This window comes from Zeugodacus cucurbitae, chromosome 2, assembly GCF_028554725.1.
Source record: "Zeugodacus cucurbitae isolate PBARC_wt_2022May chromosome 2, idZeuCucr1.2, whole genome shotgun sequence".
Taxonomy (NCBI): domain Eukaryota; kingdom Metazoa; phylum Arthropoda; class Insecta; order Diptera; family Tephritidae; genus Zeugodacus; species Zeugodacus cucurbitae.
In genome coordinates, this window is record NC_071667.1 from 82,942,576 (window position 1) to 83,007,499 (window position 64,924).

Sequence of the window (64,924 nt, forward strand, 5' to 3'; positions counted from 1 at the left end):
ATACATTTCGCAAAAGTATACACCTTTATGTATGTATGTATGTTTGAGCGTTTGTTTTCATACATACATGCATACATACAGATATATGTATGTTTATACTTAGCAGCGAATGCTAAACTTAACACTTGACTTTGTAGGACTCTGTGGTAGGGAAGCCCCCCAATAACTCCACTCAAGGTAATACATAGACAAACAGACAAACATATGATACATACATACATACATACATTTGATACATACACACATTCATTTGATACATATGTACCTATGACAGTATAATCAAACGTCAATCAGCAAAAAAAAAAAAAACAATGCGACGGAAACTTCGCAGATCCGTCAACTGTCATTTAAGCAACATAAAAGGATACTTTTTTACACAATAAATAGAAGTGTTGTTGTTGTGCATATGTTTTATGCGATTTTTTGTTGTTGTTGCAAATATACACAATCATACACACATGTATAATTCTGTGCTTTACAAAGTTACAGTTCGTTTTTAACATACATATATATATATGTATAATACAAACACACGTACGTATACATATGTACATATGTGTATTACATAGCATATAATTATGATAGATACTAAAATTTTCACTTCACACAACAACTAACAGCAACAACAATAGAGCATTTTTCCACATCAACGACAACGACTTTAAGCAGCAGCAGCAGAATTTTTTCACTTTTCACTTAAACGCAGCAACGGTACTTGAAGGTGGAACGGCACTTGATTTCTTAATTTCTTGATTTCTTAATGAAAATTTCTAACTTTTTCCCCCCCTTTTCACTGTATAATAAATGATGCTTGAGTTGCGCTGAACCGAAGAAATACACGAATTTGTGCTTATTTTTATGAATGCTTGCATTTTTTTTCGATTTTTTCGTTATTTTTCCGTGATATTATTATATATTTTCACATTTCTTCAAATTCATTTTTCATTTTCATTTATTATTATACATATATATTTTTATTAATAAATCTTTGCTTTTCTGCAGCTGTAGCGCTAAATAATCTCATTTGCGTCGGTTTCGATAAAATACAATTTTCAGCACACTGCGACCGATACAAATTTCGTCGCGTTATGCCGTTGTCCGTTTGTCCGTTGTTGTGCTTTAATTTGTGGTTAGTATTATTTTCTTTTAATTTAGCGCTTTAAACATTTAAACCGTCACTTTGCATATACATTAATTTTGTGTAATATTTTCTTTACATTTTTTTCTTTTTATAGGTATCCTTTTCCTTTTACTTTTCTAGAATGTTGTGTAGAAAAAAAGTAAAATAAAAAATAAACGCGTTGTGCGAAAATTCCGTTGGTATTTTGCCGTTTTTTGCATGCGAACCAACTATTTTACGGAGCACTACTATTTTGGCCAAGACGAACATCAAAGACGAGCGACAGCCAAAATCAAAATCTCGCTAACAGCATCCATGCCACCTTTCGCGCCGCCCGCCCCCCGAATAACACAACGCTCACGCTCTTTGCGCTAGCTGTATGCGCTCTAATCTCACGAGAGCTCGTTTTTGTGCACTCTCAGTATCCAAAACCACCCGATGATGACGTTTTGCCTTCGTTTGTTGTTGTTGCCTGCGTTGAGATGCTGCTGCTCCAATGTTGAGCGCTTAGTTTTCCCAACTCTCTGCTCGCGCATTTTCACTATTGCTACACCTGCTGCCTGCTTTGAATAGTATGAGAGAGAGCCAGTGGGCCTTTTGGTGGTACACGTTTGGTGGACATACTCATTGTATATATGTAAATATTATATATCAATGTGTGTGTATGTTGTATTCTCGAGTAAGCATTGGTAACTTTCACGTTGGACATACGAATGTTTACCACTTTCTCGCTGTCGAACATTTTGGGGTGAATGAAGGTGAGCGGTATAGCGGGCGACCGGTAGGGCAAGGGAGCTCATGTGTACTCAAATGGTAGAAATATATTTATGTAGGTTTATTGTGAGAGTTCTATTACATAAATGCTTGTCTGTATGTCTATACTCTATTTATTGTTTTTGGCGCGTTTTACTCAAATCTTTAGTGCCAAAGCATAGCGGAAAGGAAAGCGTGCTCGTAAAAGTTTTGAAAAATAAGAAATGTGCAAATAAGATATTTTAAAATAGAATACGAGAAAGTAGAGAACTTGACGACCACTGTGTGATGAAAATTGACATTTAAAAAGTTGCCAGGTAAAATAAAAATTAAAAATGTGGAATGTTTTTTTCTACAATTTCAAAAGTACTCTCTCTGAACGTTAATGAGGGTACGAAAAAATAAAGATATCGTGGTATTAACATAGAGAACGTGATTTCGCTGGTTTCCTTGTGTTATCCGTAAAGGTGATCGCATTCTTATGTAAGTGAATAAAGCAACACCGATATCAATCTAATGTTGAATGGACGGACTAGTTAATCCTATAGCCATACGCAACATTAGTTTTCTACAAAAACTTATATTTAAAAAAATTTACCGAAAATAGGAGCTATTCAAGTTAGAGATCGTAAAGTATATGTAGATAACGTAAACATTCAATCCCGCAATGATAAAAGCCTGAACGTAACAACAGCTATTCACCTTACGTAACAAAATTTTGTAATTGAGTTTGTACTTAATATTTCTCAACCAGAGAATGCTTATGAGTAAAGTACTATGTAGATATGTGATAACAATATTTATAAAACTTCATATTTTTATTCCTTAGTTGAGTATTATCGTACGTTCCTTAACTTTTGAGACCGTATATAAATAACGTATGTAAATTCGCCGCAAATTTTTTCTGGTATAAGATTCGCCTTGACAAATAATTCAAATTGTTTCCAACTGCATTCAAATCTAATAGCAGTTACGAAACATTATATGCTGTAAATTATGGTATCGCCACTTTTATATGTATCTCTGTTATATTTAATTACATAAATAAGTAATAATATCATATATTTTTGAAGCACTGTATAACAAGATCGGTAATTAACTGTTTTGCAATTATTTACGTATTTTTTAAGTTCTCATATACATAACAATAAATATTTTAAAAACATATAAAATTTTAATAATTTTGTTCAAAGCTTATTTAAATTATAAAAAAATTTAACACACTCATAATGTACATTAAACACAGCTTCTACTTTTTAATGTCATTTTCAACTGCATTTTTCTCACACTGCTACACTCAATTGGCTTTATTACTGTTAGCTTGTTGTCAACTTTGACTTAAATTTAAACGCACTTTAATATATTTGTTTAATTACAACAAACAATTGGAAATATATTTGTAATAAAATATCGAAACTGATCTGTGAAGAACTATTAAAAATATAACCATCAAATTGTAACTGCAGCTGAGTATGCAGGGTGACACCGATTAATAATTTTAAAACAACAACTTTCAATGGAAACTAATAAATAAAGCTACTAAACAGTTAACAAATTTTAATATTTATAAATTAAAATTTAAAAAAATTATATATTTTCTTACTGTTCAAACTGCTGTACAGAACATTTTCACTAATATATTTTCCATTCACACATGCTACATTTAACAATTTGACACATAAGTTTTCTAACACTGCAACCCTATATCAAAATTGACGTGTGTTTTAGAAAATCGTGTTATCTCGGTCTTCCGCACGATTTGTACGTAAGCATGCAACAAAAACAATAAAATTTTGTTGGAAAAGAGTGTCAATATCCAACAAATAGATTCAATTTGCCGTCATTTGAAGAAAATCAAAAAGTTTTGCGAGCAAATCCGTAAATTAATAAGGAGAATAAATTTTGCAAGCAAATTGAAGTGCAAATTATTGGAGTGCGTAAATCAGACAACGTCGCAATACCTATATGTAAGTGCAAACATGTATATCAAAAAGAAAGAAGTAACAACCCACATAAATATGTATAAGTTTTCGTGGTCAAGTGAATATTAAGTGTACCTATCCAGGAACCTACTTCAAAATATTACCTAGGATCTTTATTGAGTGGATAGTAATTATATGTGATTTTGCATTTATCTAACAAATACCGATTAATGATTAAACATGAACAAGGATAAAGTAGGACGAACAGCAAGCAGAGGCCAAAAAAGATAACAAAACAAAAAAAAATAGAAATTGAGATGCTGCAACTTCCATAATTATAGCATTCATTCTTAGCATGTGAATTATTTAGGCAGGGGAGGTCATGTGTTGAAAGGAGTGAGTTGATTACCTTCAAAGGGGTCGAGTATATTCTGCTTGAATATCAAAATTTCGATACATATAAGTATGTGAATATTGAGGCAGGTTTTTAACTGTTGATCTATTTCCTAATTAAGATGGTGTATTACATTTACCTTATTTATAAAGTAGACTAAACTATTTTGCAAGCATGCTGCAGAAGTATTTTTATCAGAAATTAAACTGTTTTAACATTTACTGATAAGAGTACCATGCTGGTAAAATGTTTTTTTTTTTGTTCTGTGTTTTGTGTTTTATATTTAAATTGACGTGTCACTTGAGCGCAAAGTGACCATCAAAGAGATGTTTAAACATTTTAAATTTTTATTTTGAAAACCCGCACTTTATTATGGAAACTGGTTTTGGGTGAACAAAGTCATTTGAAGTCGTATTATATACAGTGTAAATTGATAACAATATTAACTATAAAGATGCAGTTAACAGTATAATATTGAGACTACTTAGCAACTAGCTTATCGATAACTTAATATGTGCATATGCAATATTATTTATAACTTTAGTAGATTATATTTGTATACAATTTGTAAGTGTAAAAGTCTCACTGTACAAGCAAATTGTTAGATATGGTTTGTTACCTTGTTGTAAAAAAGATTGATCCAAATAGTGAATTCACAACTCAATTAGAAAGAGTGAATAATGTGCGAGCCACTCTTATTTTCTATTATTATTATGTGTATGATTTTTACTTTTTTGACTACCAAACGCATACATACAAATGCATCATTTTTTAATATATTATATACAATCTCATTATAATTGTTAATCAACTTTCTAGTGCCAAAAATATTCTTTCGATCGGTGCTTATCTAAAATGTTTGTATGTCTCATTGCATATACACAATATATATACAATTAAAATTTGCAAATTTAACCATTGCGGATACGTAATTGACGAATAACCTTTGCACCTGTTCACCGAAAGTATAAGACCCGATAGAACGATTTTATCTGCTGATTATGGCATCGGGGTAAAAATGTGTAGCTATGTGTGCATTTCGTTTGCTGCCAATCATACACAACGCTCAGACAATGTTTTCTCTCTCGCTGAGCATTTTTAAATTTTCAATAAAAATTTATGATATAGTATACGTAAAAAGATTGCGTATGAATATACGCAAATATTTCCTTCCTGCTAGCTATGGTCCACCTTATTATGCCGGTCACTTGGCAGTCCATTGGCGATCGTCGCTTCATTTAAAACGACCATCAGTTCAATTAGTGAACGATGTGAAATAAAAATAAAAGTGCTGAGTTGTTTATTCTAAAGTGAATTGTGTTTAATGCTTTTAAATTTCGCACGGTGAGCTAATACATCGCTGGCATTTGTATTCACAAATTCGTATTTTAAATGCTGCGTGTATATGAGCCAGTCGTTTATAATTATATATTCGCTAATAACACACACTTTCACATATTGTATCATAAATTTGCAGTTAAATACGCATACATTTAAGTAAATGTTTTGAGTTGATCGCTTGAATTTTATTTATATGACTATTTCATGTTTGATTGATACTTCTTCATTTATATGCGTTTCATATGAAAATAATAATAAGTGTTATGGTGAAAAAGTGCATAATTTTAAAAATATAATATTTAATGAAAAAAAGTTCATGTGCTGTATATTGCTAAGAAAAAGAATGCAAAGTACCTTTATATTGTGTGTAATGTGATAATATAATTCAGAAAAATTTGTGTTGTGCCAATACCGTGTATGTTTTGTTTATGCAACTGTAAATATTTTGATTTTCGCTCTATGAATGTAATATGATCTGTTTATTTTTCAAAATCTGCCTAGAAAACTATAAATTTTGTAAACGCTTCTTTTCCAAAATGCAATTATGAATATAATGAGATAATAACAAAATTTAATTCATACTTCAAAAAATTTTTAATATGCAATTACGTAAGTTTATTGTATAATTTATAATGCAGCGGTATGTTGCACAGCCTTTACAATAAACAATGGTAATATTCATGTATGTACAACAAAATTATTTCTAAATTTAGTTTGCATTTTGCAGAAGAACTGCAATGTACGTGTGTTTACAAGCCTTTGGTGTTTCAATTTTCAATATTCTATGAATGTTTACTGAAATTTACATATTTATCTATGAATGTGCATAAACACGTATGTGCAAATATGCATGTGGAAATGTTTTGAAAAAATTACAAAGTTTAATTAAATTTAGAAATAACACATGCCACTTTATTGATTTGGAAATCTATTTATTCAACCTATAATTTAATTAATTTTTTTGAAAGCCGCCGCTTTGTGGTGGTATTCATTTTAATAAAATATTTTGAAAGAAATTTCTCAAGCCACCACCACTAAAGTTTATTGTAGCTGTGTGCTTGCATATCTGACCAACTGATAAAACAATATTTTTGTCTAGTATCTTCAAGAAAGTATATTTTGTTAAACACATTTTGTACAAATATTGTTGCTACATTTCAAAAATATATATTTGGGTATTTTTTTAGTGATAATCAAAGCTTTTCCTTGTCTGCAGGGATATTTGGCTTTAAACTAAAATAAATAGCTACAAATGGTAAAACTTGCTTACTGTAAACAGTTGTAGGTGCATTTTAATTTTAATGGGCTAAAAATATTAAAATCAATCAATAATACTACAAAATAAACATAAACATACATACATACATACATATGTAAATTAAAATTATTATTTTTTAATTACACAGAACTAGGATTTGAGATTTTAATTTTTGTTGTCAACAAAACTGTCACAGCCAAAAGTGGCGGTTGGATATGTCAAAACATGTTGAACTAAATAAACAGTTTTAATCATTAAATTTGCTTTTCTCAACAACCACATTTGACTGGCTACTTTTTACTCCTCCATAAGCACTTGCAGGAATCACATGTTGCTAGTTCAGCATTTCCAGCATTGGCATGTAGTATGGCAGCGTGTCGAGCACATTATTGCCGGGCAGCTCCGGCACCCGATCGAAGCATAACGCGTGTCGCGGCGACGTCATCAGCTGACGCACATTATAGGCGATCTCATCGAAATCGATACGTTCACTTGGCTCTAGCTGCCAGCAGTTGAGCAACAGTTGATAAAAGTCCTGAAAAACGAATGACGGTTGTGCAGGTCGCGAACCGCTCTTGATGGCGTCAAGCAGTTGTTGTGTGTTGGTGATATTGGCATATAATGTGCCGCCCAGCGTACAGCACTCCCAAGCGACGCAAGCAAACGACCACACGTCCGATTTGACGGAGTAGTGTTGATAGCGTAGCGCTTCCGGTGCCAACCAGCGCGTTATGTCGATTTTTTTCTCGTTTTGCACGTAAGGTATTGGACCGAATACCGATACCTTCAATTTGGCATCCGCCGTTACGAAAATATTATGTGAACACAGCTGTTTGTGCACCACTTTGCAGCTGCTAAGGTACTCGAGCGCGCTGGCTATCTCGTAGATCCATTGTAGCACCAACTCCTCGGAGAGTGCGGTAATCCGTTGCATGGGCGCCGTATTAGGCACGCGTCTACTCTCAATGAGGCGCCGTTTCAAACTCACCGTTTGATGCTCGAACACCAAGTAAAACCAATCGGTGCTGGACGAAATGCCATAGAAGTCGAGCAAATGCTCGTGGCGCTGCAGCTTCGACAGATTGCGGAAATCGCGCAGCAAATGTGCCTGCTCTTTGCCCTGCAGATCGTCCAAAGCAAGCACATGCAACTGACAGTCGGCGCTCGCTTCCGGCAATGCGGCGGAGATGAATTTACCAGTGATTACCTCACCATAACGTCCATCAGCAAAGATGTCGTTGACGTTCATTCGCAGCGCATTGCGGGGCAAACGCTTGCTGGGTTCTAAGGCCGAGATGAGCACATCAAGCTGCTGGCGGAAATTCTCAGCGGGCAGCAACTCATCCTCCACAACGAACCCATTGTTCTCGCGCTCAATAATTGGCTGTTGCATGGTCATCTCATGCGCATTGCGATTGAGACCACCGCGCGCCTGGCAGGTCTTGTAGCGCAGATAGAAATACGTGAACACGCTGAGCACCAAACAGATTGCAAAAACAATGCAAGTCACGGTCAAAGCAATAATGGAAGCGCGGCCCGTATCGAAGGTGGCGTATTGAAAATTATCCAATGTAAGCGAGTGTTGATCGTGTGAACCACGGGTATACAGGGTCTTTGTTACACCATTGAATGTGCTAATCTAATGAATTTGAGAATAAATTTTAATATTAATGCGACACTTTCGTGAGTAAACCAAGCTTCAACTTACCACACCCAGACTGATGTGTATATCGGCACCGCTCGTATTTAATGGCACATTCATATAAGGTCCATAACGCCTGCCATCGCCCACGATAAATTGTCGCGTTCTATTATCATCCGGTCCGTTATAATCCAGCTGTGCAGTTATGTAATACGGCAGTCCATCTTCCTGCGCCTTTTGCCAACTACCCAGCAGTTCAGTGTCGAAAGGTTGACTCAGCGCGGCATCCATGCGTTCCACAATAACCAACACTTTGGACAGCGGTCCATTATCATTGTGCAACGGCGGGATTTCTATGGTTATGGCGGTATCTGTAGTGCGGATCACACGTGGCTGCGGCGGCGCGGGACCCGGTACACCCACTTCTGTGATGGCAAGTAACGAATCGTTGCCACATACCAACTGTGCGCACAATGCCTCAACGGTGATGTTGTACTCGGTGGCCGGATGTAGGTCAGTAATTTCGAAGCTTGTCTCAATGCCCTGCACGATGAATTCCGGTTGCGGAAAGAAGGGCAGTGTTGAGTACGTGCGCAGTACATGTGTACGTATGCGGAAATTCGTAATATCTTGCACGGGCTTAATTGTGGCCGCCTCATCGCCAGCCACGAACACTTTGCTAGGGGACAAGTGCGAGTCCCAAACTATTGTTATGGTGTACTCCGTTACGTTGTCCACACGTAAATTGCGCGGCGCCGTTTTTGTGGCCCATTTTGTTGAATAATAACTGTGCACCCCGACGCCACCACAATACTGTGATTTGTCAGCTAAGCAGCGTGTGTTGCACAGCTTGTCATCCTGGCGATCCTTCGCGATGACATTGTTTATGCAGAAACAACGCTCCGCCGATAAAATAGCATAACTGTAGCTCTGATGCTCGCATATTTCGACACATGTCTGCGGCGTCTTCGAGTAAATGGACTCCTTGAGAAGATCAGTGCGCGCCGTGTAACAACCGACGTAGAAAAATGTTGACTCACCTGCGATGGGCACGATCTGCAGCTCGGTGTGTTCGGTGTTTTGTGCGTTAGCCAATATTAGGAGTGTAGCGAAATACAACAAAAGCGTTTGCAACAAGCCACGGCCAGAACGTCGCGTAAACAAGTGTGTTGAACTGTTGGTATTAGTGCTGCTGTCGCTGCTGCTACTACCGCCGCCGCTGTCATAGCGACTTCGCCAGGTGTGACTCCACGCTTTACCTGGGCGGTGGCCGTTATTGTAGGTATTCTTTCGCCGTTGCGTGTGCACCGTTCGTTCAAGTGTTTGAAAAGTCTTTGCTGCCATTCTGAATGCTGCTGCTGTAGCCACTGTTGCTGGAATCCGACTAATTAAATGCTCCGTCCGCGCTTGGCGTTCAGGGTGCCACCCTCATTCAATGCGACCTTTATTTACTCTTATCAAATTCGATTATCTGCATCTGCTTTGTTGGCGCACTAATTAATGCTCGTTTCTTTTACTACTTTTATTAGACTTCTGAATTATGTTTTGAATTTTCACCAACGTCAGTTTCCTCTTTTATATTTTACTATTGAAAATCGCATACGGTAGAATTGACGTGCATTCTGCGACCAGCGTTCTGCTTCATTGTCCAGCGATTATGCGATCCAACCAGCGCCAGCAACCAGTAGCGTTCCATTTAAGCACACGGCCAGTAAACGAATTGACTAAGCGGCGCTCACTTGTTTACTCACTTATTTCGTCCCACAAACGAACGTACGACGTCACACGCAGCGACAAAGGCGAATTGAAAAGCAAAAACTGCGCTTAACTCACTGCTTTGTGATCGAACGTTGTCTGACGGTGACTATGACTGGTGGCAGCTATCGTTGTTACCTTCATATACGCTGTTCATGCATCCGCGCCAGACACTAACGCACATGTACGGAAAAGAGATCGATGTTGAGCACAACACCACCACCTAGCGATCGGGGTTAACATGTTTTCTTCGCTTCTTTTGTTTTCTCCCATTCATTTGTACATTCCACCATTCGTTGCTGTATTGGAAACTGTTTTGTGTGTTACCTGTTTTTACTTTAGCCCGGCTTAAAGGCATTCGGGCCATTGATGACTAATGCTGCAACCTCACTGCACGGTTCACAGCTGAGAGCGGAGAGAAATATGAGTATGGAAAATTTTCGCTGAGAACAGTTGTTTTGAATACAAAACAAAACTTGTAAGAAAATACACAAAACTCGATTTTGAATGTCGAAGCATTTTGGAACCTTCTTCCAATATACCACACTTCAACTAACATGTTTTGAAAACAAAACTTGCTGCTCATAGCCGAGTCACTGAGCTCGCTTAATAGATTCTTATACGCCTTACTAATAATGAAGACCTTTTCTAAAAATTAACGTTTCTGAATTGGTCATCATAAATTATTATGGAAATAATTTAATTGAAGACAATCACCATATGTCGGTGGCAGTTTAAGGTTAAGACCTCAGGCAATATTGAAGGAATTGGTTGTCCATCTCTGCCAAATATATAAATATGTAGCAAGAAGGTAGAGAGTTAGACAAAGCTTGACTTAATTTTAATTGAAGAGAATCAGCTCAACAAGAAAGTGACTTGACTCGCGTTTAAAGATACAAATAGAAAAAAGGGTATACTCAGATTTGTGTCAAATATGGACTAGAAAATAGCAGTACTCTTTACTTTTGGCCTTTTTCTTTGCGTGTTGAAGCTTCAGCTTAGACTATCTCTCTCTAAAATACAGATTTCAGTTCTGAACATTAAACTTTTCGGACTAAAATCTAAAGACCTCAAAAAACTTATTCATCTACCGTTAGATACATTTATGAAGTTTATATTACATTTAACTGATTAAGTTACCCCAAAATTATGTTTCCAGTCTCAGTCCAAGTTGTTGTCATCACTTGTTAATGAAACATCCAACCTTCAGGTGGGACCATAACTCATTCAAGACACACATATAAACAAAACGAAGATTCCCCAGCCGAACAGTAACAATAATTATTCCAATCGAACAAAGCACCGATGTAAACGTGCTATAGACAGATATATAGCACATATGTACGTAGATATGTATTTACATATGTGCATCAGCGCTGCGAGCAGGTTCTGGTTGATATATTCATTCTTGCTCATATTTCCCAATCTCAGCGCTGACATTGTGTGAGATCACTAGAAAGTGGCGAGTGCGCAAGTTTTTCTGCTTTTGAATACGATGAATAACGCTCACAACGAGCACAGCGCAGCGCCGGAGAAGCCACAACATGCTCACCGTACACATCATTTGATTGTCGCGAGTGGCACCGAATCTCGCCGCGATGTCAAATGAACTACACTAATCTGAGTTGTCTGAGTTGAGGCGCATAGAGCAGTGTCCATGCTGTTGAGTAGCGTTTTGACTGCGTGCGGTGACGGTTAATTAATTCAATTAAATTGTCGTTTTGTCCAAAAAACCAACAAAAAAAAACAGCTGGTAAATACTTATTAGTGATAACTAGAACGCCACGAGTAAATAATTCTCCATAAACTTACTGAAAAACAACAACAACAACATTGTTGTTTGTCGTAGTTGTTGTGTGACAAATGTGGACTGCTTACTACACAGTTTACAAATATTGTTGACGTAGTTAATTTTTGTTGTTGTTGTTATTATTATTATTGCTATAGTGTATGATTTTGTTGTTGTTGCCTGTGTGTTGGCAGATTTTAGTTTCGATAATTTCCAATTATCTATGCATTTACATAGTGTCTATCTGTATCTAGCGGCTAGAAAGTTTTGGAATCTGCTTTGTGTACCGTTATTTCTTATAAAACGTGCGCTGCTGGTGAGCTGCTGATATCGCTTCGAATTTCCAATAACAAGCGCGATTTTTTGTATTATTTTTCGCATTGCTTATGACATTGAAAAAGTGTGCACTCGTGAAGTTCAAAGTTTTGAAGTCCAAGTAAGGTGACTTCATGGTGATGAAAATACGTGAATGCAAGCAATAATATAAAAAAGAAAATAAATAAAATCGTAATGACCAGTTTTGAATAACAGTTTGATTATAATATTTGTAGCGCAAATGTAAATAAACAATGAAATATAATAAATAATAATTTTTATTTTAACTTTCTTATTTTTCATATTTTTTTTTCTTTGTGATGTGTTTATTCAGCACTAATTACTGTATTTATATTAAAAAGAGTAATTTTTGAAAAAAAAAATTATTATTATTTTTTTTAATTTGAATACGGTAATTAGAGCTGAATAAAATAATCGGAAAGATATTAAATTAAAAGAAAACATTTTTTTTATTTTATTCAAAACAATGTATCAAATGCGCAGCAATATTGAATGTTTTTTATGTACATTTTTCATGTACATATGTACATTGAATGCCAATATCTGATTTGATTGTCTCATTTCAAGTGTTCGCTTAATACATTTTCTCCCAATATATTATAGATACATGTATTTCTGTCCGCTTCACTATTCCCAGTGTAGACGTCATCAGTTAAGGTGATTTTTATTAAAATATATTGTGTTTCGAAAGCACAGAGAGCGCGACTTGTTGCTCAATTAATTGATGTCGAATGCCAAAGGTCTGATCACCATTTACAGGCAAAACTGTTCCCAATCAAATTGTATAAATATTGTTGTCTTAACAGTGCCTTCTGTAGACAACAACAATTTGTGAGTTTTTATTTGATCAATTTTTGTTTTTTTTTTTAATATTTTTGTTGATTTTTTTATTTTTATTATGTTATTATGTGATTTCTTATTGCTTTGGTTTGGCACGAAATGAGTACTTAAATCATCTCATTATAAAAGTTGTTGTATTGTGTGCGATGATTAATCTTGAGAAGTATGCCGCAAGCATTAACCCGTTGAGCTCAATTGCCACATACATATCTACTTGTAACTAGAAGACTGTAAAAGTGCATATCACATTTGTATGCATGTCTGTCTGTCTATCTACGGCGAGACCTGAACAGGTGCATGACTGCTTACAGATTAGGCATAGTTGCATGTATCAATACCTGTATACTCAGACACACACACACACACACATAAGCGTTTACCTGTCAATGACTTGTACTTTAAATAAACCTTTAACTTTTGAGAGTATTTCTAGTGAAAATTCCAATTTGAGTTGCTGTGCTTTTGCCCAGCTAGTCGCTGACCGCGTATGCCCGCATAGCAAGCACGCTCATGACAGCAGCGGTCTTTGTCGACAGCAGCAACGACTACGACAACGGCCGCCGCCGATGACGAATGCAGGCTACCTAAAAATTTATTTTCGGATTCTAATAATTTGCGAAAAAAATGAAAAATGTACACTATTCCTTCCGAGCTAGCTAGTCCTCTACATTGCGTTGAAATTATGCTTTCATTTCAACTCAATTTGTATTTTGTTGTTGGCTTTCTTATTCATTATTTTCGTTTTTTTTGGCACCTTCACATGGTTTTTTGGCTTTTTTCGGCGATTTTGTTGGCATGTACATAATGCTTGCCAAGAATTCGTCGTCTCTGTTGAGATTTTGCTTGGCAGCTGCCATTATATTTACATACATACCTACTATATTGCAGCAATATTAATCTTCATGTTTTTATTTGCTCAAAATTCTTTTCGAAAAAAAATTACTAAAATTCCATTTTAATCCTGCTTTGCGCTGCTTCCGATTTCGAAAGTCCCTTTATTAGTTATTAAATAAAGGTATTAATGTGCTCATACGGTTTTCGCGAGCTTTAATTTGTAGTTCTGTAGCTTCGTAAGGAAGCTTAGACCCAAAAAAGTCAACTGTGAAGGAAAAGTGACATCACTCTCTTTCGAGGCAAATAGAAACGATTTCGGACGCGTCTGACTTCCGACAAGCACTGAATGTCATTACCAGAAAATGAGTTTTAACATTCTTTCACCATCACCACCTTACTTAACTTCCTCCCGGTGAATGGCGGACTTGGAAGTCAAATCACCACCGAGCTCGAGTTGTCAGAGTGACCCTCGCCCAGCTTTGTTTTAGATATTGTATTGATAATGTGTAGATTAAACTCCTACTTATCCTCCCCCAGGGAACCCCCAACTTACCCTGCATATGTCTTGCTTGCAAAGAGTCCCCGCATGACATTAACCACCTCTTTACATGCCCAATTAAGCTAAACCATCTAACTTTTTCCATTGATCCGACCCTGTCGAAACACCTCGTTTCTTGGACGATCCGTTAGATGACTACGATGACAATAGATGTATGCTTGTCGGTTTAGGCAGTTTCAGATAACTATTATAACAACAAGTAGTCGGAAAATATTAATAAAGTTATAAGAAAATATAAGAAACTTCTTCCTTCAATGATCCTTTCATCAATTTGACTCAGAGTACTAAACTCTCTCACTGTCTTTCGTTTCAGCGTAATCCAAGGTGAAATAATTGCAGAAACGAGGCACACAACCAAATTTGTGGAGCTGTCACTGTAGTCCGTATAGCAGGTGCACCACATACAGCCGTTAGCATGCCTGGAACGGCAATCCAGATAATAAACACATCGGAGGAGCACACTTTTGTGCTAAACGAAGATGCTTTGAGCGAAGTGTTGATGCGCGATGAGGTGAAAGATCGTTTCGTCTGCGTCGTGTCGGTGGCTGGGGCGTTTCGCAAAGGCAAAAGTTTTCTGCTTGACTTTTTCCTGCGCTATCTATACTCCAAGGTAAGGCCAAGACCACTCTTTTGTATTTAAAATATTAACTTCGACTCTCGCCTTTCTCTCTGTAGTATGTGCGCCATGATGTGGTAACCGATTGGATTGGTGATGAGAACGAACCGCTGACAGGTTTTTCGTGGCGCGGCGGTTCCGAACGTGATACCACCGGCATACTAATGTGGTCCGAGATATTCCTGCACGATTACCCGAACGGCGACAAGGTGGCCATCATTCTACTCGACACACAGGGTGCATTCGACAGTCAGAGCACGGTGCGCGATTGTGCAACCGTTTTTGCGCTCAGCACAATGCTCTCGTCCGTGCAGATATATAATTTGTCACAAAACATACAGGAGGACGATCTGCAGCATTTGCAATTGTTCACAGAATACGGTCGCTTAGCATTGGCCGATACAGGCAAGAAGCCGTTTCAACGCTTACAGTTTCTGGTGCGCGATTGGAGTTTTCCATACGAAGCTGAGTATGGCGCTCTAGGTGGCGACAGAATACTCAAGCGCCGCCTAGAAGTGTCAGACAAACAGCACCCGGAACTGCAGTCGTTGCGACGACACATTGCATCCTGTTTCATGGAGGTGGCATGTTTCTTGATGCCACATCCCGGCCTAAGTGTGGCGACCAATCCCAAATTCGACGGCCGTCTCAAGGATATAACACCCGAATTCAAACAGAGTCTACGCACATTTGTACCGATGCTGCTGTCGCCGGACAATTTGGTATATAAGGAGATCAGTGGCCAACGGGTGCGTGCACGTGACCTCATACAGTACTTCCAGTCATACATGAGCATCTACAAGGGCAATGAGTTGCCCGAGCCGAAGAGTATGCTTGTCGTAAGTAGCCGACGCTTTTTGTATAAGCATAAGCATTGTTGAAATATGATGAAATTACTTTGCAGGCCACCGCCGAAGCTAATCATTTGACAGCCGTTGCCGCAGCGAAGGAGCTTTACAATCAGCAAATGGAGGAGGTATGTGGCGGTACTAAACCGTACTTAAGCACGGCACATTTGGAAGCCGAACACTTCCGCATCAAAGATCAGGCGTTATTCCAAGTAAGCAGAAAAGCCACGAACGCTTCTAGTGTTCCCACTAATTTCTTGCTTCATTTTTGCAGTTCGCATCGAAACGAAAAATGGGCGGCGAGGAGTTCTCCGAGAAATTCCGACAGCAATTGGATGTGGATCTGGAAGACTCCTATGTCAACTACAAAGCGCACAATGAGAGTAAAAATATTTTCAAGGCTGCACGTACGCCGGCCGTATACTTTGCCTGTGCAGTTATTTGTTACGTACTAAGCGGAATATTCGGCCTGGTCGGTCTCTACACATTTGCCAACTTCTGTAATCTAGTAATGGGTATTGCCCTGTTGACATTGGCGCTGTGGGCGTATATTAGGTGAGCGAACGCCATTACTTGTCTAAAGCGCGCAGTCGTAATGATTTCGAAATTGCAATTTTCCGCTTACAGGTACAGCGGTGAGATGGGTGACTTCGGTGTGAAATTGGATGAGTTTGCGACGTTTATGTGGGAAAACGTAAGTACACACACCTACTGCTACGCTGCACTGAAATGATTTTAATGTTTATTTTCACAATTTACTTTGTTGCAGTTTATGAAACCCATTTACCAGGGTTGCATGGAGAAGGGCATACAACATGTGGCCACGCATGCGGCCGAAGCGGCGGTCGGTGGTGGACGCACAGCAACGTCGGCAATGAACGGCAAAGTGAAGAAGTCATGAGAATACGCCCAACGACCACTTCAGCAACAGCAACAACAGCAACAGCTACAACAAAATAAACAACCAAATTCTAAAGGGAAAACAGCAGCAACGAAAACCAACAACAATAACAATGTGGCTCAACAGAAAGTTACAACAAGAGCGTCCATATACAGTGGTGGCGACATGGCCGGCAAAACTATGCTCATGCAAATATGGTCCCGCATAATGGGTGCGACAACGAGTGCGCAAATGAATTTTGCTCAAACCGCCAATGCAGCAGCAGCAGAACGCCAATACGCCAACGGCGCCACAACCCCAAATGGTGATGCCAATAGCAGCAGCAGCAGCAGTACGGCCAATATAAGTAATGCGGCTAGCAATCGTAAAAAGCGAAGAGCCAAAAAGTGAACGTAATGTATAGAAACAAAAAAAAAATGAAAAACAAAAACAACAAAAGAACTCGCCCAACACCCGTAAAAACTATTGTTTAGCTAAAAAGAAAATGCGTATTTTGGCGCATTCGTTAATAAATATTATATACTTGCGTATAGTCTTGTTGTGCAACTCCACGTATGGAAAACATTATTAAAATTACTTTAATACATATTGCATAGTCTACTTTACGGCGCGCGTAGCAGTTTGATTTCATTACGGAGTTCCACGATTAGACCACATACCACATACTTGTCCAGCATTTACCACTACTCGCTAACCACTAAACTAACTAACTAATATTGTCCATTAGCAACACTGCTAAGCGAAACATTGGCCCCACTGGGCCATTGTTGTTATTGTACGCGTACATACAAGTTTTGTTTTCTTTCTTTTTTGTTATAATTACTCCGTTGATTGTACTGTTTTCAATGCTGCCTTGCAAAGCAAAATGAATAAAACTTGATAATTTGCCAAAAAAAAAATAATAAAAAAATCATGACAAAGCTCTGTACCATTGTAATAAATTGTAAGCTTTAGCATGAGTTTGGTTAACAAGAAAACAACAAACACTACAAGTAGTTATAAACAAATTCTGTCTGAATATCGTTTCTACTCAACTGTCCAAAAGAAAATGCGGTGTGTTTTATGCATGTAATTGAAGCAATGTTGCGGCTGTTGATGAAAGTCAGCCTTACCTTTATTCCCGTTACAACAAAAACAAAAAAAAAAACAAAAACAAGTCGTAAATAAAATATAATTATCTTAGTAGAAATATAAAATACGAAAAGTGATGTGTCATTTGTGCATGAAAAGAATTTATAGAAGTTTCGCACCGATTTTATTGTAATTTTTTTCGTTTATCCACCTATCTGCATATTTATGTAAAATTAATAATATTAATTATAATAATTAATCTGTTAATAACTAAAAATACTATTAATTTTACGTATACGCACCGTTTCTTTTATACGATTTTTGTCTTCTATAACTCTCTAAGAATTACTTGGTTAAGGTATTGAATGCAATGAATATACTATATACGAAATACAAAATACAACAATTGGAATTTTTAATTTTTGAAATTAAAAAAAAATGAAAAATAAAGTGAATAAAACGTTGAAGAAGACATGACTTTTCATATATGTACTCTCAATATCGTAAGGGCACTGTCGAGAGCGGTTTCGTTGGTGTGTGGGCACAATATGAGATGGCAACTGTTGTACAATATATTGAAGCTGGGAGAATTTTCCACAAATCTCTCTGACTTCTATATCATAGCTTCTAGTGGAGAACATTTCAGAAGAGCCATATTTGTAGATTGACTAATCGACAATAACAATAAATTATTCGTACCGATTAATAGTAGTGAGGATTTGCTTGTTCTCATTTCAGAAAAAAAAGGTTTGCCTTCTCCAATTTTCATGTGACTTCATGACAAGTGCCTCCCCCTTTCAAAAACCAAGTTACATACAACTAATATACGAAAACAAGCAACTTTCAAAAACACAGTTTTAAGTATTTATTGGCATGTTCAAATACAGTTTCGAAATTAATTTTCTAATTCCCACACTTCTTTTCACCGCCGCCTCCACTGCAGCAGGATTTTGGTGGTGCTCCTTCAGTCTTTCCAGCGTTACCGGCATGGCAATTGCACTTGTTATCCTTAGAGCATTTGCATTGTTCATCACATTTCTCTGGTGTGCACTTGCATTCTGAAAATCATAAGAAGTTGTCAGCTTAAAATATGTGTGGCTGAAGAATTCCTCCTAATTACCTTTTTCACATCCTTTGCACGGCATCTTGGTTTTGGTACTGAATAGTTTTGCTCGTAGCCGCCTTGTTTGTCTTTTACTGTTATTTACTGCGCATGTCGATATTTTAGTTTTGAACGACTAATTTCGACTGTATTGAAGGTAATCGATTGCTGGAAACGCACATCATTGTGTGCTCTGATTTCAAAACTCGAAACGGTCTCCTACAATTTGCTAAGTTGTTTACTTATGCCGACTAAATGTCGGGTTTGCCTTTTTCTAGGGTTGTAACTTAGAATAGTTTTTTTTTTATGAAGACTGCAGAGTAGATAATTTGTTTATAAGTCAGTTCCAAAACTAATTGCGATTTTAGAACTCTGTCGCAGAAATGGGGCTTTCTCGAAAACCCCAACTTATTAATCTTATATTATTCTACTGACAATAAAAAATGTTTTATGACAACTTAAATGTTCTTCGTGATTAGCTTTATAGTTACCAAAAGTCTACGCGCGTTTCTTTTTTCCCCAAATTAGCACCGATTCGAAACACCAACCTGTGAAGACATTTGACATTTTCCGAAAATTGGCGAATAGGTTAGGTTGAAAGGTGGATCCTTCTGTTTAGGGCGCAGCGGATCCCACTTGGGGATAGAATTGGTGGTCCTTTGTGATACCAACAAAAAACACTCCTAACTATAGATCAAAGGCGATCCTTACCTATTGACAAATCGCTTTGAAACTTTTACAATTTCTTGAGATACTCTATCAATACCAGCCAGTTCGCTGGATTCGCCGAAAGTATGCCTACCGAGATGCCTTAGACTGGCAAAGCTGGACATTGTAGGAGAAAACGCGTATATGAGTCCACCTCACCTTCCTTTGACAATTTGCACTTGACAAAATCCTTGCAGAGGCAAAGCAATTCAAAGAACCTCTTGCACTCTAACCCGGCCAGAAGGATATTGCGACCGTACAGGTGCTGGTTAATGTTCAGCGTTTATCGAGCGCCTGCGAGATTTGGATGTCCAACGCTCGTACGCATGTGGACCACGGACTACCCATTTGATTCCAGACCGATGAGAATGTGGCTAGGACACCCTCTCTTGTGACTTTGTAGTTTCCGGCAATCCCGCCATGACCAAGAACCCAATTGAATCGACTATCGAAGTAGCTTGAATCGAGTACTAAATAAGTCAAACACTCCTTTACTAGCTTTGAACGGCATCGAACTTGAAGTCAGTATTGCCGCTCTGTTGTTGGAGAGAAGGCACACCTCTTTGAAGGAGGGACTAATTCCAGTTTTCTGTTCTTTATACGTTTTCAATTACCGTTAATTCGTGTGTAATTAAAAATGCGCACCGTTAACTTTTTTTTTGTCTCATATTACTTTAATAATCATTATAATTATAAGTTTATGTGAATAAACTTATGTACATGTATGCATGTATGTATGTATTTATGTATTGTATACAATATTATGTAATTATGTATTAAGTGTGTGATTTTTTTTTGTTTTTTAGTTCAATTATTACTGTGCCATTGAATTCATACAATTTGATTATTGATCCACTTTCATTATTCGTTTCATTAATTACATGTATGTATGTATGTACTTGTGTTTCATTGAGTTGACGAATTTGCTGCTAAATTATACAAATCTTCGTGTAGTTATCAAATACTATGAAACGGTACTCATCGATTTGTTGTAATTTGTTATATAATTCGTTATTACAATTAATTAAGTTAGCCTATACTAGTACGACAACAGCCGAGGGGGGACACACGCAACTCATCAATTCGTGCACACGCCGCGACGCAACTACATATGAAAAACTGCACACAAACTAAATATTTTTAGTAAATCCGATTTGCTACTTCACTTCACTTTACTTTTTTACTACACCTTCAACTCATCGAACGCATTGCTTACCATACATCTATATATGTATGTTTGTAGGTATGTATGTATTGTTTGTACATACAGTTGTGTATATTTGCATGTATAATTGTTAATTCCTTCTCTCTATTTAATATAACATCAAGTGTTTTTTTATGTCCGTTAGATTTTCAACTCTCGAATTCAAAGCATAATTTTTGCACACTTTGTGTTTTTAAAAAAAGTTTGCAATAATTGATTATATATGCTATATAGAAAGTTCAAAAAACTTTTTATAAAATTAAAAAAAAAATAAAACAATAAAAAAAATATATATATTTAATAAAATAAAAAAATTTAATAAGATTAAAAAAAAAATATTTAATAAGAATAAAAAAAAAAATATTTAATAAAATAAAAAAAAATATTAATAAAATTCAATTTAAAATAAATAAATAAAATTAAAAAATAAATAAAATGAATACAATAAATTAATTTTTTTAATAAATTAAAAGAAAAATTTAAATAAAAAAACTTAAAAAAATACACACATAATTAATGAAAAAAAATTTAATAAAATTAAAAAAATATTTATTAAAAGAAAAAAAAAATTAAAAAAAAAAACAATATTTAATAAAATAAAAAAATTTAATAGAAAATTATTTATTAAAATAAAAAAAACAAAAATTAAGAAGATTCAAATAAAAAAAATAATAAAATTAAAAAAAAATTAAACAAAAAAAAATATTTAATAAAAAAAATATTAAAAAATTAAATAAAATTAATACAATAAAAAAATAATTTTAATACATTAAAAAAATTAAAAATACACACATAATTAATTACGTATATATTTATTGTGCCAAAAACAAAAAACATTAACGCTTCATCTCAACTATGTTAATTGGGAACTGACACTTTTTTGTTGTTGTTTTAATTTGTGAAAAATTTTTTTTAAATTAAAAATATGATTCCTTAGAAAAAGCATGCTTAAACAGAACTCTTATGCGCTCATCTTCAAATCATTTGGCTGTCTTCAAAATCGCCGGTAAAAATGTTCAGTGGTACTCTTACTCCACTTTCACGCACATATACTTCAATTCATATAATATAGTTAATTTAGAGGCAGAATATATGTCACATTAACAAAACTTTACATTTACATTAAAAATATTTAATAAAGCCAACATATCAAAAACAGTTTGTATTTATGAGTAAACCGATTATAGACATTTTCTCCAATATATATAATAGAGAGAGAAAAAAAGAGTATGCATAAAGAAAGTAAAATTATTTGAGCAGACATTCATTCACAAAAACTTCATATTACCGTTATAGCGCACGGTTTAAAAAGTATGACAATATTTGAAGTGTCTTCTCAAATCAATTGATCAACAAACTCAAAATTTCATTAAACTCTAAACAATTTTCTTAAACTGTTGCAATTATTATTTAAAAACTGCTTAACAATATCTCATGCGCTTCTGTCTGAAAACACTATACACCTATGCATGTGTGTGTTAATGCCTGTAGGCATTTATTTTACATTATATATTATATATAAAATAACCAAATATATATTCAATATAGGTGCAGCCGTGTTTTTTACTCGCCTTTTGCGTTTATATGCGTATTTTCTTCAGTTGTTGTTGCTTCTAATCAAATATGCAATATATAATTTTTGGAATAAATTTTGTTTTTGTTATATTTATTTTGCTTTCTCTTAAGTATGCTTTGCTGTTGCTGCTTTGTAGACGCAGCTTAACTAATTAACTTAAAATATACAATTTCATATTCATTCAGTTTTAATTTTTCTTTATTTTGCTTTTAATTAATTTAATTTATTTATTTATTAATTTTTTTTTGTCGCTGTTCGGTCTATTCGATAATTATATTTACAAACTCTCCAGTTTGAGACCAGTGTGTGTGGTAAAGAAGTTTAGGGGGAAAAAAATAAAAAAAAAAATCATTAAAATACACTCGTATATTACATAATTGATCATAATTGATAGGCGCGCAATCGGTTTGAATTCATGATAGGCTTAAATAGAAAATAGGAACTTTGCTTATGACACCTAAATTTTGAATGGGCGTGTATATATATATGTAGATATACATTATATATACGTATATATGTATGTATAAATTTTGATTTGAAATTGCAAGCATTGGAGAAATAAATGTCTCTCTTCAGCTGATCTCAAACTGAAAATTATGCAGTAAATAGCAATTTACGTGTTGCCTAATTAAAAATTCAGTTTACTTTTATTTTTATTAATATTATTTTTTGTTTCTTTGTTTTTTTTTTTTGTTGTCCTCACACAGCCAACCTTAGGTTAGCAATTTTTTTCGTTTTTGTTTTCGTTTCTACTCTTCTCACACATGTATTATATGTATGAACGTATTTTTGACCTTGGGCCAGAAATTCTAATAGCATCATATATTCTTTATTAGGATTAATATTTTTATATATATATGTTTATGTATGTTATACATGTAATACGTTGTTAAATCGTGTTACACAAAAACAAAAGAAACAAATGAAGCGTTCAAGTCAATGCATTGCACTGCACTTGGACAGCTAACTAAATAACATTCACTAAGCAGGTGTGGGTTGGGTGTGTGTGTGTTTGGATAAGAACAAGCACACAAGTGGGAAAAAATTCAAATTTCATTATTATTATAGTACATATATAGTAAAGTTCTACCTAGCTTAAGCAAAAGGTACTTCAGCACGTTGTAGGGCGATAAATCAAAATAACGGTTGAATGAACTTTCAAAAATATCTAATGGGCTAATGAACTTTGCTTTAAGTGTGTGTGTAAAGTACATAATTTTTACTGGCATATAACAATAATTACTTGTGTAAGAGTTAACAAAAATGTTATCGCCTTTGCAACTAAAACGCGCTTGCGCATGCGCCCTACACTATGCACTCGCACTCAACTTTCAACTTAGTGGCGGCACTATTCCAGCAGTTTACCGAAAAACAAAATATTCAGCAAATCATTGAATGATAACTAAATCTGTTGAGAATGTAATGCGGCTGCGCTGGCCGCCGATATCGTGGGCGTTGGTGTCATCGTTGTTGTGGGATTTGTATTTGTATTTGCATTTGCTGTTATTAAGTCATTCTCTCCCTTATCCGTTGCTTTGTTAGCGTGCAACTTAGTTGGCGAGTTGTGGCTGTCGCTTGAGTCTCCCGCCTTTGCATCGCTTTGCTCCTTGCACTGTAATGTTGTCTGCTCCTCGCACTTTTCGGGTGTCGAATCGGTACGGTTGCCAGCCGAGCCTGAAGAGGGTGATGGCGTTGTGGGCGCCACTGCAACACTCGCTCCTCTTTTACTGACCACCTCCGATATGTCTGCTGCCGCTTCACTCTCATCTCCGCCGCCGTGTGCAGCCGGTGTTGGCGAAGTGCTGCACTCGTCGCGTTGCATCAGCACGAGTATGCTCTTGATGTATGTTTCCATGGTGAGCAAAAGTTTGATGCGCTTTTCATGCTCCTCGTACAGACGCACCTCCGTGGGTTTCTTTTGCTCGGCTCTCTTGCTCTGCTCTATAGCTTTGGGGCTCGTGGTAGCACCACCTTGACTACTACTGGCCGCGTTTTCCTCAGCATCCGGTTTGGACATTTTCGTTGGTGTCGATTTCTTCGTTTCTTCGTCATTTTTCTTTTCTTTCTCTTCAATTTCGTCTTTGTCGGGTTTTTCTGGGCTTATTTTGGCAGTATGTTCCGCATCATTTTCGTTCTTTTCAGTCATGGAATCATCGCTTTTATGTTCATTGTCACCACTGGCATCCTTCTTGTCGCCAAGCGGAGATTTATCAGTTTCCATAGCCTCTACTCCGTTCTTGACTTCGTTACCACTCTTATTGGTCTCAACTTCGCTATCTACCTCCATTGCCACGTCGCCAGCAGCTTCCTTCGTGTCGCCGCCCAACTTCGGTGTCGGTGTGCTGTTTTTCGGGTTGGTGCTCACAGGCGGACTTTTTGCACGCGCTTCTTCTTCATGTAATTTCGTCGGTGATTTTTCAGCTATTTTCGGCTTCTTGTTTTGTGTTATCTCCAATTCGGCTACTTCCTGATAGCGCGAACTCTTGTACAGCAGTGCTTTCAGTGAGCCTCTCAACTGTTTGCGGACGGAAGTCGGTATACCTGTACATTGAGCTATCACACGGATGGCAAACAAATCGCCACAGAGATCATCGAGATCCTCCTTTGAGTGCATCGAATAGCTGATCGTGTAAAGCAGACGGGCTATGGGCAGCTGGGCGGATATCTAGGTAAGGGAAGAAATTTGAAAATAAATGAAAAATGCTTACAAGGTAGTAGTGTAATCTGTAGTGGGCGAGGCAATGAATCAATCACTAATTTTCAATAAAAAAACAAGGAAACGAACACTTGGACCTCCCCCTTTCATCACACCGTAACTTTTATGTATAAACCCAACCTTATTTTGAGTACTCAAGATGTTACAAACAACCGTTACATTGGTACTTACCTTCGGATAATAGATTTCTAAGAAGTTTCTTATGTAATGATCACTGAGCGAGACACGCTCATCGCGCAAGATTATGTGTATATATTCCACCAGGTATTGATTGTTGATAAGCAACTCGGAGTATCTGTAAAAAAGTAAAGCAACATAGAGAGGTTTTCAGAGGAGGAAATTTCACATTCCAAACAACACTTACTTGTTTGTGGTTTTGTTGTTGTAGATGCCCACCCAAAATTTGGGAAACAAATTGAAGTGCAAAGGTGCCGCTTCTATCGCCACCAAACAACTCAGTTTCACCAGTGTCTCATTCAGTTGATTTGTGTTCACCGCCATGCGCATCATCACGTCCAGAAAATCATGATACGGACGATAGAATGCCTCCACTTGTGCGTCGTATTCGATATCAACACCTTTCTGTAGTATCTCGCCATGAGGAATGCTCATCTGCACCATGGGGCGTGGTGGGCGTGGCGTATTCTTCGACATAGTTGGCCAGGGCGCTTTGTTGCCGCGTCGTGGAAAATACGGACCCAACGGTCCGATATTACTCGGCGCATTTGCCACGGAGAGATGGCAGTTGATGAGTATGGGTGCCAGTATACTGGTCACATCTAAGCTGGGATTGCGCACCAACTCTTTGAGTACTTCGAGCGATAAGCGGCAGATTTCCGGTGGATTGAATGTATTGAGAAAGGTGGCCAATCGTTTGACGGCGTCGGGCAAACGCTGTTGTTGCTGTTGCTGCTGTAGCTGCTTTTTGTTGGCGTTAGCTGCTGCCGACGGCGCATCCAGACGTGTGCTCATGCGCAGCGTAGTCAGCAGTAATACCAATTCGCTGAGCAGTTCCTGTAGATCGCCGGACACGTGGCAAGCGGTTGCTTCGTGATGCATGGAATGTAGCGTATGCAGCGCCTCAAAACACATCTCAATGCCACCATTGTAGATGACGAGCAGTCGGTCTTCGTCGTTGTCCACTGCCGATTTGCGGTTTAAAAAATAGATTATTTAAATTAAATTAAAAAATATGTATATTTAAATTGATAAAAAATAATTTAAAAAAAAATAAAAATTAATCAAAAAAAAATTAATTAAAAAAAATAAAATTAATTTAAAAATATAAAAAGTAATTTAAAAAATATAAAAAGTAATTAAAAATAAAAATCAAGTAAAAAATAAATACATTTAATTAATTAAAAATAAAAATAAATTAAATTAAAAAAATAAAAATTAATAAAAATAATAATAAAAATTAAAAAAAAAAATAATTTAAAACGAATAATGATTATATAAAACGAATATGCTCTTACCCAAAATGCGCAGTGCATTTATAAGCGTGCCCCAGGAGACGCGCGCATCCAATCCAGTCAAGTACGCCGAAAGTGTTGTGCGACGGAATGTAGACACCTCATGCTGCTCCTGTTCGCTGGCATCCGGATGGCGCGCCGCAAACAATGCCATCAGCTTAAAGAGCTCATCGACCGCGGCCGCGTACTGCGTCGGATGTGGCGTTATGTTCTTGAAAGCCCACTGCAAGTTCTGATGTGCGGCCAGTTGGCGTGTGAGTGCACGACTTTGTTCGCAACATAAACGCAAGAGTCCATAATATGCCGGCAGCATTGCGCGATTGTAGGCCACGATCTCGGAGTCGTCATGGTCCGCGCTGTTTATAGTTGAAAATCAAACAATTTAGTTGGAAGTTAGTAACTTGAGAGGGCCAATTACTTACAGTATATAATTAAATGCAATATTTCGTGTTATTTCGTGACAATTGGCGACAATGAGCGCATTCTCCGGACAATCGACAATCGAGTGATGCCAAAATGCCAGTAGCGCATGCTTGTTGTGATGTGCTGGCACGCTGGGCTCCGACAAGCGCGGATGAAATAGATCCCAAAGCGAACGCATATAGGGCCCGATCTGCAATTCGGTGTATTCGGTATTTAATTAATAATAATTAATAACTGTATTGTTCTGTATAGCTTACCATTAGTTTTTCAGTCTTTGAAACCATACAATAACTAAGTAGGCTAAAGTAAGTTGTGAGCTTGGTTGTGCCATGCACACCGATGTCTGCATAAGCGCGCGTCGCTGGACGCAGCAGGCGCAGTAGCAGATTGATGATGTTGTGCAAAATAATTTGAGCGTCGCTATTCAAATCGCTGCAACAAAGGGAAATTATAATATTAAAATTATATAATTTAAAAAAAATTAAATAATTAAAAACAAATGAAATAATTTAAAAATTTAAATAATTCAAAAAATAAATAAAAAGTAAAAAAAAAAATTATATAAATAAACTCACCGATAGACATGTGCTGATAATTTATGCAGCGAGTGTGTGCGGAAGTTCGCTCTGAACGGTTGCGATGGCACCAACGACACTAGCAAATACGCAGCCGCTGTGAAATGCATAAATAAAAAATAAAAATTATTTTATATGCACTAAATAACGGACGACGACCAAGCAACATACCGTTGCGCACGCGCGAATTATTATGCGCCAACAAATACTGCTCCACCCAGTTATCGGCCGATTGCAGTATCCAAGCATGTGCGATTTTATTTTTTGGCGCTTGGAAAGCAAGCCAATCGAGTGCCGACTGGGGGCAGTACTCCGCGGCGTCCCAAACACGCTGCAGCACCAGTTGAGAGAAACAAGGCAAACCAGAGGGACCGCCTTGAGTTTCGGTAAGTAAGGTCAGGAGCTTGAAAAATGGACCGCAGAGTTCCGTGTGCTTGGTTACAGACGAGAAGAGCATGGTGATTATTTGATTCGCCAAACGATCATCCCAACGGCAAAGTGCATGTATAAGGTGCTTGGTTTGATGAGGATTAATGTTATCCTTGATTTGTTGGTACAAGAAAGGAAAACCCTGTTGGAAATGAAAAAATATATTATTTTGAAAATAATCTTTCAATACATTTGAAAAAAGCTATCAACATAGGTTGGTTATGCTGCTTACCTTTCCTCCGGCTATCGCATTGTAATCTTTAGTTGAGAGACGCAATCGGAAATCTTGTCCACGCGAACGTTCCACTAAATTCGCCACCAACGCAATCATTTTGTCCAGCGATGCCGGACGTGTTTTGTCCACAGACAAAGCCTCATCGGACGAATTATCATCGTTATCGGAGCCAACATCGATCTGCAAATACATAATTTACATATTACGTGAATAAGTTCCACATTCCACAATAACAAGATACAATTCACAAATATTGCATGCATACAGTACTTACACAATCCTGTGTCTTATTGCCTAAGTAAAAATCGGCCACGCTCTTTATCACATTGATGCGCAGCAAAAACACCGTCTCCTCATCGCCCATGCGCGAAAACTCAAAGAGCAGACCGAAGAATTCGGACAAATGTCGCAAATGCGCTTTAGCACCGTGTTCCATCAGCAATATCAACGAGCTTATGAAACGTGTTACGCATGAGGCATTGCCCATCACCTCTTTGCCATCATCATCGGTATCAGTTTTCAAATACAAATGCGCATGCGAAGATCTGCAAAATGTTATATGATATTATATAGCATAGCTTCGAAAAATAAATATAACGTTTGTCCATACCTTAGCCTTTGTACGACATGTATAACGAGCCTCTGGAACATTTGGCGCACCATTTGATTGGGACATTGTATAAGCACTTGTACGGGCCACCACGGTTCGATGGACATATGCGTGAGGAACCATTCGCACGCCTCTTGGCTGGCGTTGAATTGCTTCGTTAACAACTCAATCCACGGCACCATTGTGGGCTAGAGACGAAAATGAGACAATTAAATATTACATAAAAACAAAAACAAACAGCACAAGCTACCTTCTCCTTGGCGTGTATGAAGGTTTCTATGAAGAATGAAACTGACAACTTGGCTGCCATGCAAGTGACGTCGGTTTGCGCCAGCAGTGTTTGTGGAATGTGTCCACATATTTGCCACATAAAGCTGAAAAAATATTAAATTTTTACATATTTTTACAACAAAAAAAATTTAAATAATCTTTACTTGAAATATGTGTGCTCGAAGATGTTGCGATCCTGCAAGAATTGCCGATTATCCTGCCATATCCAGTCCTCCAGTTCTTTATTCAAAATTGGTATGTGCATGCGTGCGCTTTTAGCGCCAGCCTCCGTTGTCAACTTTGTGCTTGAAGCCGTTGCAGCTGCTGCAGCAGAAGTGGATGCCTGCGGCTCATTACTTGCCGTATCAGCACCGCTAGTCTCCGGCTTTTCGCTGTGCGCGTTATTCACCTCAATGTTTGTCATTTCAGTATCGCTCTTTTCATTTTCAACTGCTTCGATGGTTTCGGTTTTGTCCGCCGCTGACTTAACGGCTAATTCTTCATCATCTTTGTGTGCACTCGCTTTTTCAGTGGCCTCTGTTGTGCGCGAACTCGCTGTGGGCGATGCTAAGAGCTCGGTGTGTCGTTGTTTTAGGTGCTCTGGCAGACGCCTTTCGTAAAATAACATGTAGGCCGAGTTGGTCTTCTCAAAACTGAAGTCCATATACTTCTCCGTCACAGAGTCGTAAGTCTTGCTCTGCAAAAGTACGAAATTTAATCGATGTTACAAATAAAACTTTTATTTTAGAAGCTCTCCTGCTACTTACTGTCATTTCGCCACCAAAGCATTCGGCCGCTATTTGAGAGGGATCGAACGGTTTCACCTCAGCATCGTTGAATAGAAACCAGCGATCGTGTTGCAGTGCCGACTTGTTACGTTCCTTAATGAAACTGTAGTAATGACCGCCATCTGCTGTGCCCGTGTGTACAGTTACACCAACTAGCTCATATCTATCGGAATATAATAGTTGATTTATCCGCATTTGGTTTGCTTTATGCACTGGTTACTTACTCTAGACATTCCTCAATGTCGTCATCCATGGCTTTGTTGGCATCTTCAGCGCCAGTTTTCTTCTTTTCCAGCTCTTGTTGGCGTTTCTCACGCTCCTCTGTGCGCCAACGGTCAAATTACAGAAAATTAGAATCCACTGATGGCAGAGAGATACGGAACTTACCCTTATATTGGTGCGGCATCAGCGTCTTCTCTACATAGTCTGTCATATTTAAGAGCATGGGGAAGGAGAAGTGCGTGTTCACTTTCTCCTTAAGCATTGTTACCATATTGAAGGTGTAACGCATCGTATTGAAGCACAAAATTTGTGGTAGTTTCTTGAAGCAGGCGCGTTTCTCAGCACGCACCTTCTTGCCGCACTGTGAACACGTGTACATATTGTCACCCTCAAGAGTGTCCTTAACGGTGACCTCGTCCAGGGATTCCTGTAGATTGCGCATGTCGGCAACCTGACAACGGACAGTGTAGAATTCCTCAGCTGTGCGTGAGACGTGACCACAATCTAACGAGACCACATTATTACTGAGGGTTCCGCAAAATAGACGCTTTACAAGATCTTTCAACTCCGGCGTCATCTCCTCCAACTTCGAGACAAGGTCTATGAAAAATTCCGCCATATCTTTTTGCTCGCCCGTATTCAACGGCTGATGGTCCATCTGATAGACACGACAGAAGGACCGTGGATTGTATGCTTTACGTTCTGACTCGAGTAAATAAGCGAACATGCGTTGTAACTCCAAAAGAGTTGGTCCATGCTTTTGTGAGCCGGTCGGTGGTACATTCAGTATAGCCGCTCGTGCCTGTGGCATCATATACAGGTGTTGTATGCAAGAGGCCATATAACAAGTGGCACCTAAATTCGTTAAACCCACATAGCCGCACTCGGAGCGGCCTTCGTCGCGTGGCCAATAATCCCACGGATATGGCGCCTTAACGCCGGGTGTATGCTGTGCCAGAAGCTTCGTGTGCAAGAACACATAGTTCTTGGGACAATTTTTACACAACTCTACCAACAAGTCGTAAGCGGCAGCGCGCGATGTAGCCGATTTGCATTTCGGCTTGTGTCGGTTCAACGGTGATGGCATGTCAAAGAGAAACTCAAATATTTTGTCGATGAATTGTAAAGCCGAACCGCTGAACTTGAAGGTTGGATCGTACTTGACGAAATTCGACATTAAATTGATGAGTCCGACGAGACCATCGTCCTGTAGAAAAAAAACAAAAACGAAATATAGTCTCGTTAAAAACATTTCTATAACCAAAACTCCAATGACAAATAGTGAACTTAAGCTCTTCAAATAATGTAGTCATCTCAATTAATTATATTTAATCAAATCCTACCTGATAGCCATGCCGGGTCTCAAAGAAATCGCGTGTCAGTATGCTTTGTGAAACAGACTGGCACAAGCGTTCAATATCAATAGCCTCTCCTTCGCTTTCACCATCCAGTGAGCACTTCACCATGTCCGGTGTCATGGTGTCCACAAGTCGCGCAAGCAGCCAAAAGTAATCGCGGCACGCAGGTCCATAGGGCTCCTTGCCCTCATCTGACAACAAATACTGCGTGTGCTGCACATAAGACGTCATCTTCTCGGCCAGCGGCAAGAACGAGATAAGCTTACGCAGCAATGGCGCTAAGAGCACTTGATAGCTTTGCGCATTGCCCAAGCAAATGCGATAGAGTCCAGCACATATTTCACGCCTTACCGCCGGCTCGGGATCCTCCAGTATGAATTTTTGTACCCAACTACAATAATCCGCCTGGGTCCATAGAAGGCGACGTGCTTCCGCGGATGCGTGAACAAAGCTCACCATTATATTCATAGTGAATTGTACGACTTGCGCGCGACCCCAGAAGCCAGTGCGCAAATGATGGTATTGGTATGGGTACTGGTATTGATACTGTGTGGTCGGTATCAGCGAGGCATAGTTCTGATAGGCCTCGTCGTTAAGTATGGATGCCAATCGGCGCAGACATGGGTCGACATTCATGAGTTCAAGCATAAAAGCATGTGGCCGAGAAACTACGACATGCATATCCTCGGCCTGTACCTCTTCAAAACCCAAGAGCCAGAGCACACGCAAAAGGCTAGCTAAACAATCGTGGCGCCACTCGTTGAGCATTTCGCACGGATGGGCACTTTGCTGCAGCTGTCCGGAAATGAAAATCTCATAAAGCAAACGCAAACCGCCGCAGCGTACGAAAACCTCACTCCATTTGAGATCGTGTGCAGAACGTGCATTGCCAGCTGTGGTTGCGCATACTCCTCCGCTTGTACCGCCGCTAACGGCAGCGCCACTACCTGTATCCACAGCGCTGATCACAAGTCGACTCTCTTTATCATCATTCAAGTTGGCATTGCTGTCGCTACGTTTCAGCCGCTTATGTGGTCGTCCCGCTGATGGTTGATTATTTTCTTTGTCATGATTCGGCATATCCTCACTGGCCACTTCATCGCTGGCACTACCGGCGGCCTCCTTTTGTACCGTGCTATCGAAGTTGTCCTTGCGCGACAGAGATTCCAATGCGGTGCCAGCACTACTGCCACTGCCACTACCACTACCGCTGCCACTACCACTGCAACTGCTGCTACCGCCGCTGCTGTTGCCACAGTTGCGCTTACTCTCTTCTTTTGCATTACAGTTTTCGTTGCTATTCCGACGGCGGCTCGAACTACGCTTCGACGAGCCGCTACCACTCTTACTGCTACGCACATATTGATCCATGGGTATAACATTGCCATTAACACCACCGCCTCCAAAGCCACAACACGTTGTATTGTTGCCACCTGAGCCTTTCTGTTGCAGCACACTATTCACCGTTAGACTCTCCACAATGTGCAATGAGTACATGAATTTCTGTAGATTATTGGCATCGAGCAATTCATTCAACTTCTGCTTGATCTCCTTGCGTTTATTGGCCTGCTCCTCTTCGCTGGTGAGCCGCTCGAACGCGTTCAAATCATTACTGAGTCCTTTAAATGCATCCAGTATCAGTGGATTGGTTGGTAGTATGGCCAGTATGTCCCACACGCGCCGTGACAGCAATTGAGCTTTGGTGTGCATTTGTAAATTGCTATTTTGCGGCTTCATATCGCCCAGCGTCTGCATCAAACAGAAGAGCTTCTCAAAGTAGCGCGGCTGCAGCAATAATACTGTGGGTAAACACTCTTTCGGCGGCGGTGGCTGCATGGATGGGTGATCGAGATTTGTCTCTTTGCGTCGTGCACCGCGGCCACCCAACGACACATAAACGATCTAAAAACAAAAACGAGAAAATTATGGAGTAAACGAGAATGAAATTTAAAGCGAGTGTATTTTGAGCTAACCTGGTTGTCCTTGAAACCTGCATCACCCAAACTGCGCTCATCATAGTCAGATGTCAGCTCCTGGCCTTGCGTTATAATACGTAACGGTCCGTCGCTGAGTAACAGACCTAAAACTGGTGCCGATACACCACTGCTGCTAGTGGTTACTTGTAGATTCTCCCACCTTGACAAAAAATTAAAAAAACAAATTTTGTTTTTTAAATTAAAAAAAAATTAAATTAAATTAAATTAATAAAAAAAATTAAAATACAAAAATTTCAAAAAATGTATAAAAATATAAAAAGATACAAATTGGTACATAATTAAATATTGTGATAAACCCACCACTTCGATATTTCAGCCTTCAATTCAGCAATCAAATCGCACGCATGCATGTGCAGGACGGATTTTTCGGAGAGCCCAGCCGGTTGCAAGACGATACGTATGGCCGGGCCAGCGGCTTCATTCTTCAGATTGCTATGCGAACAGACTCCTTTGCCCTCAATGGCCCAGCGACGCAAGTGGAATGCATAGCGCCGACGGAATGTCTCCAGATGTGTATTGAGTAGCATCAAGCCACGCTGCACACACATCAATGCGTTCTCATCCTCGTTGCTGCAAATGAAATCACTTTAATATTTATTACACGAATCAAATTTGAGGTTATACTGACTTTTCCAAAGTATTGGTTGCTTGCACCAAATTATCCATGCACTGTGACACAAACTCCTTCTCCAAGCGCAGCTGTTGCCCCATATAGTACATATTGATGTATTGTATAGCGGCCAGCGACACTTCGGTGTTGTGTGCACGCAACGCGATCTTCCACAGATGATACATGCCGACAATGTTGGAGGATGTCGATGATATTGAGTCGGTTTGCTTCTCATAGTGTGCAATAGCCATGCGCGCCAAACTGCACAGCTGTTGGAAGAGGCCGAGTGCCACCATGGAGAATTCTTCCGGACGCAGTTCGGGTAACTTCTTTAAATACAAATGTTGTAGTGCATCAATACCCAAAGCATGCTGGTCGCCACCCTTAGCCTGACTCTGCAACCAAGAGAAGTAACAGTCGGCGCATTCGCTATCGTGCGCCAGCCACTCCCACAAGGCATCTACTTGTTCCAAAGTTAACCTATAAATTATATGTTTAACCATAAATGTCAAAAGATAAAATGTTTATGTTTAAGCAGTAGAGTTGACACAAACTACCATTATGTACTTTTTTAACCTCAAATATATAAATAAAATATTGAACAATTTGAATATTCTTGCACTCACCGAAAGGTTTTTGGCGAGCCTAACGTTGAAAATATGGAAGACAAGAAATGCAGCCGCACCGACACTTGTGTCTTATGTGAGTACATGATCGCTTCAGGTGGGGTTTCACCACCACCACCACCACCACCACCGGCGCCGGCCTTGCTTTGCAGTTCTGCGTGACGTTTAGCATAAAATTTTATGTTATTGAAGAAATGATACATCATGCGATGCTGCCTCTCGGCCCACATAGTCACATGATGTGTGTCGGCGGGACGAAAATGCTGAAACGATGCGAAGAGCTTAGGCAGCAGGCGCAGACTCACCACAACGCTGCGATTGCTGGCCAAGTTTTGCAGACAACCTTCAATGAATTTCGTGCGCAACTGTCGGTCCATGCTGAAGCATAGCAAAGTGGCTAGTGCCTTCTCAGCCTCAAGTGCTAGCGTTTCGCCTAACTGAAACTGAAAAAAAAATTTAATTTAATAAAAAAAAATTCAAACAATAAGTAAAAAAATAAAGACAAAATCAATTAATTTTCTTACAATTAGCTACTTACGATTTTGTCATCTTGCAGCAAGTCCCAAAGCAAAGTATTACCCGGCTGACAGACATCGTTGATTTTGAAAGAAGGCTGTTGGGCTTGCGGTGGTGTCTGTTGTGGTGACAGCGGTATTGCTTGGGACCCACCTGGTTGTGCACCGCTCTGCAACACACGTCCGGCAAACTGAGCTTGTGGCGATATAGCCTTACCGCTATTGCCCAACATGTCCACATCGCCGGCATCTCCAGTGCGCCGCACCATTACTGCTGCCAACGCAGCGGCAATAGCAGCCGCATTGACATTCGCAACTTGTTGCTGTAAATCAGTATCCACTCGCGCCACGGCGGCGTCATTAACGCCCGCGCCAACATCCGCAGCGTCGGCATCCACGGATTTTTGTTGTTGTAATTGTTGATGTTGTTGTTGTTGTATGCTCGAATGTGCCGCAGCCATAGCAGCAGCGGCAAATGCAGGCGGTACGCAATTGTGCGAAACACGCAATGCATGCAGTTGGCTCAATTCCTCCTCACACGGCGACACATCTTCGTCATCAAAGTCGGCCATATTCTTTTCGGATTTATTACTCATAGGCGATGAATAGCCATCGATTTCGGCACCATTTAGCAGTTCACTAATATGAGTCTCATCGATGGCGCGTATGTAGGGACCCTCGCCGCGCAGATGTTTCAATACGGCGCTGGGCACAACTTGGCCGCCGGTGTCACTGCAGTCGTCGCTGTCATTTAAAACTTCGCCGTCAGCTTCGTCGGCATCGTCAGCATCATCGCTGCTGGCATCCTCATCCTCGCCACCATCCCAAATAGCTTCGACAATTTCGTGTGGCAAACGGGTTAGCGGCAAATTGTTTTTTCGACGCTTTCGTGACTTTTTACGATGCAATTGCACGTCCAGTGCGGCTTGTTGCATGTCTTCCTCACTACTTGAATTGTCAATAATGTTCACAATGCGATGATTTTGCATTCTGCATTTTTTAAATAAAAATAAGAATATAATGAAATTTAAGACCGTTATCTTCCGAATTTTTGTACTCACTTAATATCGATCTTTTTATTAATCAAGTCCTCAACATTTGAGCGTCCTCCTTTGTCTGTTGTTTATATAAAAATAATAAATAATAAAAACATAAAATAACATTATCGGTATTCTACAATAACTCACCTTCCGGGCTGGCCTCGCAGACATGTCGCCTATGACGAGCCTGCTTACAGGGAGGCGGTGCGCCAGTGTCCGAACCCACATTTTCTATGTCTATCGGGCTTTTGCGCGTACCACTAGCTAAACTACTATCATCACCATTGCCGGGATCATCGTCCGAATTACTGCCGTCCATGCTGCCGCTGTCCGAACTGGAAGCAGTGACATGTGCGGCCAACAGATGGTCTTGCATCATGCTCATCTGTGCGCGCGAATTATCGCGTGACCAAATGAGTTTCGTAAGTGCCGATGCAATATAAATGCTTTGTTCGGTGTGCTCCTTAGGATCCATGCGACACAGTAGTGAATACAAATGCATGGCTGGACGTGGTGCCAGATTCTTCACCAGTGCCGGCAAAATATCAAAAATGGTCTTGGAACAATGTTTAAGCTGTGTGGCTTGCCATATTAGTTTGATATGCTCTTCGGTAATTTGATTTTCCACTGCAAGAAAATTCAGAACGACGTGCGCTTGTTTGATTACTTCGACATGTAGATTTGGTCCGAAGAGATGTTGTATAATCTGATTTTCGGTAAGCCAGTTGGCGATTTTCTGTCCCACAATCTCAACCTCACCAACAGTTTCAGTAGTGCAGATTTCGTTGAATAGATTTATATGTGCATTTATCTGTGCCATACCTGCGAAGAAATTCGAAATAATGTGTAATTTCCCGAAACTGTTATATACTATAAACGAAATGTCTCACCTGCCAATCGCATTGTTAGCGTAGTTGATGTGAAGTACTTGAATGCCAGAGCTAGACCTTCCACATCGAAAGTGACCGACGCATCTAGCGGATCACGCACAGCAGACCATACAAAGTCGGCCATGGCTCGTGTTGCTGCTGAGCGTAAATTTTGATCCGACAACTTGCACATGTACTGCAATACGCGACTACGCAACGGTACAAACAACTGTACAATGCAGCCGTAATTTAACCAGAGTTTTATATTTGAAACCGTGGCAGTAATAGCCTGGGCAGTAGTGACTGGCAGATCAGGCTGCTCAAAGCACAACATCATTGCGGCGAAACCTCCCGAATTACAAAACAACGTTATATTACGGAGCAAGTAAACGGGTATCTCATTGTCATGTAAATCACAAAAGATTGCCAAATGCTGCGCCTCCTCAGCAGAAATGTCATCCAGACGCGCATGCGTACCATGCTTGTAAGCAATGTACAATGGGAAATTCAACAGAAACACTTTCGACACTAAAATGAAGAGTTTCTCTACTTCTGGTAATATCCATGGTTCTTCAGTTATTTGCGATAGCGAAGTTGATGGGGATGATCCACTGTTTAAATTAGATTTATAAGAATTCGATTCAGCATTTTGTCCTGCGCCTGCTAATGATATATTTGTATTCGATTGCGGTAGGTGCATTGATGGTGCGGGGGGTGGCGGTGATGTTGGAACTATTGGAGAATTGGTGTTGCGTGATGAAGGCGATACACAAGGTGGAGATGAACTAGCATCTCTTTTAGGTTTCTTACGCTCACTTTGTTCTTCAACATTGTCGTCTTCATCGTCCACATTACCTTTCGGAACTTGTTCTACCGAGTCTATTGAATCTTTATCCGTGTTATTATTTGTTGTTAGAGTTGTGCCTTTGTCTGAGGTGCCAGCACCTGCACTTTGCGCATTGTTCTGTGCCTGAGCTGCAGCACTTGTTGTCTGACCTAAACTACAAGCTGTCAGTCGCTTGTAGTCATCTATTAAACGTTCAATATGCTTTAAATGATGTACTGCTAAGCATATCATAGATTGGACGACAAGATTGAAACGTTCAAAATTTTTCGGATCGCGATATAGACACATACACTGGCGTTGCGGCCATGCTTGTATATAACCGAAAGCGGTTTCAATTTCACTCTTTAAAAGAATCGAATGTTTTGCATCGTTGCTGGTTATACGAACTTCATCTAAAAATCAAAACAATGTAAAAAACAAAGTTAAGTTAAAACATTTTCATTTCGCAATTGCTTATTTGCATAGTTCGTGTATGTACCCCGCCCTCGCCCTGTGACCTATTACTGTGTAAGTATAAACCAAAAAACCCGTTGTCATTCACAACTTACCGGCGAAATTGTTAAAATTTCAAGTTTTTCAATGTTATTCAATACTTACACGACTCCAGCAAATGCAGAAAATCTGAGCAAACGTCACACATTGTTCCACTTTATAATTATTGTTACACGCTCAGATCTCCGCCACCCTCTTATGCAGCCGTAGTTGCACTTTGCAATTACACTTGTTTGCTGTCGATGGCGGTGGAGCTACCGCTACCGTTGGCTCGTCTTTTATTCAGCCACAACGGCCGCTCCGACGTTGTCTTTTTCTGTGCTGTTGTGGTCGTTGCTGCTGCCGTTGTCTCTGCTTTTTTATTTGCTGGTATTGGTCCGAGTCTACAATTACTACCTTAGCCGAGTTTCTTTGCTTGCTACACTGCCTCGTCGGGATTTTCACTACTGCGACTCCCATTTACTCAAAAAGATATCGGTGAATACAACTCCTTGCATTTCAGCGTTCGTCAATGCAATAATCTTTTATTTCAATTGATGATTTTTTTCGAAATAACAATTTTTCACACAAGAATTTTTCCTTTCCTTTCTTCTCGCGCAGAATTCCTCACTTTTCACTTTTTGACGCTTTTCGTGTCTTTTTTCTTATCGTTACATTTTCTGCTTTCGAGAAATGAGAAGTGGAGGAAGTCGATGTACGTTATTTCTTAGCAGGTTGCCAGACGTCCTTTTCCCAAACACCACCCACTATTCATTGCCGGCTGGAATATCTTTCGAACACAACTATTCTATCACTTCAATAAAACTGTTTCTTTAAATTAATATTTTACATAATATCTTAACAATATCTGCTGTAATTATAACATCATCTTATATATGATATGCCGTTTTTGTTTAGACTACTTCTTAAGCAGTTATATCCATTATGAAGGTACAAGTTCATAGGTACGTGACGGCAGTAATGTCATTCCTTACTACCTGAGCATTTAGCCTCTTTATAAATTGAGCAATAGCAGATAGCGCATCAGAAAGGCTTTGTTATTGTAGCGGCAAAAACACGCTGTCGAGTTGACAGACATTATATTTTCCTTTTCTTACTTGATTTTAAAAGCAATTAAAGTCTTAACATTTAACTAATAATCTGCATCACTGTTAGTAGTTTACATATTTTAAATTTTTATTCTATGTTTTTTTAATTCGAATGTATATTTAGACAATTTTGTATTAACTGGCAATGTTATCATGCTATCAAAGAGTTATTTGCATTTCTGGCAGCTCTATACTTGATGCATATTTGTCGAATTGCATTTGGATGACATTCGCAAAATGTCAAAGTAATTGAATATTTGCATTTATATGATTACTTCAATATTTTGTGCAGCGTAGAGTTGCAAAAAATATGCACATTTGTTTTGCACGCATTTATATAAAAAGATGTCGCGATTATAATCCTTTCTAAAATAATTTTGTCACTAAATCTGTTGTTATTTAAATAATTAACGTATTTGGCTTTATACTGTATAGTTTTAAAGATTTAGTTCAAATAATATTTGATACTTTTTGGACAGAGTTGCAGTTGTCGTTTTCAAAGTGTACTGTTTTATATTTTCCCAAATCAACCGCGAAATGGAATAAGGAGAATGAAAGACTTTTGTAGATGCTCCAAAATAACAAAATGCAAAAATTTAACCGATTGAAAAATTAGCAAATTTGCAGAATTACAACGTGTGAGTGTTAAATAATTTGCACTTTATTGAAAATAAACAGACTTGTGATTGAATAAAGTTGGTGAACAAAGTGCTCAGTGAGTTAAAAAGTGTGTGAAATTTTAGTCACGTCGTCGGCCTGGAACTGCATGCAGCAGATATGTAAAAAGTATTCGCGGCAGCAGAAGCTTAAGCAGCGCCTGAAGCAGCAGCACAATTTAGTGTGTTGTGTGTGATTTGTGGAATAGTGTTTATAGAAGCAAGGGAATAAATAGAGGAGAGAAGGTGGTTCGTGTGCGTGAGTGCGTTTACTCTTGCAATCAAAGCAGTGTTAAAGCAAATAAAAGACAATTGCGCCAATGGCAAAAAGCAAAAGAAAATAATTGCATTAAAAGAATAGAAAACATAATTATTGAACACATTCAACAAAAAAACATTCATTTCATAAAGTGTAATTAATTTGGTTTAACTCATTAATTAATATTAAATATATTTGGTGAATCGGTGAAGTAATAGAATTTTTACATTTTTCGTATACACAGGCAAGAATAGTCACGTTGCTGGCTTTATTAATGTTGCTCACAAAACTTGGGAAATTTTATAACTTTACAAGTCTCAGTTGAAATAAAATAATAATTTCGTAGAAATGTCCGAAATGAAACGAGTTTCATTTACAACTTTAAGTAGTACAACAACTGTAACCAATTTCGGTGCTCGTGGTAATGCCGCTACCGGTGATTTAGGAGCCACCAGCAGTGCTACATTAGCCACGACTGCTTCACGTTTCGGTGTTGATTTCCTCGCTGGTCAACCAAATCCAGATGGGATAAGCGCTGCAGATGCAAACTCTGAACGCAAAAATAATAAATCAATGCGGCTTACAATAGAATTGTTTCCGACAGATTCTTGCAAGTACCCTGAATTCAATTACTCCAGACTATTGCATTTAGAAAAGGTAAATTTAATTTTTAACCCTAAACATGAGAAAATAAACTATGTGTATGTATATTTAATTATCTAACGTAGAAAAAGCAGAAAAAATTAAAACAAAAAACAAATGGTTTCACTGATCCATTCAACGACAATGACGATGATGTAGCGAGAATTGCGCGGGAACTAGAAAAAAAATATGGTACTGCGTACAGTAGCGGCCGCGGTCGTAGCAAAAAAGATGATCTCTGCGATATTGGGTTGGGATACGACGAATCTGATTCGTTTATAGATAACACAGAAGCAGTAAGTATTGCATTGCGTCGTCAACCAATTATGTTTGTATTAATTGTGTTAAATGCTTTTGGCAGTACGATGAAATTATACCAGAAGAAATGGAAACAATCGAAGGTGGTTTCTATATCAATTGTGGTCCTTTGGAATTCCAAAAACTTCACACTGAATCGACAACCACGAAAACAGATGAAATTATTAAAATGCCTAATCGACCGAGAAAACGCGTAATATCCTCATCTTCCTCTGACAGTTCATCCAGCAGCGACGAAGATGCTGAAGAAGATGTTGATTCAGATGGTGAAGTGTCGAGTGCTGATACAGTAAAGGGCAGCAAAAATTGTAGTGCCATATCACAAACTGAGGAAAAACGTCCCCGCTCCAATTCAACTGCTAATCCGACAAAAAAACCAAAGACCAACCAGGAGAGTAACACTAAGAAGGGAAAAGTTGTTAAAAATCCCGGAATCGGTAGTTCGTCTACGTCGAACTCTCCCAAACCATCGTCGGTAGGTTCAGATTCGGAGAAAGAGCGAGGACGACAAAAAGTGGTGAAAACAACAACCATCAAGGATATGCTCAAAGCAAAACGTGACAATTTCCTTAAAATGCAAGAAGGTGGAAATTGTAGTCGGCAAAGCGGAAGTTCCGAAGGCAAAGCAATTAATGGTGAATTAAAAGGAACCGCAAGTAAGTCATCCGATGAAGACGATTCTTCAACTAGTGGCGAATCGGATGAATCCAGCGATGACAGTGACTCCAACGATGGTGAACCCCAGGAGAAGATAGCTAAAAATAATATTGGAGAAAGCACCGAAAGTATGTTTGGAATTAATTACCATATTGATTGATCTTTGAAATAAAAATGATTTGTAATTTAGAATTGCGCACCAGCGACACTAAGCTCCCAGATATCGAAGATGAGATTATAGCGGATGTACAGCAATTCAAGGACATTGTAAAAATGAAGAATATGACGGGTAAACGTTTCCAGTTTGACGACTCGCTAGTCGAAGTCTTTTTAAAGTAAGTACAACAGCATAAATGTATATTCAAGTGTAAAGGGTTTTATGTATGTTTGTATTTAGAATCGATGAGGCGTTATTATGCATCGAGAAGAATCAGAGAAATATGGTATTTGCACACTTGGAATATCATCTCATACTGCCTAAATATTTCTTCTTGCGCAAAGCGAAACAGTTGCGAATTAAGGAGGAGAAAATGAAAAGCAAAAGAGCCCTCTGTAAGTTACGAAAGGCCATTATTGAAGCAATGCCAGGTGTTATTGCGAATTTCGAAGCAGAAATACGCAAACAAGCCGAAATGTAAGACACAACAATAACAAATTCAATCTAGGTATATGTTATATAATAATTCAAACATATTTCAGTGCCATTAATACGAATGCTGAGCATCCCCCAAAAATGCCAAAAAAGAAATTCCCATGGAATAACAACTTACGGTAAGCATAACAATTTCTAACAAAAATTAATTTTTTTTTTAAATGAGTACTAAATTAATACTGCGTTATTACAGAAACTTACTCTACGACGTTTATCAAGTTCGTTGGACTTCATATCCAGTGCTGGGCACACGAAAGGAGACTCTTGAGGATTTCATCAATGTATTTTTGCGAGAAAAAGTTGTGGAGCTTTGGCCAAAAGATTGGATGCGTCTCGAAGAACTGCAACGTGAGATTGAAAAACGCAAGGCTGCAGCAAAGAAAGCAAAAGAGAAGAAGAAAGAAAAAGACAACGGGAGCAACTCCAATTCGGGGAGCTCCACAGCAACAAATCTTGCTGGTGGTTCGGGTACTTCCGGCACGAGTACACAAAACGCACCAACCAATAACGCTTATATGAAGCAGTTTGAGGAATTCGCAACAGGCAGCCGTAGCTCATACGCGAATTCCGACACTGAATCCGTGGCAAGTAGCAGCGCCTCGAACAGCCTAAAACGCAAAAGTGGCAAAGGTGCTTCTAAGGCCGTAAAATCCCAAGCACCAAGTAATATAACCAGTACCTACGATAACAGCAAAAAACCACAATTGCCACAGCAGCCGCCCTCCTTTGTGCCTGCCACAACAAATTTAGAATTTGGTATACAAAACGTTTTGAACAGCAATGCCGTCATAACCTCAACTAAAGCACCTAACTCCATTTTACCGCCATTACCGACCCCAACCAGCGTTAGTCCATCAACCAATATGCCATCTCAACCTAAACATTCCAAAACTGGGGAGACCAACGTACAAGTTATAGATTTAGATAACTACCGTAGTCCCAGCGATATATTGCTGACGTCACAACAGATATTGCGACCGGGCAATAGTAACACTACAACAACGGCATTGTCCAACACAAAAACTGCCTTAGTGCTGAATGCACCAAACCGACGGGAGAGCAGTAGTGAATCGGATGGCGTGGAGATCGTTAGTATCTACCCCGCTACTGCTAGGTCACAGGTGGGCGCGTCTCAAAAACAGAAATATAAGAAGAATTCGGCTTTGAACTATTCGGACAACATGAAAGTGAATGTATTCCAAGCCGGTTCGTCAACAACATTAACAAACAACAATAATAATAGTAACACGAACAACAATAATAGTCAAATCATCAAGGGTAAACAATTGGAGCCGTTGAGCGGAGTTTCAAATTATGATAAACAAACTGTTCGGACATTCAAGGATCTCGGGGTAAGCCAACAATTTCACATTAAAAAGCTTTATTTATTTGATAATTGTGTAATTAATTCTGATTTTTATTTCTACAAATGAAACATTTTAGGATTTGCAAAAACAAAAGACTAATCTATCATCACCACAAAATGGTTCGAAAAAAGATCACTGCGCTCAATGACCCGCAGTAGTATTTGATGCAGCCGATTTGAGTAAAATATCGGCAGCAGCGCTTTCGTGTTTCGCGCAAGCGCAGTCGGTAGCTAGCGAGGGGTTCTTAACAACCAACACAGTAAGTGGTGTGACGATGGGAAAACACACATTTGGCGCTTTGCCACCACTGCCATTATTTTTACCAACACATATGGAAGTCTCACAACTACCACCACCACCGCCACCACCGTCGTCTGCCTCGGCAAATATGCCAGTAGTGTTGATACAACCGCCTTTACCGACAACAGCAACAACTCCGCCGTCGTCATCAACACTACCACCAACAAGCCAACAATCAACAGATTCGCAACAAATACAGTCGCGAATTAGATTTTAGAATTTACACAAATGGAACTTAACAAGATCAATAACATTAAATGCATACAACTAAATATTCTTTTAGACGAAATCATAATTTGCTAACTTCGCAAAAACGCATTTGTATTACACTCACATAATGGAGGTGTGAGCACGAGAGTTGAGCAGTTGGCGCCATTAAATTATAGCAAACGTACCAATTTGTAATTCAAGTAATGACGATATTCGGCGCACATACATAAGTATCTTCAGCCAACAAACATGTATTCGTTACGCGTCCCTTTCAACGGCAGTTCGATGTACACTTAATTTATTATAACTTTAGTTACGGTTTTTGCAATTCTAAGACAATATGCAAATAACCCATTCTACATACATACATATAAACGTATCGTATCTTCATTCTTAGCATTTAAGCATGTGTTTTATGCTATTATTAAGTTAAATTTAATCTACTCAACTAGTTTGTGTTAACTTTGTTTGGCCTACATGCATTTGTACTAGTTTTTCATTGCCCGCGCTATTTATCAAATTATATTATAATTGTAATAAATTAGTTGGGCAGAAATTATTAAAAAAACACCACTATTCCTCATCAATTAAGCAGCAAAATTTTTGGAGAAATGTTCTTTTCTACTTAAGATATGTACATACATATGTGGATCCAAAGGGTCCGGTCTAGTGCATAAAACATTCAATTTGATTTTTACGTCTGCAAAAAGTTTGATTACTGAATAAAAGCATATTATACTGAAAATCTTTGTTTTCTGTACATTTTGGGTTCACAACTATTCGTTATTCCAGCTCGTTCTTTGTTCATAAAGGCGGCTTACGAGGGTATCAGCACACGTCAATGCTTCATTTGATTTGTATCGAAAAATTTATTACATGCATACATGTGTATATGTATCAAATCTAGAGGATTTAATAAAATTTGTAACTGTATTAGATTGAGTTTGTGTGGAGTTCGGTGGAACTGGTTTCTATGGAAAATAAAATTAGACAATTACATTTGTCAAATATTTTTAGTATGTACAAGCATATATTTGAATAAATTTATTTTTTTAATACAATGAACACCACTTAAATTTACATAATATTTTTGGAAAATACATTTGAATTCAAAGAAAAAGTGTAATGCCAAATCTTGAGATTTTTTATTTTTTATATTTACATTTCATTTAGGCCTTCTTGCGCACGGCTTGTGGTCTGGAAATAAAAAAGATAAATAATAATAAAAATATTTAAAGAGTTAAAGATTCTATTATTGTGATAAGTGTGTTAACAGTGTTTGAAAAATGTTGCATGGCTTATTATTAAAGAAATTAAAATATTGTTTCACTAAAACTAATCAAAATGTGCAGTGAATTATAGTTGAGCAAATCATTTTCTTATCACAAAAAACGTGCATCACCCTGTAGTTAGGGGTTTGCATTGGACAAAAACAATTCTTGCTTTCATCATCATCTGGTTTTTGTAACAGCTGATCATTTTTGTAAACACAAGAAAATACATAGCTGTCATGTCAACTATAAAGAACATAACTCAACTTTCTTTAATTTTGAATTTTCCACACATAAACAAATCACTTTAAATTTAAATTTTAGTATATAATAGCTTTTAAAGTTTATAAAAATAAGTTACATTAATTTTTACTACTGTTTAGCTATCTTATATAACATAATTACCAATTAATAACTTTTGAACTTCCATTAAATTAGTCAGCTGTCTATATCAAAACCCATACAGAATGCATTTGTCAAAATTTAGTCATCATTATGTACATATGTACAAAGCACGCAATTTTGTCCTGGTTCATACTTAAACAACATCTCTACCTGAAACTTGTCATTTTATTTCGCAACTCGAAAACAGACGTCCAAATAAGTGTTTGAATCTGCAACCCTGACTGTCAATTGCAATATTTGTGAAAAAAAGACAACAAAATTTTAGTTACCTAGCCATTAAAATAAACTGTAAATACTTTGTTCAATAAAAACTGTATAGTAGTTTTTAAGCCTGTGAGATAATAATTAAAAGTTTACAACATATTCTGTAATAATATGGCAAATGCGTTAAAACGTATATAATATTACCTGTTGTGTTGAGAGAAAAGGAACTGTGACGCAGCGCATAGATAGCTGGTAGTGTTAGTTGTGGTCATTGTGGACGACTATGTTATGGCATCTATGTCCAGAACGTCGTCCGATGAAAGCATCAACGCACCTAATCTAAGATTTAACGTGTCTAGTTCAAGTGAAGATGTTTACAGGGATTCCACCAATCACACAAACCCAGCCGAATTACTGGGTTTGAGGTATCGTTGCCCACTGTGTAGCAAATCACAACATCACTATAATTTCCATTGCTGTTCCTGTGTTCGCAATGGTAATATTGTACACAGCAATGTGGCTGGTTGTACACAAAAGGAAAAGTGAGTTTTTCAATATTTAACATAGAAATATATGTTTACATATACCATACTTCTCTTCCATATAGTTTATTCGAGAAACAACAAAAATACATTAAAATAAAAGGTGGTCTCAAGGACTTGAATAGTCGCTATGAAAAGTATATGCGCGAGCAACGTTCCAGCGAAAATTTGCAAAGCGAAATTAAACGGAAGAAGCAAAGGATTCAACTGCTTAACCGTTTAGTAACAGAAAAGCAAGTATTTTTGACGAAACGCAAAGAGCAAAGGGATCTATTGTGTAAAGGAAATTTCGACAAACGCAAAAAGTTGCCAAATTATCCGATAAAGGTAAAAACTTTAGGCGACTATGTCTTTGATAAATACGTGGAGATCAACAAACTGCGTGAGCAGCATACAGGTCTATTGGATAAGGTGCAGCAAGGAACACGTCGTAATATCAATGAACTTGTGAAATACGTATTTCCAATTACGGAAGTAGTGTTGAAAAATGAAAAACGATTCAATCCCATTGCTGGCATTGCGCGAGGAACCGACAAGTGTGGAGCCACTAGTAAAAATGATTGCGAAACTATGGAGCAATTGGCAGATGCTAAGAATACCTCTTATATACGCGGTAAATGGGTGTTTCACGGTAGTGGAATTAGCGAGATGCAATATCTTATTGTAGCACCTTCACTCCCAGCTAATGGCGATTATACAGCCTATCTAGATTGGCTATCTGACAGCAAAGACGATGTACCGAAGAATGAGGGTAATCAAGTTGCACCAAGCCGTATTAGCGCATTCCGCATTATTGGCGCTCTCACATACACAACACAACTGACAGAGCTGCTGAGTTTCTACCTGAATGTGCGTTTGCCGTATAAAATGTCGTATGGGTAAGCAAAATCGTAACTTTCAGTAATATATAGATTAATTAATCACGTTTAATATATATGTATAAATTTTAGTGACTTTTGCCGTAAACTCAACGAAGAGCAATTTTTGCGCAAAGTATCGCGTTTAAATTCAAATATCATGTACCTCGCCTATACACAACAGGTGCAATTACGAAACCTGAATGAAAATCATACGCTGGAGAACATTTTGGCCATTTTAGATGTGGAGAAAAGTAATTTAGGACGCCATGGATTCTATGAAATATCGAATGCACCATTAATGAAATCGGTGGATTCGTTGCTGAAAGGTATTGAAACGGCTACTGAATCGGAATCGGAAGGTGAGTTATTACGGATTTTTTTTATTATAAATAGACTCATTTTCAAATGTTTTACAGATGAAAATTCTCTACGCTCGGGTTGGGAAGCAGTGCCGAATTTCCCAAACGGGCAAGATATTGATGATACAGATTTAGTCGTAAACGTCGCTGCACAACAAACAAGCCTTGCGGGTGGTCTAATAACTTCTGTAGCAAATCGAATAACGGAAATATTTGGAATGCGGAGATAGGACTTAATTGGCTTTTAGGGTTAAACTTGTTTATTTTTTAATAACAAAGTAAAGAAAAAAAATAAACCTTAATTACGCTCATGGATAAGAAGGTATCCATATATATTTTTGTCTTTGCATACACGTACCTACACTCCTACAACACTTACATATATACATGACTAAAGCTAAATATAATTAATTAAAATTTATGTATCAAACAAGTTTATTACTTATTTTATTGGTCAATAGAGACGAAGTCAGAATAATTGCTCATTGCAACTAGAAAATCAAGAAAAAAGAATTCGAACATAAAGAAAAAATGACAGTTCGACGCCATGCTGACAGCTGCTGAAAATTTGAAGTCTTTGCGATCGTCAACAAATGTTCAAAAATGTGAACATACCTATTTGTAAAGATTCGTATCCTTTAGTGAAGAAACTCCTTATCCTCAATTTAACAAAAAAATGATATTTAGTGTTCATAATAGGTTTTATTTGAAATTTGTATAGCTGACCTTTTACCTTATGAGAATCGATAATTGTTATATTCTTTGAACTAAAAATTAGTTTAATTAATAATCACAAATTACGTGCGTGCTCACCCACGTACTTCGATCATACTTTAAATGTATACACTATGGCAGGTGTGTAGCACAACGATGTTCGTTAATGGATTAGCCTCCCAATTATGTGTGCCTACCAATGCTTATGCTTTCAATCTTAGACAAATCGCCGAATTTCAATTTTTTCAAACATTTAATATGTGACTACTTATGAGTTGCACACTTTTAGCTTAAAGGTGAAACTAATAAATAAAAGGCTTTTTAGCTAATATCATGCTAATATCTGTGTAAATGTTTTGTAGTTTTTGCGAATTTGCGGCGGTTCATCAAAGTGTCTGGCATGTCTTTTTCTTTTATAAACAAATAAGTTGTGGGTGAAACTGTTTGTGAATGATCGTTCGATCTATTAATTTGAATTGTTCTAATGATGTGATTTAGATGTGTGAAATTTTCTACTTTTTGGGTCCAATAATTTTAGTGACAGCTTCCACAACGTTTTGCGCTTGTGGTAATGCATTTGCTTCCAGGGTCTTTGCATAAGGCATAGGCACATCAACGCCGCATACACGCCACACGGGCGCGTCTAAGTGGAAGAAGCTTTCGTCTTCCATGATACGGGCGCAAATTTCGGCACCAACACCTAAACAGAGAATAATAATTTTAATTTGAACAAATTTTGTGTGCAACAATGTCATTACCATGTTGTGGCCAGCCTTGTTCTACAGTCACAAGGTGATGTGTCTTCTTGACGGACTGGCAAATTGTGTCCATGTCCAATGGACGGATCGACCGCAAGTTGATAACCTCAGCTTCAATACCTATGAATACATTGAATTCGAACATAAATAATATAATTGCATACAAAAGTAACTCTGCTCCACCTACCCTTCTTAGCAAGCTCGGCGGCTGCTACTAATGCGGTTTCAACAGCTCTTGAATGTGCCACCAAAGTTATATGATTGCCGGGTTTCATAACTTTGGCCTTACCAATGGGCAAGACAAAGTCTTTGTCCAATACCTTATCATCCACTGGGAATGCAACGCCATACAACATTTCATTCTCTAGGCACACCACTGGATCAGGATCGCGAATGGCAGCCTTCAGTAGGCCACGTGCATCCTCACTGTCGTAGGGTGAAATAACCTTCAAGCCCGGACAATGGCCATACCAGGCAGCAAAACATTGTGAATGCTGCGCAGCCACACCAGCAGCAGCACCATTAGGACCACGAAAGACTATCGGCACGTTGACCATACCGGCAGACATGTAAAATGTCTTTGCTGCAGAGTTTATTACCTTTTGTTTTGGGGAGAAAGTGTTTACGAAATTCAATGTAAATAACCAGACAATATGTCGCGCGTGTGGAGTTGTTTGTTATTTCAAATTTATTCATGTTTATATCAATACCAACACTTTCGTTAAATACAAATTTATTAAACCTAATTCTTTAAGAACACAATGCTCATTTAATGCCTAACTTCTCTTTGATTATGAACGCAGGCAAGCGGCGTCCCTTCCAGTAGCGTGGCAATGGATTTTCATTCGCCTTACGCAGTTGTTCCTCGACGTACTGTTCGGCATTAAATGCTTCACCTGCTTTCACTTGTGCAATTAACTGCGCTTGGAATGCCTTCTCTTTGCGCATCTCACGACGTTGACGCACCTTGGCCCACTCGAATTTCATTTTACGGCGCAATTTCTTCAACTTATGTTTCTTCATTTTACGACGACGTATTACAATCAGCCGCGCTGCTTCCATTTTGCCATTGTTTATGGCCGGTGCTTGTATCTCGTGCAACGTTGTAGGCTCATCAAGTATATCGTTGATTTCACTCAACCATTTATTACGCGGACTCTCGATAATTTCATGTCGACTAGGCAAATCACCTATCGAGGCTGGCTTCTTTGGCTGCAGCAGGGAAGCTTGACTGATATGATAAGGACTATACAAGCCAGTGTTGTAGGCGTTTAAATTGTTTAAAGAGCCAGCGATGTGTTGGCGTGACATTAAGTTCACCTGTGTATAATTGGATAATATGGGTTAATCATTTATCAAAAAAAAAATTATATTTTTTCTTTATTTTAAAATTAATATCTGTGACATGAATGTCATTTAATAATTTGGTGATATTTTAACCCATATTATCCGATTACGAAACAGTTCATATAATAGTTCAAACAAATTGAAAAACGAAAGTGTTGGTATTTCTCAGAGAAACTAATGCCTAATGTATATGACAAATGTGTGAGATAAACGAAAAAAGCTTATGTATGATTGAAAGGTGATAGATAGCGTTAAATTATTTTGCAAATTCACCAATTACTTTACTATTCTTTAAATAGAATTATCAAATGTTTTTTTATGTACATTAATTTACATATTTACTGCCAGATAATATGAGTTAATATGAATAATTTGTTATTTGACCTTCCAAACATATTCAATACACTTTCAAAATTGTAATAAATTATTTCGGTAGCAGTAGTTATTTTAAAAATACATATAAACGAAGGTGCGTTTAAATTCTTAAAAAATTATTTCATTAGAAAAGTTTTTGTATAAAATGTCAATAACAATAAAGTGGTGGTTACACATTGGTAGATACTTCGTAGCCTGATGTTTCAAATTGCATGTATGGTATATATTAGAGAACTTATTTTATTACCAAATAATTAATATTATACACCTATTACTATATTGATTGTTTATTAAAGTTTTGTACATGAAAATAAGTGATTTAACTTTTATGGCTGCACTTAAAAAGTGTAAACAAATGTACAAATTATAATAACGCGCATTTTAAAAATAGGTTTAATATCAAATTGGCTTAAAACTTACATGATCGATGGCTTGCATGGAGAAATTAAAGGTCATGAACTCGCAAATTGGTCGTAAGCCAGCCATAGCAGCACCCACAGCAATACCGGCAAAACCCATCTCTGTAATAGGTGTGTCTACTACGCGATGATCACCATATTTCTTCCAGAGACCGCGCGATACCTGTAGCGGGAAAAGAAACAAATTAACGTCAACATAAAAAAACTATAAATAAAAGAATGTAATTAAGTAAACCGTTTTGGCAAAATTGATGCTGCTTATCAGCATATCGCTTTTGGCATGCTGCTAACAGATAAGAATGCATGATTTTTTCATGTCTTAAAGCCGATCGTTGTTTGACCTTGTTGTGTATTTGAAAATGCTCTTAATAGTAATTTATAAGTAGAGCTTGATTTGAAACTAATGTCTTTAATTCTTACGTATGCTGTTCACTGCGCGTGCTCTTATCGTCTACTATCCATTAAATTGTCAGCTGTGTATGAAACACACAGATTTACAACCTATGGCAGCTTTGTTGGTACGTTATGCTTTACGTAATCATGCATATGTTGACCACGTCGATTGAGTTGTGCGAATATAACTTATGACTTACCTTATAGGCGCCATCATATTGAGCGACCTCTTCACCCATTAGAAAGACACGGTCGTCGCGTGCCATCTCTTCATCCAGAGCGGTATTTAGAGCTTCACGTACGGTAATTTGCTTCGCCGCAAGGGTCTTGGTTGATGTTGAGAAAGCACGGCGTGCAACGCTCGAAAATATCACTTTTACAGGCTGCATTTTCGATTTTTTTCGTAGTACTCTTTTAGTTACACTTATTCGTTGTCCTGCAAGAAATTACAGATCAGTTAAATCACAAATTGTATAATTATTCTATAAAAATTACAATTTTCAGCGTGCACAGTATAGTTAACGTAATGCCTGATGGCAGTAGAGAAAAACTTCTGACAATTGGTCGTTAAGGTTCAAAGCAAAACGAAAATAATTCCAAGCAGAACGTCAAATTGCAGCCTTGCCACAATTATAATGTCAATCAGCTGGATTTTTAAATGAAAACTTTTGTTGCTTTTGTTCTTTATTATTTATTTAATTGAATAGATTTACCTTTTAGAACTTTATCACGCAAGTATGATTTTTTGTCAATTTTATTTTTAAAAGTATTGTATATCAATTATTAGTTATATTTGTGTCAAAATATTTGTTTAATTTTCACCAATTTTTTTCTTAGTGTAATCAGCTGTTTGTGTGACAAACCCGGTGTTTGTGTTCAAAAAAGCAAAATGAGATAAATTTTTCTAATCTTTTTTATATAACATTGAACGGGAATTAAAGCAAGCTTTAAATTCATACTTCGTTGCTAATTGTTTAAACAACACGTATTGTGTGCTCTCGTAGATTTTATGTAAACCCAATAACATTTTTACACGTACAACGCAGTGTAGTTTCGTGGGTAAATAATTGATTTAACTATTTGTTTTTAGAGGCAATTAAACTATAAAATTCATATTTGAAGTGAAAAAAGTTGCGAAGTTTCTTATCAAAGTTCAAACGTGTGTTTTACTCTTATCTCTATTTTTTCTCTATTTGCGTTTAGTATAACGAGAGAGGAATTGTGAATTTAAAAATACGGTTCCAAGTTATTTTGCGTGGACTCAATAGTTTTCTGGATAGAATGGAGAATATAACAAAGATGTGGATGGGTCCACTACCCGCGGACTCCCCTTACGTGAAACCATTTAGACTATACTATGTGCAGAATGGGGTCGAAAAGAATTGGGATTTATTAAAAGTGCATGACAGTGTTGCTGTAATTTTGTTTAACACGACACGACAAGTTTTAATTTTTGTACGTCAATTTCGACCAGGTTTGTAATACATTTTTCATTTTGCAAAATGCAATTTGATACAAACAAATGATAATGAAACTGACACATGCATGTATATATAGCTGTCTTCCATAGCGTCGTTACCACCAGCGGCAGTAATGTTGGTGAAGTAGATTTGCAGAAATTTCCTCCGAAAATCGGAGTGACATTAGAACTGTGTGCAGGTATTGTCGATAAAAATAAGAGTTGGGCGGATATTGCACGTGAAGAGGTATTAGAGGAGTGCGGTTATGACGTGGCTGTTGAACGTATTGAGGAAGTGTTGACCTACAGGTAATTGTGGCGTTTTACGTGTAATTTTTTTTATTCTTATTTTCTACTTTTAAATTTAAATAGGTCGGGAGTAGGCTCCTCAGGCGCATCTCAAGTGTTGTATTACTGTGAAGTAACAGATGATGACCGTGCTACTAAAGGTGGTGGTGTGGAGGATGAAATGATTGATGTGGTTGAGTATACACTTGAAGAATCTAGAGCATTGCTGAAGCAAGGTGCGAAGATAAATAGTCCACCCAGTTGTCTCTTAGGTGTAAGCTGGTTTTTAATGAATAAAGCACCTAAGCAAGTATGATCCAACAAATGTGAAATTGAAACAGAATGAAAAAAGACGCAAAAACATCAATTCTGCCGAATTTGAAAGAATGAGTTAAATTTCACAAAATGTTAAAATATTTTTCAATACACATTATGCATATTTTTTACAGATGTAAATTAAACTGCCACTGGAAGGCTATTAATAATAAAAAAATAACAATTTTGTGTTACTAAGTACTATGCTAACTATATGTAAATTCAATAGTGATATTTATGCATAAAATAAATAAATATAAAATTATTGCATATCTTGGAAAACTTATATTATGTACTTTATGGACTTCGGTTATTGGCAACAATATTGACGATTCATACCCTTAAAAAGCTCAGGTAAAGAAAAAGTTTTTTTTGAAAGAGTTTTTGGAAACACACTTGGTAGCATTCAGAAGGCAAGCAATTAAAAAGTCTAGGATTTGAACCTTTGAAAACTTTAATACACTTTCTAATGTGGCTAAAAAAGTCTATATAAACTTTAAAAGACCCTTCCTAGTCACAATAATATAGAATCTAATTTGTGATGATAAATTAATAGTAAGGAGATGGTATAAATGTAGTGTTATTCAAATTACAATAATTATTTGCAATAAAAATGGAGATCTCAGAACCCATTATACAAGATCCGGAAACACTTTGAAAGTCCAAGAAAAATAAGATGCCCAAGACTATTTATTTCGTTACCAAATTAAATCCTAAGACTTTACTCAACATTGTCTACAGGGTATGTATTCTACTTTTGCAATTACCTGTTTATATACATTCATAGATATATATGTATCTTGAATCCAACACTGTCGGCATGCAATGTTTATTAATTGCTGCCATAAAAGACATAAACTCAATAACGGTGCAGCAACAGGAGCAGCAACGAATCGCCAGCGTTTGCCACCTAAAATGGCCGCGGCTAATTTAATTATCAAATATGTAGTAATAAATTCCATAGTTGAATATTTTCACACCTCCTGCAATGCGGTTAATTAACTGCCATAAATGACGCACCATACGCGCGTTGCGAGGCAACATTGCAACAAGCGCTTGCACCGCTTAGAGCAGCGGCAAACGGAAACTGCAAACTGCCGTTGACGGTCTTCCTCTATTTGGGATTAGTTTGCGCGAAAAAGTCGTTCGGAAAGTCGAGAGAAAAGCGTTTCTGCATTGGGTGTTGCAGTGGTATGGTATGAAGCGCGAATTGGTCGTGTTTTATAATAGCGTGGCAACATGACTGGCATGCGAAGACGTGTTTGCACGCATGCGTTCTAGTAGTGGGAAAGTCCAACGATGCTAGTACGTACGTACGTTGTTATATTTGTAATTGTAACCCAGTTATTGCGGTGTCATGTGATATATATATGGTACATACATACGTGTTGGTATGTATATTGGTCTGGGGTATTTATCTACCATATACCGTTCAAGATATTTATTGGCTATAAATTGGCATTTAATGTTAAATGAGCCGCGAATCATTGTGATACTTTAATTAGTCCTATTTAACCCGACTAGATCCCGGCTTACTAATGCAATGAATCGCATCATGATACTATTCACCTCTTTGTATACCCAATGAAACCCACCTGTCTAACACTATCCGGCATATTGTTCGTTATCGAGAGAATTTCAGTCACCTCCTACGCTGATGATTGACGATATTGACGTCGGGCAATGGAATTGACGAGAAGCCTGGCACTCTCGTCTGCTAAATGCACGGCGTCCCTTTTTATCAATTGGACGAAGGAGACTGAACCTTAACATACACGACGATATTATATCAATAACGACCGTGAATAACCCCAAGACTTTGGGTGGTACCTTTGACAGATCCTCAAGTCACTAGCTACTAGCACTTGGGGAAAGGACAAAGTAGCGTTACTGGCCACTTACAAGACTATCGGCCGGCCGGTCGGATGCAGACAGCTTCAGACTCGCCTTAAAGGCCATTCACAGCGGAGACATTGACACCTTTCTTGTCTATCTCCCAGTGATTAGTGTCCTTGGAGTCAAACCGCCACCCATAGCAGACGATGAGCTGGAGTTGCCACGTGAAACCAGAGTAACCCTTGCGCAACTTCGTTCTGGATAAGTTTCGGAACCCAGATGTATGAAATTGTAGAAAAGTTTCGAGCAGCTGGAGTAAATACTGATCGCAGAATCTGCATTCCGGGTTGAGTCCGCATAGGATAGACAATATCATATTAATGTAGTTAGCGGGTACACTAGTTACTTGTGAAGCTTGATGGAAATCAAATTCCGATTATGGTCGTAGATATATAGTAATTATACTCATACGGACACATGTCTATTTATGTACCACAACGAATTAGTTGTGTTACGCATAAATTGCTAGCGACTTTACCACTTAATTAAAATGTTGAAACTCCATTTCAGTTCGCCGTGCCGCCGCCGACTTCGCATTTCAGGTTTCGCATTGTGTACCTGCTCGTATTTAATGAGTTTTCTTCCTTTGGCACTGAGCGTGTGCGCGTCTAGCTATATATGTATGTTAGTGTGAGAGCAATAAAACTTTTATTAATACTCGTAATTGATTGCTAAATTGGTATACAACTATTACTTTGGTAATTGCCATTTGATTAATGATTTTCACTCGATTTGGGTAAACACTTACAAGGTGTTAAATTGTGGCCGCTTTGAAGTTTTCCATTGTCCTTTTGCGTTCAAATAGTGCGCACTGTTCAAAGGTGTTGATAATTAACATTGAGGCTGGGCTGTCGGCTCTTGAAATGCCTTGCAAAAGGGTCAATAAACCAGACACCCAGGATACATTTTTATGTTTTGTTTTTACTATCATCATTTATTAAAAACATTTCCAAATTCACAGTTTGCGCGAGTCGCGCGTCTAATTCATCATTTGATTTGAAATTTGTAATGAGATTTTATAAATTACACGATACTTATGTGTAGTTACGTGTTAGAAAACGTATTGAATCCCTTCTTTTGTTGCCTCACTAGCCGATGGTTTCAAGTGTTTTGAATAAACTGCAAAAACCAGCTAATTTTATGAGAGGATCCGGCGATTTTACATTGTTTGCCGAGGTACGGTCAATGAGTTCAAAAGAAGAGGTTTAGTCCCACGGAGTAGAAGATTCTTATTGTTATTGTAGTGATAGAAAACTATTCTAAATATCTATCAGCAATCCTGCAGAGTTGTCAGTATTGGCTGATTTAAAATACGGGACCGAAGTCTTACACATGACATATGTTCTTTTACAGATCTCTTTACGAATATAACCTTTTTAAGGCTTTTATGATTGATCTATCACCAATGTGTATCTGGAGATAGATTCTACAGACACGCCTCAAACGCCATCCATATCGTGGTTATTAACACCTTTCTTGCCTCCTTGGCAACCTTGGCTGGTGAAAGCAGAGTAACTCTCTTCGTTCTGGATATTTTCATATCCACACCGAACCCAGACATACAGAGTATATGTGCAAGGTACTAACAACATATTTGCATGTCCAACGAACCCGACTCATCTGACATCCTCCTCTATAATGAAAGAGCTCGTTTCCTGGCTCTACCAACTATGACAACTAAACTTATGCTTTCCGATTCAACTAGGGCTAGGTAATCGTTATAATAAAAATAATCAGAATTCGTTTCTGTCAGGTCCCAAAAATTCACCCATGAGAAACGACCTAAAGATGAACATCTTGGACCGATTCTCTTCAGACGTTCCTCTGTGGATAAGCGGTGATTAAAAACGATTCGACGATTAAAAAAAAATAGAAGCAGTTGCTTTAGATGCGCTGCAATTCATTTAAAAGTAATTTGTAGACTGCAAAGCCAGATCGGAGCTATCGTCATCAGCAGTCATCACTAACCGCCGCCAGCAGCCAACAACCAAAGCTGGCAACTGCTTAAAGTGAGAACAGTGCTGCACCCACAACTGCCAGCGCTACTTTTCGCTACTTTTTTGTCGATTAGGCGCCAAACCATTTGCAGCACAGACTTACCATGATTGCCACCTGCCATCAAACAGTGAGCTTAGCGCCGCCATAGCTTAGCGACTAACGCTAAGCGCTGGTGTAAAACGCCAAACTGAGCGTGGAGTTCATGCAGAAGATTCAGTTGGCTTCTCAGCTTACCATTTGTGGCGGTCGCAGCAGGCCCACTGCCTTTCTAAGTTATCGCTCGCCACAAGAGGGCCGCATTGATATGCATGTACGCGCGCCAGCCGAAGTTTATGTGCGACTGTCTGTTAAGCCAGGTCCAGCAAAAACTGTGTGCTCCTCAAATGGAGAAACGGAGGCTTTTGCCGCTGTTATTTGTACGCCGGTAATTTGTGGTTGTTATTCGCGCCAAATTGCCACCGCGACAGCAACGAGTGTCGGCTGTCGTCTGTCGTCGAGTTAGCATGGCGCGTATCGCCATCAATGTGTCGGGTAACAGTACAGAAACATGACATGCCACAGATTCGCTTGCAGATAAAATTTGCTATTTTAATGAAATCATAAATTGTGCTCCTTGATTGAGAAAGCTACTTTTTGAGTAGTCTTCTGTTGGCTTAGCTGATAAGCTGATGCGTTTCAGCTCAAGCTGCAGCAAATCCACTATTCGGTTTTTTTTTCGTGAGACGTCAAAAGACTGTTTCTTTCAATAGTGTCTAGCTTATATGCATGAGAAACTGCATTCTTCTGTGGTTCATGTGATGGCTGAGAAACAAAATAAAACAAATTTGATTCGAAATATCAAGAGAGTGTTGACCTATATTTAAAGATCTCTGGCAATGTATTAGGTATTAGATTAGATATAAATTGAACTAAGTTAGGAAAGATAAATTTAGTTGTTAAGAGCAATCTATTCGAGACTCGTGATTACTATATTTTTTCCAGAAATTCCAATAGTTATATATCAGCTTAAGTCGGCCATTTCACGTATACGAATATTGAATAATATTGAATTGATACTACTTTAAAAAAAAAAACGAAAAATCCCGTTATTTTTTGAACACACTACTCATAAACACTTTTCTTGCGTGAGTACATTTAAAAAAGTAAAATGCAGAAAATTCGAACATGAAATTATATTTTATTTGTAATGAGCTAAATCTTGAATACGACCTCTAGTCTTTGGTGTCTGATGTAGATAGTGGAAAAAAACTTTACACCAACATCGATAACGATTACAGGAAACGGAAGTCTCATAACGGAAGCGGATATGATATCAGCCGAAGTCTGCTATGAACAGGAAACATTTATGTTAAGCCCTGAAGCTGACCCTGCTTCCTTCACTAAGGACGTTTCTGGAGAAGGGACGTTTCCTGTCCAATTTCGCTCTATATCGAACATCCGTTTCCGGTAAAATATTTCCAGTTCCGGCACATCATTCCCATATCTGGTTCCATCGGTTTTCCCATATCTTGTTTCAGTTGGCTCATTCCGTTTACGGATGCCCCACTTACAGTTTCAGTAACCAATATTCAGCCACCTCATTTCCGATCCCGACAATATCGTTATACATATCCGTTTCCGGATGCCCCATTTCCGGTTCCGGTAACATCATATCCGGTTACCCCATGAGGTCAATGACCCCACCCTGATCACGTGATGACATTTCAAGATCACGTGATATTTTTGTTTACAGGTCAATGACCTCATCCTGATCACGTGATGACATTTCTAGATCACGTGATATTTTTGTTTACAGGTCAATGACCCCGCCCAGATAACGTGATGTCACTTCAAGGGCACGTGATATTTTTGCTTACATTTTTGAGTGACCCCACCCTGATCACGTGATAACATTTCAAGATCACGTGATATTTTTGTTTACAGGTCAATGACCCCACTCTGATCACGTGATGTTATTACAAGATCACGTGATATTTTTGTTTACATTTTTGAGTGAGGTCAATGACCCCACCCTGATCACGTGATGACATTTCAAGATCACGTGATATTTTTGTTTACAGGGCTTTGTCCCACCCTGATCACATGATGTCATTACAAGATCACGTGATATTTTTGTTCGCATTTTTGAGTGTGGTCTTTGGTGTCCGATGTCTTTCACTCGGATTATGAAGTGAGCTGTATATTTTTAATATTTTGACGATTTTCAGTTTCAGATTAAGATTCTCCATCACGGAATCTTTTTGTTACCCCCACCTGGAAACTATTTCCAGAAAGTTTAGATTATAGCAATAGATATAGCCTATGTTACTCGAGGTGAATGCAGCTTTCGAATGGGGAAAGAAGTTTTGAAATCGGCACAGTAGTTTTTGAGCTTATTCATTACAAACATACATACAAATCTTTTTCTTTCCTCTTTATAATAGTAGTATAGATATGCAAACCATTCACATGACATGTCAAAAATAACAAATGATGATTCGGCTTATTGACATATTCTCCATATATCACATACACATATGTAAATATGTATGCAAATATTTTGTTAATCAATTTGCTCCACAATTTAAAAAAAAAATTAGCTAAAATTTAAAGACCAAAAAATGACATTTGTCGTTAAATTACGTTTTAGGGGGAGAGAAGAGTAGGGCAGAGAGCATTCACCATCCACCCCCCTCTCAGTGACTTGCGGTTTCGTAAAATTTCGAATTCATTTCATAAAAATTTTAAAAGTAAACAATTTCTAACTTACGCACACTACAAACATATATACATACATACATATGTATGTTAAAAATAAATTGAAAACCAAGCGCATGTGTGAATTCTTCTCAGCCAAAGGAATATGTACGAAAACAATTATTATGCTCACCACTCATGGTGACTACTATTGTTTGGGATTCATAAAAGTTCAAAAACAAAAGAGTCTCTGGCATAAGCGCTGCTAATTTTCAATGTTTTATCACACAAAGTCCGTATTTTTTGTTCGTTCGACGCATATACATACATATATATCCCTGGGAAGTTCCCGAGGCTGCTGCCACTCATACACATGTAAATATATAGAATAAACACTCCAGGTGAGTATCATAACCGAAAACGTTTTCACGCTTGAACAGATTTTCAAAAACAAATACCAACAGTAACACGTAACTGTTAATTAGTTAATTGGCTTTTATGTACCTCTGTGCGCTTGAGCCGACGCTTGTGGTGGGCTGCAAATCTGAACCTACTCCAGGTTCAGTTGAAGCTGAGGTTAAGCAAACAAACGGCAGAAGAGTGAAAAATCGAAATATGAAAACAAAAGGGTCAATAAAACGGTACTTTTTAAAATTTATTTTAAATTTTTATTTGCTTTTGAATTTACTATAAAGTTGGATTGGTCAAACTCGGTGGTCCGTCGAGAGTTGCTAAGAAGAAAATGAATTGGAATCCCATATTCAAGAGGGGCATAGCCGACAGATCCTTTGATAATATAGTGACTTCACGCATAATGTATTTTTCTTTCAAAAATCTTCAAAAAACGTAACGGTAACGGAAACTGTCAACGTTTCTTTTTTATCCTCCTTGGTAGAGAAAGGTTGGATTTTTTTTTTAAATTATTATTCATTCATCTACATTAATGTTGTCAACTTCGAAATAGCCCCCACTCATTCTTCCAATCGTTGAAACACGTCTCAAGCTCAATTTTTGGAAGAGCCTCTGACTCTCTCAGCGATTTCTCCTATGTTTGTAAAACGACGGCGATTTAAGGTTCTCTCTATTTTTGGAAATAAGGAATTTACTCGGAGTCATGCCTGACAAATATGAAGGCGTGGCCATCATTACCGTATTGCTTTTTGCCAAGAATTCAAGAAGAAGTAACGAAGTGTGAGCTTTTAACAACCGAAAATCGTCAAGCTCATAAAAACACATCGAACCTTAGCGGTTGCCACAGACAAAGTAAGCAATGAAGTTGAAAATTGACTTCAGGGGCATATATATCAACATAATAAAAGATTTAATAAATAATTTTCACAATTGGAAATTTAAAAAATTTCCGTTATTTTTTGAACATACCAACAACGTGTAATATTTATAAAAAAAATCAAATACCCAGGAGCTATGTATTTAAGATATGAATAATTCGTGCGGTACAGTGATCCAACATAACATAAGATGACCAGAAGAGCCAGGGTTTCACAGTCCATTGAACTAATCTTTGGAAATTGTTGTCAAAGGGTTTAATTTCGTAAAAACAAACTAAATCACATGCCTTAATTCAACTGTCATAATTCAGCGGATACTATTCAAGCCTATACATACATAATCCTCCCTTAGATACACGTAGACCTAACCTCACCGGCTACTCATTGAAAATTTATGACAGTAATAAAACCATTTTCCACAAATCCAAATTGCGAACATATTTTCCTCTTATCGAAGGGGTGGGTTATGACATAACGACAAATGTTTATAAACTACCGTTAGACATAGACCTAGCAAGTTATTGCTTTGAGGGCGGTTAATTGGCTAATGGTTTAACATTGATTTTTGCGTTGGTGTTGTTTTTGTAGCTGTCAAACGAATTTATGTAGAACTGGTAGAAAATTTTGATTACTCAATATGTTTGATTTTGTGTTAATCCAATTAGGTATATACTCATAGTACAGTGGGTGCAAACCATTATGGTGGATTTACTGCAGCAAGTGTAATATGCAATTTTAATTAGGTGACAGGGCTCATTGTGTAATGAGTTTTTGCTGAAGTCTGAATTTTATGCGTTCTTCTTGAGAATATTATTTAAGAGTCAAACTTAACTCGATGACGAGTTCAGCTTGTGGATCCTTCACTTTCACTTTTCCGACTCTAATCAGAATGGGTGGGAAATTTCTTCGAAGATTTTACCGGATTTACATGCCACCGAGAACTGTTGTAGTAGTAACATACGAAAATAATTCTGGAAATTTTATCCTCCGTTATGACAGCAACAGTAATCTACTCAAGTGTTAAGTCTCTGAGTATTTTAACGGGTTTTTAGAGCACTATACATGTACATATATATATTTCAACATACAAATTTGCATATACGTTGCCCAGCTGCTGAAATAACTCACAGCATTTAATGTTTCAAGCGATCGCTGAGTGAGTTGCATGTGCGCTCAGCTCCTGCGGCAGCCAACTTTGGCGGCTACTTCAAGTCTTCAATCTGGAATAAGCAATCATTGTTGCGTTTAGAGTAAAATTTGTTGCCCGCAGAATTCCAAAAACTGCAGGCGAGTAAAAGCCATTTCAGTGGCTCCCACTACTACTTGAAAGCTCAAAGGTGTAGTTATTGCTGGCCATGTGGTAGTGAGGTCGAAGTAGGTCACATATGAAATAAATTTCGCATAACATAAAGTTTCTTCCCATTCGATTTAGACAGAGGTGTGCCATTCATCAACAACGTAAAATTTCAACAAGCTTAACCTTTAGTGATACAATTTGGGTCACTTGTGTAATGTAGCTTGGTTTATGGAAGGCATAAATAATTATAACACAAAATTAAAAAATATCACTGAATAAGGGGTAATAGTACTAGAAGAAATGTATTTTTATTCCCAAAAAATGTTTATACATCAACCCAACGAGTATTTTGGCAATAGTCGTGCCAATTTTACATTTTTTTAAACGGCAGTCCCCTTTTAAGGGCTTCTATGTATGGGCTATATTACCATACCAAGCATATGACACATTCGACAGCCATCGGAAATTATGGCAATAGGTATTTACCTCACTTTTCTACCGAAAATTTGCATTGATATCTCATTTTAAGAAGCCAATTATGCCGACTACCACTGTCAGCACTTGTCAAAAATATTTTAAGCGAAGAACGGACAGCGAAAGATACTTTGTGTAAGATTATTGCTTACGTAAGAGAATATACAAACGTACGAAAAAATGAGTGACTCAAAAAATTTGTTTGCGAACCCAGTAGGAAATGTGGGACACATAAATAAATTTCATTTCGAAGATGGATCGTGTAGACGCGGATAGTAATAGTTAGACTAGAACAACCAGGAAGTGATCTACTTTCATGCGAACTAACCTTAGTAGGACCCATTTTCTCCGTCTGTTTTTCTGTAGGGTTTCGAGTCCTAAGGTATGGTATAATTTGCTTAATGTAATTTTTATAAAATGATGATTATTTTAACAATGATGAAAACCCTTCGAATCTAGAATGTACATATGTATATATTTCAATATGAACGATCTTGTAACATTTGGAAGAAAATAATTTATATATTAATATATGTATATTTTTTATCGGATCCTCCAAATTTTGTGTGGCGTATATTTAATCACGTGATATTGCGAGAGCTTACATTATAAGATTTGTTAAACCATTTACCGTTCGCATTCCCCAGCTACTAACCGATGATGCACCGTTTATAGTGAATTTCACAACGCAACAAAGTATAAAGTACCGCTTAGTGAGCGAATAAAGAGCTAACCATTGATCGATCAACCAATCAGCAACGCTTAATTTCCCC

At 37.9% G+C, this 64,924-nt stretch overlaps 8 protein-coding genes across 18 annotated transcripts; 4 read left to right on the plus strand and 4 right to left on the minus strand.

Annotated features, from left to right (window-relative positions):
* The first annotated feature begins 3,606 nt into the window (after positions 1-3,606).
* On the plus strand, positions 3,607-18,061 carry LOC105219449 (atlastin). Of its 3 annotated transcripts, none has more exons than XM_011195586.3 (7): positions 3,607-3,840; positions 14,857-15,153; positions 15,219-15,998; positions 16,064-16,219; positions 16,282-16,562; positions 16,635-16,701; positions 16,777-18,061. In XM_011195586.3, exons 2-7 carry the CDS (start codon positions 14,959-14,961, stop codon positions 16,906-16,908), a joined length of 1,611 nt encoding a protein of 536 aa, XP_011193888.1. In that variant the 5' UTR covers positions 3,607-3,840; positions 14,857-14,958; the 3' UTR covers positions 16,909-18,061. The 3 variants fall into 3 exon arrangements, with proteins under 3 accessions (XP_011193888.1, XP_011193906.1, XP_011193898.1); XM_011195604.3 differs by lacking the exon at positions 3,607-3,840 and adding an exon at positions 5,384-5,533; XM_011195596.3 differs by lacking the exon at positions 3,607-3,840 and adding an exon at positions 11,781-11,938.
* On the minus strand, positions 6,977-10,740 carry LOC105219439 (putative inactive tyrosine-protein kinase Wsck). The gene is made up of 2 exons (XM_011195575.3): positions 8,497-10,740; positions 6,977-8,427 (listed from the first exon to the last, which is right to left on the minus strand). The coding sequence occupies exons 1-2, from the start codon at positions 9,772-9,774 to the stop codon at positions 7,123-7,125; spliced, it is 2,583 nt and encodes an 860-aa protein (XP_011193877.1). The 5' UTR covers positions 9,775-10,740; the 3' UTR covers positions 6,977-7,122.
* Positions 18,062-18,820: 759 nt separating the features above from the next.
* Positions 18,821-19,429, minus strand: LOC105219433 (metallothionein-2). The gene is made up of 2 exons (XM_011195562.3): positions 19,100-19,429; positions 18,821-19,037 (listed from the first exon to the last, which is right to left on the minus strand). The coding sequence occupies exons 1-2, from the start codon at positions 19,122-19,124 to the stop codon at positions 18,883-18,885; spliced, it is 180 nt and encodes a 59-aa protein (XP_011193864.1). The 5' UTR covers positions 19,125-19,429; the 3' UTR covers positions 18,821-18,882.
* A 3,562-nt stretch (positions 19,430-22,991) lies between these two features.
* LOC105219423 (ubiquitin carboxyl-terminal hydrolase puf) lies at positions 22,992-39,435 on the minus strand. The gene is made up of 26 exons (XM_011195551.3): positions 38,769-39,435; positions 37,346-38,563; positions 36,603-37,277; positions 36,477-36,531; positions 35,439-36,405; positions 34,901-35,343; positions 34,293-34,754; positions 33,965-34,234; positions 33,641-33,803; positions 31,653-33,569; positions 30,475-31,516; positions 30,312-30,408; positions 30,067-30,250; positions 29,464-29,996; positions 29,280-29,403; positions 29,030-29,217; positions 28,694-28,964; positions 28,417-28,599; positions 27,927-28,326; positions 27,756-27,852; positions 27,438-27,612; positions 27,180-27,370; positions 26,761-27,113; positions 25,650-26,427; positions 25,457-25,580; positions 22,992-25,234 (listed from the first exon to the last, which is right to left on the minus strand). Exons 1-26 carry the CDS (start codon positions 38,809-38,811, stop codon positions 23,972-23,974), a joined length of 12,216 nt encoding a protein of 4,071 aa, XP_011193853.1. The 5' UTR covers positions 38,812-39,435; the 3' UTR covers positions 22,992-23,971.
* A 746-nt stretch (positions 39,436-40,181) lies between these two features.
* On the plus strand, positions 40,182-46,925 carry LOC105219396 (yemanuclein). 7 transcript variants are annotated; one of them, XR_008470049.1, is made up of 9 exons: positions 40,182-41,323; positions 41,395-41,604; positions 41,670-42,411; positions 42,474-42,618; positions 42,681-42,917; positions 42,983-43,054; positions 43,129-44,287; positions 44,379-46,076; positions 46,522-46,925. XR_008470049.1 is itself a non-coding variant. In XM_029045591.2 (9 exons), the coding sequence occupies exons 2-9, from the start codon at positions 41,015-41,017 to the stop codon at positions 44,448-44,450; spliced, it is 2,946 nt and encodes a 981-aa protein (XP_028901424.1). In that variant the 5' UTR covers positions 40,182-40,819; positions 40,911-41,014; the 3' UTR covers positions 44,451-44,862. The 7 variants fall into 7 exon arrangements, 5 of the variants coding, with proteins under 5 accessions (XP_028901424.1, XP_028901429.1, XP_011193818.1 ...); XR_008470048.1 differs by having other exon boundaries at positions 44,379-45,934; XM_029045591.2 differs by lacking the exon at positions 46,522-46,925 and having other exon boundaries at positions 40,182-40,819; positions 40,911-41,323; positions 44,379-44,862.
* LOC105219389 (beclin 1-associated autophagy-related key regulator) lies at positions 46,897-49,503 on the plus strand. The gene is made up of 4 exons (XM_011195495.3): positions 46,897-47,234; positions 47,300-48,112; positions 48,185-48,453; positions 48,511-49,503. The coding sequence occupies exons 1-4, from the start codon at positions 46,981-46,983 to the stop codon at positions 48,681-48,683; spliced, it is 1,509 nt and encodes a 502-aa protein (XP_011193797.1). The 5' UTR covers positions 46,897-46,980; the 3' UTR covers positions 48,684-49,503.
* Positions 49,136-53,322, minus strand: LOC105219375 (pyruvate dehydrogenase E1 component subunit beta, mitochondrial). Of its 3 annotated transcripts, XM_011195479.3 has the most exons (7): positions 53,173-53,322; positions 52,955-53,105; positions 52,660-52,895; positions 52,068-52,229; positions 50,113-50,524; positions 49,926-50,045; positions 49,136-49,867 (listed from the first exon to the last, which is right to left on the minus strand). In XM_011195479.3, the coding sequence occupies exons 3-7, from the start codon at positions 52,846-52,848 to the stop codon at positions 49,680-49,682; spliced, it is 1,071 nt and encodes a 356-aa protein (XP_011193781.1). In that variant the 5' UTR covers positions 52,849-52,895; positions 52,955-53,105; positions 53,173-53,322; the 3' UTR covers positions 49,136-49,679. The 3 variants fall into 3 exon arrangements, with proteins under 3 accessions (XP_011193781.1, XP_028901542.1, XP_011193786.1); XM_029045709.2 differs by lacking the exon at positions 52,955-53,105 and having other exon boundaries at positions 53,173-53,320; XM_011195484.3 differs by lacking the exons at positions 49,136-49,867; positions 49,926-50,045; positions 50,113-50,524 and adding an exon at positions 50,591-51,245.
* Positions 53,323-53,331: 9 nt separating this feature from the next.
* Positions 53,332-54,807, plus strand: LOC105219366 (uridine diphosphate glucose pyrophosphatase NUDT14-like). Its single transcript, XM_011195466.3, has 4 exons — positions 53,332-53,518; positions 53,663-53,933; positions 54,017-54,227; positions 54,291-54,807. Exons 2-4 carry the CDS (start codon positions 53,741-53,743, stop codon positions 54,520-54,522), a joined length of 636 nt encoding a protein of 211 aa, XP_011193768.1. The 5' UTR covers positions 53,332-53,518; positions 53,663-53,740; the 3' UTR covers positions 54,523-54,807.
* Positions 54,808-64,924: the final 10,117 nt, after the last annotated feature.

Coding starts and splice junctions, on each gene's coding strand:
- LOC105219423 (XM_011195551.3), bottom strand. CDS start 38,811: ATGTGTGACGTTTGCTCAGATTTTCTGCATTTGCTGGAGTCGT. Junction 33,804..33,964: donor AAGGCTGAAATATCGAAGTG/GTGGGTTTATCA, acceptor TTTTTTGTCAAG/GTGGGAGAATCTACAAGTAA. Junction 28,600..28,693: donor GCAATAAGACACAGGATTGT/GTAAGTACTGTA, acceptor ATGTATTTGCAG/ATCGATGTTGGCTCCGATAA.
- LOC105219433 (XM_011195562.3), bottom strand. CDS start 19,124: ATGCCGTGCAAAGGATGTGAAAAAG. Junction 19,038..19,099: donor GTGCAAAGGATGTGAAAAAG/GTAATTAGGAGG, acceptor TATGATTTTCAG/AATGCAAGTGCACACCAGAG.
- LOC105219366 (XM_011195466.3), top strand. CDS start 53,741: ATGGAGAATATAACAAAGATGTGGATGGGTCCACTACCCGCGGACTCC. Junction 53,934..54,016: donor TGTACGTCAATTTCGACCAG/GTTTGTAATACA, acceptor ATGTATATATAG/CTGTCTTCCATAGCGTCGTT. Junction 54,228..54,290: donor GAGGAAGTGTTGACCTACAG/GTAATTGTGGCG, acceptor AAATTTAAATAG/GTCGGGAGTAGGCTCCTCAG.
- LOC105219375 (XM_011195479.3), bottom strand. CDS start 52,848: ATGCAGCCTGTAAAAGTGATATTTTCGAGCGTTGCACGCCGTGCTTTC. Junction 50,525..52,067: donor CCATGCAAGCCATCGATCAT/GTAAGTTTTAAG, acceptor CCAAAACAAAAG/GTAATAAACTCTGCAGCAAA. Junction 50,046..50,112: donor CGCCGAGCTTGCTAAGAAGG/GTAGGTGGAGCA, acceptor ATGTATTCATAG/GTATTGAAGCTGAGGTTATC.
- LOC105219449 (XM_011195586.3), top strand. CDS start 14,959: ATGCCTGGAACGGCAATCCAGATAATAAACACATCGGAGGAGCACACT. Junction 15,154..15,218: donor TGCGCTATCTATACTCCAAG/GTAAGGCCAAGA, acceptor TTCTCTCTGTAG/TATGTGCGCCATGATGTGGT. Junction 15,999..16,063: donor AGCCGAAGAGTATGCTTGTC/GTAAGTAGCCGA, acceptor ATTACTTTGCAG/GCCACCGCCGAAGCTAATCA.
- LOC105219396 (XM_029045591.2), top strand. CDS start 41,015: ATGTCCGAAATGAAACGAGTTTCATTTACAACTTTAAGTAGTACAACA. Junction 41,605..41,669: donor TTATAGATAACACAGAAGCA/GTAAGTATTGCA, acceptor TGCTTTTGGCAG/TACGATGAAATTATACCAGA. Junction 42,619..42,680: donor CTAGTCGAAGTCTTTTTAAA/GTAAGTACAACA, acceptor GTTTGTATTTAG/AATCGATGAGGCGTTATTAT.
- LOC105219439 (XM_011195575.3), bottom strand. CDS start 9,774: ATGGCAGCAAAGACTTTTCAAACACTTGAACGAACGGTGCACACGCAA. Junction 8,428..8,496: donor TACACATCAGTCTGGGTGTG/GTAAGTTGAAGC, acceptor CAAATTCATTAG/ATTAGCACATTCAATGGTGT.
- LOC105219389 (XM_011195495.3), top strand. CDS start 46,981: ATGGCATCTATGTCCAGAACGTCGTCCGATGAAAGCATCAACGCACCT. Junction 47,235..47,299: donor GGTTGTACACAAAAGGAAAA/GTGAGTTTTTCA, acceptor TCTTCCATATAG/TTTATTCGAGAAACAACAAA. Junction 48,454..48,510: donor TACTGAATCGGAATCGGAAG/GTGAGTTATTAC, acceptor AATGTTTTACAG/ATGAAAATTCTCTACGCTCG.